Here is a 72089-nt window from a genome sequence, read left to right on the forward strand (position 1 = left end):
CCCACGCATGCCAAACATGACAAGTCCTAAGGGGTGCACTATATTGCCCAGGAGTGATGATAAATGGGTGGCTTACTCCCCAAACTGAGACAGTAGCTTAGCTTGTGGGATTACCAGTTTTATTTCTAATGACTGTAACGTTAATGAACTCTCAGTTGTACATGCCATTTATCTAAACATATGATGATGCTGAAAGTGAATAAGAATTGGTAAGGATGGATTTGACAATAACCTGCTCCAGATAAGGATTGCCAGTAATTTGCTGTATACATGTGAGAGAGCCCGCATTGGACTCACCTGCCCAAGTAGGTAGTTGGGCAGGTGGCTCTTATGTAGAATTTCTCACAATGTGCTGCCCAAATTGTTGAGAGTTCAATCCACATGCTCCTTTATATGGATTTTTAAACTCCGAATACTTATCCTGTCAAATTTCAATATCTACTTGTATTGCTGAGTTAGTACAGCAATGGTATCGAGTAATGTTAGGAACACAAGCACTTCTTCAGTCAAATATGATTCCATTTAAAACAAATGAAAAACTGGAAATGGGTCAAGAAAAAAGGCTAGGTCCAATAGATTGTTAGCCCATAAGGGGGCTTGAACGCTACCACAGGGAGATTGGGGGTTGGGTGGGCAGTGGCGGGGGCATGGCCCCTCCAAGCCCCTACAAAAATTCATAAAAATATACTTAAAATAAATAAATAAATGAAAACTTAGGCTGGCCTCAACAATTCCCAGAAAACAATCTATATAGTGCCTAAAAAAAGAAAAAAAAGAAAAATACATTTGTCCCACAGAGAACTTAATGGTGCGTTTGAGAACAGAATGGAATCAATATTCTGGTCGGGTTTTTATTTTATTTTTTTTTATAACCTGGTTTTCAACCTAGTATTTTACCAGAAATTCAACTCTTTTTCAAAAAAAAAAAATTCTTACTTTAAGCGTGGGTACCACTTGACATCACCAAAAAACACCCACTAAACTTTAGAAAGTGACACTTGATCCTTTGAAACTATCACTTTATTGCAAGTTATATCCTCGTTAGCATTTGGTATTAAATTAGATGAAAAATGTCACACGTGATGCTCATGTGCTAATCTTTTTACTTGAAATACTACAATTACTCTTAAAAATTATATAAAAAAAAAATGTAAATTGAAAAGAAAAAAAGGAAGGTCGAAGGGCTGGCCGAACTACCTCTCACAGCCTTTAAACTAGTATTTCAACATTTCCTTGACTCCATGTATAGTTGCGCCAAATTCTAACTAAACCACACAACCCTAAAATGAAAAATGGAGGTGAGAAATTTGAGGAAATTAAACCCATTGCATCAAAATATGTTGATGGTATTAATTTCCTCGAATTCTCACATGCAGCTAATACTTCAATTTGAATCTCCTAATTTCCAATTCAGAAATCAAATGCTTCATTTGTTTCAACATAAAATGTTTTTTGGAAAACGTTTTCTCTAGTTTTCAATGTTTTGTATGACTGTAAATTATTGTCAAACCGAAAACATTTTCTGTTGGCTAGGAAAACCTTCTTTAATTTTTGAAAAATGTTTTAGCGTTTTTAAAACCGTAAACCCTTTTTCCGAGTTTGAGCTCTCATGTTCAAATCGCTAGATTTTCACTAGACCATCGTTGAAGTTTGCCGGACCTCCACCAAAGGTTGCTGGAAGTCGTAGGTCATTTTCTGCCATCACTTACTTTTCGTACAAGCGAGACGCTGAAAAGTATTTTCGTTGTCGTCAAAACAAATGGAGCATAAATGTGTAAAAATAAGAATGAGTCAACCAATTGAAACTTAAGGGAATCAAAGGTAAGAGGTTGGTGCCAATTCGTAAATGGTGCGCCGGTCACAAAACAACTATTGGATCTATAAGATCCATCATCATCTCAAAGTAACCTCTATGACTATTGGGTCAAGCCTGTATAGTAGGACTTGAAAAACTTAGTTTACCATCTATCACATACATGGCCAAGGGAGGGGAAGTGTCCTTGTATAATTAGGTCAAGCCCTTAAGAGATAATAACCAGCTTGATATGGGACCTAAAGAGAAAATAAAACGAGCTTCAATAGATGTAGGACACTTGTCATCTTTTGACTTGTTCTATTATTACAATTTATTCTACTAAGAAATTATAATTGCACTTTAGTGTTTATTTTAATTAACCAAAACTCCTGATGACATCTTATAATTTCATTTGATCCCTTCATGAAATAATTCATAGTTGAATTAAAGTCATAAATAAACTGTCACTTTAATTCACTACCCTTTTACTCCTTTAGTACCAAACTTAATCTCTTGATTATTCTTGTACTTTTGAAATCATATTTCATTTAGTACATTTACTTTTAGTAACTCCATTCTAAAATACTCAGGCTCGATATTCAAAATAATCAAGTCCCATTAAACTTATCTTTAAGAGATATTTCATGTTGCTTTGATAAAATCAAATGATTATGAATTCCATCGTGAGGAGCAGTGTTTCAAAAATGTCACATGTAATCATTCAACACTAAGATTTTGATCATGAAAAGACCACTCCTAAATTTATCAAAGTGACATCCACTTTACATTTGAGTTCTCATTTCTCTTAGAATTGAGAGTCAGTGTTATAAGCATATGTGAGTTCAAGTTATTTATATTGACAATAGTTCAAATAGAATAACAACTCACGTGTGCGAATACAAGCGAACTCTGCCTATTGTTGACAGGTGGTTGGATGGTGAAATCTGTCCCCACTGGGGGCTGATTAGGGATGATCTCCATCCATAGGAGGCGGTGCTCATTCTAGTTGGCAAAGCCTACAAAATCGATCTAAAAGACCATCTCTAGGGGAGGAGACAGTGGCAGATTAGTGCTAATCTTCACCTGTAGGGGGCGGTGCTCAACCCTAGTGGGCAAAGCCTAGGAAACTAATGTAAAAGACCATCTCTGGGGGCGGATACAATGGCAAATTATGGCTGATTGCCGCCCATATGGAGCGGTGCTCAGCCCTAGTTGGCAAAGCGTAGAAAACCGTTGTAGAAGACCATCTCTTTTGTTTTATCCTCTCTAGGGTACAATAGCCTTATTGTTCGTTATATAGCTTAGAACAACTTTATACAAGCAATTAACTGAATTAAGCCCAAAACTTCCTAGGGATACTTCAGCATCTTCATCTTTCCCGTTTGCATAAATTAGACCCCTTTCTGGCATAAGAAATCGAATAATACAATCAATAATAAAAGTTAACACAAAATCTCTCCTTATCAATTCCAAACTTTTATCAACTCTTCACTAGCACAATATTATCTTTGAAATGCACACATTTTAACATTCAATTAACCAAATTATTATTATATTTTTTTCATAATTATTGCTTTTATTATTTAATTTGATCAAATATTTATTATTTTAATACTAAAATGCACCAACAATGATAGTACTTTCCCTTCAGAAGTATGATAGATTAATATCAAGTTCTCCAATTCAAGCACAGGATGAAACTCGAGTTCTCGTTTCTGAATTTCAAATATGGTTCAGGAGTTTTATTATAGTGCAACACACACACACACACACACTGCTTTATTTCTTTAGATTTTCTTTTCAAAGTTCAGACCAATGGGTTCGATGGATCTAATTACTTTTATTATTTTTTTCCCCGATATGGAAAAAGCAGAACATCTGCTCAAAACACTTCCTATAATAAAGTTTGATAGACCAAGAAAAATGAGTTCAAAATTAGTGGGTTTGATCCCAGTATGTTTTGTCAAAGTTTGGGGGAAGCAATTGCTTGAAGATTTTAGTACTATTTACGCCTTCCCTTAAATTTTGTGAATGATTTGCATTACATATGATAAAATGTAGATCATAAGATATATCTTGCTTGCTTTAACTGTTATTTTGAAAGCACATCTTTTAAGAAGTTATCATACACCATCAAGGGTTCGGTTCATGTGTCTTAACCACCAACGAAAACAGAAAAGAAAAAAAAAATACACATATTCCTCTCAAACTATCACATAATGTCAATATCCCCCAAAATTAAAGATTGCATTAATGTTTTCTTCAAACTATTAAAAATTTCAATATACCCCTGATGACAAAAATACCCTTAATAATAATAATAAAAAAATCTTAAAACTGTTTAAAAAAACAAAAAACGCGGGGGGGGGGGGGGGGGGGGGGGGAAGCTGTAGTCGTGGCTTGCCACCCTCTGATTTTTTGTTTTTCTTTTTCTTCTGGGAGTGGTCAATCAACCTCTAATGGCTAGAGGGTGATTGGGTCATATTCTGGGAGTGGCCATTGGAAGTAGTTTGACCACCACCAAATGGCTAAACCCCACCTCTCCCTCTTTCTTCTCTTTTTTTTTTTTGTTGACAAGTATAACCATAAGAAATGAAATGCACATTAAAATACCGACACCTACATGCTAAACCACAAGGATAGCGACGCAACAACATGAAACCACTGATCCTACCCGTTTTTGGCTACCAGAATGGCCAGCATTTGCTTCAATCATTTGGGTGGAAAAAAGAAGGGTGTGAGCGTAAATAAGAAGACACATGTTTCCTTTGTGTCATACTAGCTCTCTAGCGAGTCACAAAGGGCCGTAGAGTAGATAAGCAATTCTTATGATACCAGTGCTTTGCAAAAACTCATCTGTATAAATACACTTCCATCATTCAAAGCAATTAATATAAACACATGTACTTGTATAGATCATCAGTAAGATGCAAGGACATTCCAACATCAAATCTAGCAATTAACTAATTTAAGCTACAAAAATTGGTGAGAATGGAAACTCACATGAGGACTCCTTCAGCATTACTAAGGGCTTTCTTTGCAACCTTAAATTTTTCTGTAATGGCTTTATTGGTCTTTACAACATACTCCTTGATGAAAAACTCAATGCCACGCCTAAGACTTTCGAGCTCGGGGGTGACAGCCACACGTGTGAATATGTTCCAGATAAGCTTATCGGGATACTCAAAAAGGGCCTCGAATATCATCCGGAAATGCATAATCCTTTTTGGGGTGAGCACCTTGATGTTACCGAGTTCTGCAGACTTCAAAACTGCGAGGGAGAGGGTGAAAGAGGAAACCATCTCTGCTACAAATTTTGCTAGGTGCATTGACCTAATAAGCTGCATTGACTCCAGCTCTTTGAAGTGGTCCCAAAGGCAAAACTGAGAAATTATAACAGAAAAAAAAAAATGATTATCAAAATGATATGAAGAAAAACATCACTCAGAAGGCACTATATTTTCAGAATGATAAAGAAATAAATTAAGGAAAAAAAAAAGGATAGCATTTTCGAAAGAATTTATGAAGAATCAAAATTCATGGCATGTAAGCAGTAATGACCCAACCCAATTTCAGACTTCAAAAATATAAATTGAAGTCATAGGACAAGGATCAAACTAGCACCCATTCGAGAGATTTTTTTCTTATAGAACATAGTCTGGCTATGAGAGAGAGGCTATGTAGAGAGTGGTAGTAGATTCTAAATATGGTAACTCGTGGGGTGAGTGTAGTTCTAATGATGTTAATGGGTTGAATTGGGTTGATCTTCGGAAAAATATCAGAAGGGGCTAGGGGAACTTTTCTAGATATACTAGTTTTGCGATGAGTGATGGTTCTAAGATTAGATTTTAGCATGACATGTGGTGTTGGGATCAGACCCTCAAGGTTTGCTTTTCCAAAGTTTTTCAGAATTTTTTGCTTTAAGGATGTTTCATGGCAAAAATTGATAGCTTTCTAGTGACCCTCATTGGTGGAATGTTAATTTTATCAGAGTGGCGCATGACGAAGAGGTGGATTTCTTCACCTCATTCTTCAATTTATTGTATTCCATCAAACTGAGACAGGGCGAGAGAGACAAGCTTTTTAGGACCCCTTCCAAGAGAGGGTTATTTGATGTCAGATCATTCTATAATGTCATGATTCCCCATGACATTTCTCTTTTCCCTTGGAGGAGTATTTGGCGGAATAAAGTTCCATTGAGAGTGGCTTTCTTTCCCTGGTTAGCCGTTTTTGGAAAGAGCCTCACTATAGAAAGCCTAAGGAAGCGGAATTTCCTAGTGATAGATTGATGTTACACATGCAAGAAGGACAATTTGATAGTTTTCATAGTGCAACAGTGTGGAAGATGATCTCGCCTTGTTTAATGTGGTGTATTTTGAGAGAAATAAATGATTTAAGGTTGAGAAAATCATAAGAGGACGACGGTGAAGCTAAAGGCCTTCTTCTTCAAAAACCTTTAATTGACTTCATGTTTCTTTTTCTTTTTTTCTTCTTATTTTCTTGATCTTTTGCCTTTTTCTAGTTATGTGTTTCTCTCTTGTATACTTTATGACGTTCCAAAAGTACACAATTAAATTCTATGGTTAACGAATAGTGCACATGAACTAGTACAAATACTGACAAATTTGAGTTGCAATTAGTTTCACAAAAAGTTCGGCATCCTATGGAAATTGATTGGCTCCATTTTGATCAAGCAAAAGACCAGGCAAAATGTATGATAATGGCCACTCGTAAGGAAGAGATGAATCATCTGAAAAGTCATAATGAAATCTTGAAGTGTTACAAATAATTCCCAATTAGGATGCATTTTAGTTTATTATTTTACTATTGATTATATAAGGCTCAGTATAGCTTGGATTTTGTTAAAATATGCCTTCCACTGGATAAATACAATGTAAATCTAAATAAGGGGGTGGGATTCTAGGTGTAAAAGATGAGTAATTGAAAATATCATAAGGTGCTTTCAGTAATAAAAGAGGAATCGTGTTTAAAAAGGAAGAAATAATACATTCTCAAATCATATATTTAAGCATATGCATACGGCCCACTTAGACAAGAAACAAAGAAAAAAAAAAAGGTAAAATAGGGGTCGAATAAATTGACAATGGAAATTTCACAAGCCTATATAACTACTGCATGACAAATGAAAGGATATCTATTGTATATAACCGATGAATTTTAAAAATAGAGCATTGAACAAAAAGGTATAAATTCTATTCTAGAGTCGCGGGGGGATCCAAAAATGGCTATGAAATTTTCACAAGCAGATATAGCTAACATATTCGGTATGTAACCTATGAATTTAAAGAAAAAATTATTTGTCCATAGTTAAATAAAAAAGGTATTTACCATGTTTTCCCCTAAATTCTATTCGAGAGTCATCTTAATTAAAATATGGAGAGAAAGGAACACCTGTAAAGTGAACTTGTGGTTTTTGTCATGCTCGCACAACTTGGAAGCCAGAACAGTGTAATACTTGTTAAACACTTTCTCCTGTAAACAGCACTCTACAAGAACGCGCATGATCTCTCTGTCCTGTGAACAAATTGAAAGTCATATGTCAAAAAATGAAAGAAGATGGTTAAAATAGAGGAAGAAAGATAAAAATAAATAAATAAAAGATCAAAAGGTACCCACCCGCTTCCCATGTAAATCCAACCTTAGAAGCTTCTCAAAAGCATCAATATAGTCCTCCCCACTCATGATTACGCAAAAGATTGCCCTTCTGGCATCTGTGTTCATCCTCTGTGCAGCAGCAAGCTGCAGCATTTTTTGGGCTTCAAGAACCTCTTTGTCTATTGTGCTCGCAACCTCTTCAACCTTGTCCACTGTGGAAGCCATATCACCAGACAACCACCATTGGCCCTTCTTATTAGGATCAAGAAGCTTGCTCCATTTGAGCCCTCTAATTAAATTGTCTTCTGCTCTTAACTGAAAATAATAATAAAAAAAAAATATGACAATAAAGAATAACCAAGGACACTAAAATGTCATAAGAATAATATAAATGGAAAAGTTGATTCAGTGTCTAAGAAACTACATTGAGACACTTTTTGTTTCATAAGGGGAAAGGTTATCATAACTTCCCTTCATCTTGAGTGTCCATGAGCCATCCCCTATTTCAAGACATCCTGGCATGCATAATAGTCTACAAGGCTAACTGATAGATAGAAGGCAGCTTATAGTCATATCTCTAGTCAAAGTTACCCGTTCGGGCTTTTCATTCCATTAAGCCAGCAAGTTTGTCAACTTCGACCAAAGCATATGAGGAAGTACGTGAGAGTTTTGGCTGATATAAGAGTAGTGTATTGTACAGGGTTGTTTTTCATCGAGTAGTTTGTGGTTGGTTTTAAGGTTTCAACCTTCAGTTGAAAGAAAAACCCTCGCAAGGGTTATCAGGATGCTCCTCCTCAACATCTTGGCAACCGGTGACTAACAAGATAAGTCCCACTTTGTTGATACATCACTTGAAAATATTTTGGTACCAACAAGGTTTCATACAATTAGCAACAAGGCCTTTCTCCTTTATGGATGATATAGGGTGAACCCTTAAATTAGAGACTTAAACTGTGCAAAACGAGTTTCTACAAGCTGGTGCATGGTTTGCAAGGTTTAAGGAGGGAAAGGTTAATTCAAGGTTCACAAACAGGAAAAAAAGAAGTTATTTATTATATGCTTTCTAGGCTAATGTTACAATAAAAGGCATGCAGAAAACAGAAAACAGCATTAGGGTGGTTGAATTTCTTGTATACTTTTTGTGTACGAGGACTTTGCCTCTTCTTCCAATAAATTATTATTCATCAAAAAAAGAAAAAAGAAAAAGGCATGCAGAAAACAGCAAGGGAGTTTTGACAATGCTCAAAAAAGATCTAGTTAAAGAAAAGGTTAGGATTTTTGGACAAGGTAGTGAGTGAAAAGTCTGTAATGCAGTTTGATAAAGAAAAATAAGAGCATAGCGATACAAAATCTTAGGTCTTACTAGAGCTTCTTATTGTTGAAGTGTCTCACCCAGAAGGTTTGATGGACACGCATCATCAAAACACAAATAAGAGGGCAGAAATCTGCTAAGAGTTTTCATCCAACAATTGTTTTAATGTTTCTAATAGACTAAACTATATAGAAGCAAAATACAGGAGGGAAAAAAAAAATTTATAAAATATAAACTCCTAGCTAAACATCCTTATTACCAAGTAAGATCCAAACGGACACGAACAAAGTTCAAAAGACCTCGTTACTGAGAAGTACCAACTACGACAACAAATCATCAATGTTTTTATAATTATCACAATTCCTAAATTTAGAAGATACTAAAATAGAATAACAATAAAAGAAGCCTTTATTTTTTTATTTATTTATTTATTTATTTATTTTTTCTCCTGAAAGACAAGGTTTCTTTCTCCGGCTAGTCTAGAAGAGAAATGGAGAGGTGGTGCTGTGTGGAATCTAAGACGTTTGTCTTCTCGGTGATAGAAGGTGCTTCGGTGGTGAGAGTGGAGGAAAGGAGGAGGAGATTTTCAGGGCTCGTACTGCTTGGTGCCCAGAGCTGTGGATGGTTGCTCTCGACCCTGGAGAGTGTGCTGAGGTTTACAGGGAAGGATTTTGTAAGGTCTTTCAGGGAGGGGTCCAAGGTCACCATTGTTAGGCGAGGAGGCAACACAGCTGGAAGTTTTATCGAAGTAGCAGCCTATGCCTTGGGTGGTTTGAAAGGGATTATTTACATTCCTGAAGGACGGAATGGGTGGGGATGGAGTAGATTCCTGGCTGAGCTGGGTAAGACCAGGGACTTCCTCTCAGACTCAGCAGGGAAAGTTCTGGTACGGACTGGACCTTCGCCTGCGATGGAGCGGGTTCACGATAATGGAGCCGGCACTGATGTTGCTACTGGTTCAACCTCAGACAAAGCACCATCTTATGCTGAAGTGCTATGCACAGGTCCTCGACGACCGGAGGAGGAAGGGTTGAAGCAGGTTCAGCCGGAGTATCTCTTGGGTAAAGACCATCATGACCGTTATGCCTTCGACACTGTGCAGGGGGTCAGGAGATTTCCTAAATCGAAAGCAAAGTCCCTTGCTGTTTTCCGAGGCAAGTCAGACTACTCCTTTGGTGAAAAAAGCGACGGATTTCAGAAGTTTGGAGGGAAAGACACGTTACCCTCCCTGCTGCTCTGGCAGAGCCAGCTGGAGAAGTTGAAAAATGAGGTGGACCGAGCACTGAGTAGTGTGCGTGAAGGGCTGCTGTTGGTTGGGCCGGGCTTCAAGCCCAATGGTGACAGGCGGAAGAGAAAGAAGAACAGGAAGAAGAAAAAGCAGAGGACTTGTTGGGTTCCGAAATCTAAGCCCAACCCAAGTGCTTCAACGGCCGATCTGGCTACGCCTAAAGTAACGCCTACAGTAACAGAACCGTTGGCAGTGTCGGGTTCCGGTGGACAAGAGAGTGTTCTGGAGGGAGCGTCGACTTCTGACGGGTTCTGTCCTCCTCCTACGACGATCACGTCTTCGGAGATCACACGCGTCGAGTCTGCCTCCAGGCCAGAGCGGGGGTCTCGTCCTGTTACCATAGATGCGGATACAAGGGAAGAAAAGGAAGAGATGGGTATAGCCAGGAGTACGGTTCAGTCTGCGGGATGCACAGAGGCTGACGGTGGTGTTTCTGCTCCTCTCGAAATCCAAGCTCCGGTATACAACTCCAAGCTGTTGGAGTTAGGTCCCGGGCCACTCATCAACGTGGTGGATACCGGCATTTGCCCACCTCTGCTCTGCGCCGGAGGGAAGACTGTTGTCCCTGCCTTGGAAAATTTAACCTCCCAGCCGGTTCCTAATAATGGGTCTGAGCTACCCGGTTCTTGGTTGGAGGTTGTACCCAAAATTCCGGAAGTCCCTGCCACAGTTCGGATGGGTTCAGACTCAGTGATGGTTGTCTGGGCTGGTCGGAGTTCGTCGGATCCTTTGATTCCTTCGGGCTTTTATCCCTCGGAGTTAGAAGTTGAAGATGACTCTATTACTCTCTTCTCCCCTTCCGGTTTGGGGCCCACGGATGGAATGAAGTTTATTGAGCCCCCGGAGGAAGAGCCGGCTCCTTTGTGTTGCTGTCCGGGTGATAATTTCAGGGGTTTTTCCGGTAAAAAATCTCCAATGGACTTCTTGAAGGCGGTTCTGGAGTATAGCCAGTCGGTGGGGGTCACGTGTGATGGCTATGAAGGTCAGCTTTCAGCCGTGTTTGAGGCTATCCTTGCTGAAAATGACAAGAAGGAGACGGGTTCTTCTCTGAAAGCGGGCAACAAGTTCAATAGAGAACTTAATAGATTATCTTGTTCTATTAATTATGATGCGAAAAGCGGAAGCAGCTCTCAGAGTAGGTGTAAAGGGAGGGCGATTGGAGGTATTTTATGAAGCCAAAAATTCTCTCGTGGAATGTCAGGGGCTTAAATGAGGGTAGCAAGCGGTCGAAAGTTAAAAACCTAATTAGACAATGGAAGGCAGACATTATTTGCTTGCAAGAAACCAAATTGGAGTTCATCTCCAACAGCTTAGTGAGGCGCCTTTGGGGATGTCACTTCGTTGATTGGTGTTACTTACCCTCATGCGGGGCCTCTGGTGGTATCCTTATCATGTGGGATAGAAGGGTTGTTGAGAAATTAGATGTGTATGTGGGGGAGTTTGTTGTTGCTTGTTCTTTTAGGAGCGTTGCCGATGACTTTACTTGGGCCTTCGCGGGGGTATACGGTCCTAACCTTGACTCTTTTAGAAGATTGCTCTGGGACGAGCTGGCTGGCCTTGCTTCTTGGTGGGAGATGCCATGGTGTATTGGGGGCGATTTCAATGTCATTCGCTTTCCTGCTGAAAGGTCTAGGGAAGGTCGCCTTAACACTGCTATGATGGAGTTCTCAGACTTTATTTTCGAGTAGGGCCTCATGGACTTTCCTCTCACTGGAGGGACTTTCACGTGGTCCAATAATCAGGAGAACCACTCCTGGTCTCGTATTGACAGATTTCTTGTCTCTCCAGATTGGGAGGTCAAGTTTCCAGGGTCTATTCAGAAAAGGCTTCCTAGACTGTGTTCTGATCATTTCCCTATCCTCCTGGATTGTGGTGGCATTCAATGGGGTTCCAGACCGTTCAAGTTTGAGAATATGTGGTTGAAGGCTGAAGGGTTTGTGGATAGGGTTCGGCTTTGGTGGGAGTCTTATCGCTTCCAGGGTTCTCCTAGCTTCATCTTCACTCAAAAGCTTAAGGCCTTAAAGGTTGATCTCAAAAGATGGAATGAACAGGAGTTCGGCAATGTGGAGTTTCGCAAAAAATTGCACATGGAAGAGTTATGTACTCTTGATAGGTTGGAGGAACAACAAGGTCTATCTTCTGAAGAAAAGGAGAGGAAATGTGCGGTCATAAGAGACCTGGAGAACTCTATCTTGCAGGAAGAGATTAGTTGGAGACAGAAGTCTAGGGTTCTGTGGCTGAAAGAGGGTGATAAATGCACTAAATTCTTTCACCGAATTGCTAACTCGAACAGGAGGTCTAATTCCATAGAGTCGCTCTCCATCAATGGCTCTGTTTCTTCCGACCAGCAGGTTATCAGAGAACATGTGGCTCAATTCTATGAGTCTCTCTTTACAGAACCTTTCCCATGGAGACCTAGAATGGATAATATTGCTTTCGACACCTTGGATGCAGCTGAGGCCTCTTCTTTAGAACTTCCTTTCGAGGAGATGGAGGTCTTAGAGGTGGTGAAAAGCATGAATCGAGACAAGGCACCTGGTCCAGATGGGTTTTCTCTTGCGTTTTTCCAAGATTGCTGGGATGTGATCAAGACAGATCTTATGAGGGTTTTCTGGGACTTTCACTCTCAAAGCAAGTTTGTCAAAAGTGTTAACGCCACTTTTATTGCCTTAATTCCGAAGAAGTCTGGGGCTGTGGATCTAAAGGACTTTCGTCCTATCAGTCTTGTTAGTGGTGTGTACAAGATCATTGCAAAAGTCCTTGCAAATAGACTTAAAAAGGTGGTGGAGAAGATTATATCATCCCCTCAAAATGCTTTTGTGAAAGGCAGGCAAATTCTTGATTCAGTTCTTATTGCCAATGAGTGCTTGGATAGTCGAATCAAATCTGGGGAACCAGGGTTACTTTGTAAGTTGGATGTTGAGAAGGCCTACGACCACGTTAACTGGGATTTCTTACTGTATATGTTGAGAAGATGTGGCTTTGGGGAGAGATGGTGCTCCTGGATAGCGCACTGTATTTCTACGGTGCGATTCTCTGTGCTGGTGAATGGCTCCCCAACCGGTTTTTTCAGTAGCTCTCGTGGCCTTAGACAGGGTGACCCTCTGTCACCACTTTTGTTCGTCATTGTGATGGAGGCTCTTAGTAAGTTCTTCTTCGCTACTGTTCAAAAGGGCTACCTTTCAGGGTTCTCTGTGGGTTCTGGCAACAGCGAAGCTATTAACATTTCTCACCTATTGTTCGCAGACGATACTTTAGTCTTCTGCGGGGCTAATTCTGATCATCTTCATTATCTTCGTATGCTTCTTATTTCTTTTGAAGCTGTGTCAGGATTGAAGATTAATCTGGCCAAATCTGTTATGGTTCCTGTGGGTGAGGTGGATAATATGGACGGTCTGGCTAACATATTGGGCTGTGGAGTGTCCTCTCTTCCTATAAAGTATCTTGGTCTTCCGTTGGGAGCTCCTTTCAAGGCTAAGTCATGTTGGGATGAAGTTGTAGGGAAGATTGAGAGGCGGTTGGCTAGCTGGAAGCGGTTGTATTTGTCGAAGGGGGGTAGGGTTACCCTTATAAAGAGTACTCTCTCCAACCTTCCTACATATTTTCTCTCTCTATTTCCTATTCCCTCCAGTGTTGCTAGTCGCATTGAGAAGCTGCATCGTGACTTTTTGTGGGGTGGCATAGGCGACGAATTCAAATACCACTTGGTCAGTTGGTCCAAGGTTTGTCATCCTACTTCTGAAGGTGGTTTGGGCATACGAAACTTGAGAACTTTCAACAAGGCGCTGTTAGGGAAGTGGTTGTGGCGTTATGCTTATGAGAGAGAAGCTCTGTGGAAATCCGTGGTGGATGCGAAGTATGGCTCTACTAGGGCTGGTTGGTGTTCCTTAGATCCCCTTGGGTCTCATGGTGTGGGGAGTTGGAAGAACATTAGGAAGGGGTGGAGCTTGTTTTGTAGATATACCAGACTTATCTTGGGCAATGGGTCGAGGATTCGTTTTTGGGATGATGTTTGGTGTGGAGAGATGTCCCTCAAGGAAGCCTTTCCAGTTCTATATGATATAGCTTGTGTCAAGGATTCTTTGGTAGAAGACCATTTGGTAGTGGTAAGTGGTTCCTATCAGTGGGATGTCAGATTTTTCCGTGATGTTCACGATTGGGAGGTGGACGTTATGGCTTCCTTTTTCTCCTTACTGTATTCATCCAAGGTGGCTCAAGATGGGGGGGACCGGCTTTGGTGGACCCTCTCTCGCAAAGGGTCTTTTGATGTTAGATCATTCTATAAGGCTCTTGCCTGCAAAGAAGCTTCTTTTTTCCCCTGGAAAAGAATTTGGCGGACCAAGGCCCCATTGAAAGTGGCCTTCTTTGCTTGGACGGCAGCGTTAGGGAGAATCCTCACCTTGGACAATCTCAGAAAGAAGCGTGTCATTGTGATTGATAGATGCTGCATGTGTAAAATGACCGGGGAGACTGTGGATCATCTTCTCCTTCATTGCGAGGTTGCACGCGCTCTTTGGAACGTCATCCTTAGCCGGTTCGGTCTGTATTGGGTGATGCCTTCTCGGGTGATAGACTTATTTGCATGTTGGTGGTAGGGGGGACGGTCCCGTAGTGCGGTCGTGTGGAAGATGACTCATTGTTGTCTTATGTGGTGCTTGTGGACGGAACGCAACGATAGACAGTTTGAGGACAAAGAAAGAACCATAGAGGAGCTCATTTCCTTTTTTCTTCATTCTTTGTACTCCTGGACGGCTGCGTATTTAGCACCTCTAGAGATTAGTTATAACGATTTCCTTGTATTGCTTTCTTCTTCTTCTTCTTAATTGTCTCTCTTGTATACCCCCTGTATACTTGATTGCGCTTTGCGTTTTTCTAATAAAATTCTCTTCTTACTTATCAAAAAAAAAATAATAGGGCAAAGAAGCTTGATAATAAGATGCAATAGTAACTAGACAAAAAAGCATTCCAATATACACGTGTGCGTGCATATATAGGTATGCATATTTATGGATTAGGTCTAAGTAACACCTACTGTAACACTTTTACAATATAACTTCACTTAATAACTTCTAATAAGATAAATATTTTGCCGAACTCACCTTTGGAATATATGAACTCATTTTTTTTTTTTCTTTGGATGAGAAATATATGAACTCCTATTTCTTTGGATAAATAGGTATGCATTTTTTTCTTTGGAATATATGCCCCTTATGCTTGCCAAATATCAACATAATCAGAAATTAAGAACTGACTTTTATATATATATACAACTTTAATAATCTACTACACAAACCAATTTTGGATTGACTAGTAAATGACATCATGCAGACATAAATTTTAGCATGCATGATAAGCATATCGAGGACAATCCACAGTGAACTTGAAAATATTTTCTGATTGAAAGTTATTAACTGGTGTCATTTTGCAAGGTGTAATTGGAACCAAACGCTATATATACAGATGAATACATATATGCATAGATACACAAAGTTACTTAATTTCCGATCTCGATCTCAAAATCTTATGCTTTCACAATCTCAAAAAGCTAAAATAATCCATATCCCAAACAAAATCTTAAATTATGAAGATCCCATTAGGATCCCAATTTAGATTGTGGAATCGTTTAGAATAATTATTTTTTTATGATTTGACTGATCTTAAAATTACTAAATTTACCGTCTTTCATTTGTCTATATAAAGGATTTGAAGTTAAAGACCACTTAAATACTTTTGAATTTAGTGGGAAGAGTTATGAGTAAATATTTTCACTAATATTGGTGGGAAGAATAAAACATAATGTTATTGGAATTTGTTCTGCATTTTATAGACTTCTGATCTTATATATTTATAATTAATGATTTTTATGACATGTCTACATTATTAGTAGTGACTTTTTGGTAGACGTAGTGGTGAAATTTGGAAGATAATTCCTTCATGTCTTTGGAGAGCAAGGAATGCAAGCACTTTGAGTGGCATGAGTCACCAATAGTGAGGCCAAAACCTTTGTTCTTGAGATCTCTTAATTATTAGACAGTGACTATTAATTAACTCTCTTTTTCGAACAGGCTGGAGTTCTTTAATCTTTGAATTTTACAAGTTAGATTTTCTTCTGGGTGTTTCGTGTTTCTCTTATAAACAACTTGTGTACTACCATTACACCATTCACTGCACTTTTTTGAATGCAAGTGATTGCTTACAGAATCACACAATACTTTGGCTGATTAACTCAGTTTCTCTCTTCCTCATCTAGTGAGCATGTATTGAAGTATAAATAGAGTTTACAATATAACTATGAAATCCCTAGTATTCGAGTATAGCTAGATAAGTAACACTAATCTAATACAGAACCTAGATAGTATTCTAATTACATTGAACCTTATCATAATACATCTTCTTAGCAACCGGATACTCTATTAAGAGTTCCACTAAATATTAGACTTGTTATGTGCTTTAATAGCCTCCCGCAAGTTCAGCAGGGGTGAACACATGTTGCGCTTGGAAGAAAGAAGATGAAACCATTTGGAGATTAGAGGCTTGGTCAGCACATCCGCTAGTTGATAAAAACTTGGAATGAAGAGAATTTTATTTTTGATAAGTAAGAATTCATTAAAAAGCGCAAAGGGGCGCAACTCTAGTACACAGGAAGTATACAAAGGAACCCCTAAAAAGATGACTGAAACGAACAAGAAAGTAAAAAATCAGCGTACGGCATACTACCCAAGCTATGCGCCGACACCCAAAGATATAGCATTTAAGCACATTTCTACAAAGAGCCCCAACCTGTACCTCTACATCCTCAAAAAGCCTAGAATTTCTCTCACGCCACAAGCCCCATAAGACACATAGAGGAACCTGCTTCCAAATACGGTGAACAGGACCATGACCCAGCAAAGTGCCCCAAGCACTCAATAAATCCACAACACTACTAGGCATAACCCACTCCACCCCAAACAATCTATAAAAAGAACTCCAAACAATCCGGGCCACGTCACAATGAAGAAGAAGATGATCAACGGATTCCCCATGATTCTTATACATAACACACCACTCTACCACCACAATACCACGCCTACGTAAATTGTCATGAGTTAAAATCTTTCCTAAAGCCGCTGTCCAGACAAAGAACGCAACCTGCTTCGGAGCTTTGACACGCCATATACTCTTCCAAGGAAAGGAAGTCATCTCGTGACAAACTAAAGCTTTATAAAAAGACTTCACTTCAAAAATCCTCCTCTTGGAAAGAGTCCACCCCGCCCTATCAACCTCCCCATGCCGAACCCTAGTAGAGTATAACTGTACGAAGAAGGACATCACCATCTCCACCTCCCAACTTGAGCATTGCGCGTAAAGAGAACATTCCAATGAGCCACGCCTCCTATCACAGACAAATTATCCACCACCCAAGCTTCAAGAAAACGCGCAATAGAAAATAAAGCTGGAAAACCAAGCTTGAGAGGCCTATCCCCACACCATAAATCATGCCAGAAGCGAATATGAGACCCATCACCCACCTCAAAACGCAAAAACTTGGCAACATTGTCCCACCCCTTTCGAATAAACTTCCAAACACTGACTCCAAAAGGCCCCGTCACCGGCAAAAAACACTAACCTCCCCTCACACTCCCATACTTCACCTCAATCACCGATCTCCATAAAGCATCGCGCTCCTGAGAAAATCTCCAGATCCACTTCCCCAATAAGGCATAATTAAAATTGATAACATTACGAACTCCCAGTCCACCAGCCTTGATTGGAGTACAAATACGATGCCAATTGACTAGATGAAATTTAGTCTCATCACCCATACCACTCCACATAAATTCCCTTTGAAGCCGCTCCAGTTTGTTAGCTACACTCACAGGAATAGGGAACAAAGATAAATAATAAGAAGGAATGCTAGAGAGAGTAGTGTGAATCAACGTCACCCTACCACCCTTGGATAAATAAAGTTTCTTCCAACTAGCCAGCCTTCGTTCCACCTTCTCAATAACCCCATTCCAAATAGAAATAGACTTGAAAGACGCCCCCAACGGCATACCCAAATAAGTCATCGGCAAAGACCCAATATTACAGCCCAGAATATGTGCCAAAGACTCCACATCTTCCACCTCGCCAATAGGGACCAATTCGGATTTGCCTAAATTGATCCTCAACCCTGACACCGCTTCGAAACATAAGAAAGTACACCTCAAATTTCGAACGTGCTCGGCCTGTGCTCCACAAAAAATTAAGGTATCATCCGCAAACAGTAATGAACTGTTTGGGTACAGAAATGAATAATTATTCAATCCGAGTTTTTTCTAAAATCCACCCACCCGTCCAAAAACTCGAATTTTGACCCGAATTTTGAGATTACTGGTGGGACCCAGCGCAGAAAAAGTTGACTCAAAAAAATATTAATATTAATAATTTAAATCAATATAAAATAAAAGAAATTAATATTAATAATTTAAATAAAAAAAAATAAAAGAAATTAAAAAAAAAAAAACAGAGGGCAGCCACCCCCTTGGGGGAGGCCGCGCGGCCTCCCCTGAGTACTGGGGGTGGCCGCGCGGCCACCCCCGAGTACTGGGGGTGGCCGCGCGGCCACCCCCGAGTACTGGGGGTGGCCGCACGGCCACCCCCGACCCTTGGGGGTGGCCGCGCGGCCTCCCCCGACCACTGGGGGTGACCGCGCGGCCACCCCCAACCTCCTCTGGGGGTGGCACGCGGCCACCCCCATTGCCTGGGGGGTGGCCCGGCCACCCCCAAAGGGGTGGCTGCCAACCGGTAGCCACCCTTGCTTCATTTTTTTTTTTTTTTTTTTTTTAATTTTTAATTTTGATTTCAATTATTTTTTTAAAAAAAATTATTTATTTATTTTTAATTAAATAATCAATATATAATAAATTATTATTATTTAAATTATTATTTCACACAACTTTTCAAAATACCAATCATTATACACAACTTTTTAAACTATCAATCATTTCTTACCATTAAAATATAATATTTTTCAATCTCAAAATTCAACACCCAAACACAATTTCTTACCTCGATATTTGTAAATAGAATTAGAATTCAATTATAATTCTCAAAATTCAATACCCAAACGCACCATAAGTGATTCACCACTAAAGCTTCATTACCCCTAAGACCCACTGAGAAACCTGACAGCAATCCTTGGCGCATAGACGCATACAACATCCTGCTGAGCGCTTCCATAACCACCACAAACAGCAAAGGAGAAAGAGGATCACCTTGCCTAATCCCCCGCGAGCTCAAAATGGAAAATTTTACTGACGATATGCAAAATTTAATCCATTTCCTCCACCTCTCCCCAAACCCACACCTCTAAAGCATGTAAAGAAGGAAATCCCAATTCACGTGATCATAAGCTTTCTCCAAATCCAATTTGCACAATAACCCAGCCTCCCCTGACCACAATTGGCTATCCAAACATTCATTGACTATAAGAACTGAATCCAAGATTTGCCTTCTACCAATAAAAGCATTCTGAGAGCTCGAAATAATTTTCCCCAACACTGATTTGAGCCTATTAGCAAGGACCTTAGAAATAATTTTGTAGACCCCTCCCACCAAACTAATAGGCCTAAAATCCTTAACCTCCAACGCATCTGCCTTCTTAGGAATAAGGGAAACAAAAGTTGCATTCAAGCTCCTTTCAAACTGGCAACTATTATGAAATTCTGAAAATACCGCCATAATATCTTTTTTGAGAACCCCCCAACATTGCTGAAAGAACGCCATAGAAAAACCATCTGGATCCGGAGCCTTATCCCCGTTCATCTCCCGCACCACCTCCCACACCTCAAGTTCCTCAAAACCTCGTTCTAACCAGAGACACTCGTCCGCATCAATGGCGGAGAAAGAAATCCCATCCACCCTTGGCCGCCATGAACTCTGCTCGGTGTACAGTGAGTCATAATAATTCACAATATGATCCTTAATTTCCACCGAATCCGAAGACAAAGCCCCATTGATCCTTAAGACTCCCACATGGTTGAACCTCCGATGCGAATTAGCCACTCTGTGAAAGAATTTAGTATTATTATCCCTTTCCTTTAGCCACAGAGCCCGAGATTTTTGCCTCCAATTAACCTCCTCACACATGAGAGTTTTTTCAAGCTTCCTGATCATGTCTGACTTCTGAACCCGCTCCTCCTCCACTAGCCCCCGAGCTTCTTCAAAACACTCCAGCTCATTAATACCTTCCAATAATTCCTTCTTCTTCTTCCCCACATCCCCGAAAACCTCCGCATTCCATTTCTTCAAATCCACCTTTAAAGCTTTCAACTTGTTAGCCAGCACAAAACTTGGCAAACCTTGAAAAACATAAGACTCCCACCAACGTTGCACAAGATCTACAAAGCCATTGGATTTGAGCCACATGTTTTCAAATTTGAAGTATCCTTTCCCTTCTCTTTGCGCTCCACAATCCAACATCAAAGGAAAATGATCCGATAAAAGTCTAGGCAAACGACTTTGAGACACATCAGGGTAATATTCTTCCCATTCCGGAGATAAAAGGAATCTATCAATTTTAGACCATACCTGATTATTGGACCAAGTGAACTGCCCTCCTTGGAGAGGAATATCCACCAAACTCTGCCCATGAATGAACTCTGAGAACTCCTCCATAGCAACAAAAAAACCACTAGCACCGGAACGCTCACTTGGAAACCGCACCACATTGAAATCTCCCCCAAAACACCACGGCCTATCCCACCAACTCATCAATCCAGCCATCTCATTCCACAACACCCTCCTCTCCCCATCATCATTAGGCCCATACATACCCCCAAACGCCCACATAAAATTATCATCAACGTTACGCAGCGAAACAGCTAACGTATATCGACCCACGCAATCATCCACCTTCTCCACAACCCTCCTATCCCACATAATTAGAATCCCACCTGACGCCACCCTAGCCCCCATAAAACACCAATCCACATGACGGCAACCCCATAAACTTCGAACCACCTCTCTAGAAATGACTTCCATTTTAGTCTCCATCAAACACACCAAATCAACCTTCCAATCTCTAATGAGCCCTTTAATACGCAATCTCTTGTCTAGCTAATTAATCCCCCTAACATTCCACGATAGAATTTTAAGCTTCATTAACACCAAACAAGCCCCTACCCTTACCTCTCCTTCTATAAGATTGCTCCCCCTTCTTGTCATAGTTAATGGAACAATCCAACCGCTTAATCTCCCTCTGACCTTTCACTCTTGACGCAATGGGAACCATAGCCAAAGAATTGGCCTGCCTGGCTTCAATTAGTTCAAACAAAGCCAACAATTTATCTTCAAATTGGTCACAAGACACTCCTATCAGTTTATAGTAACTCTTCACCCTCTCCATCACCCATCTAGGAGACACATTCAAGCTTGAATCCTTGTCCAACTCCACTGCCAGTGGCAGAATTGATAACAGGCCCAAACCCTCCACCTCATCACCTACACCACCCTCCACTATCGCAGACCTTAGAACAGATTGAGCACCAGAAGAGGACATCTCCTTTGAACCCTCCTGCTTACAAGGAAAGCCCCCATAAAAAACTCCCCCCTCCGGGATCGAAACAATATCCAACCCATTCCTACACCCCAAACCAAAACAGGACTTACGGGAAAGGCCAGAAACCAACAGAGAAATAGAGGGGGAAAACTCTGAAACAACCAAAGAAAACGGAGGGTTCGAACCAGCCCTGACACCCAACGCATCTTCTACATGCACCAGAGAAACACCCGAAACAAGATTGGTCTCCAGACCAAGAACGGACAACGAACTCCCAGAATTAGGTTCCGGTTGGGGGGCCAAGCTAGCCAAAACAGGGATAACAGTGGAAGAAACCGACCCACCAGAAATCTCTGGACTCACCGGAGAGAAGCCCAGCAACTCAGGCGAACCCACACCATCCTCCAAAACCGCTGCCCCGTAAACAAGCCGAGGACCTCGCCCGGGTTTGGGAGACCGAAGCTCCGGACCAGATAGACCAGATGAAAGCGACATAGAACAAGACCCACCGGAAAAATCAGAGACTGTCGGAAGTTTCTCTGACCCACCGTAACCCAACGTCGGCGACGGACCCACCTCAGGACACACAGACGAATCAGCTAATGGGTCCGAGACGATGGGTTTTGGGACTTTCGGGACCCAACGCAATCTCCTCTTCTTTTTCTTGGTCTTGTTCTTCCGCCCAACTCGTTTGGACTTAAGGCCAGGCCCAAACGAAGAAAGCCCCTCACAAACTCTGCTAAGAACTTGGTCCACGTCAGCCTTCAACTTCTCCAGCTAGCTTTTCCACAACAAAAGAGAGGGGAACGTGTGAACCACACCTGTCAGCTGAGAATCTGCAAAGTGATCACCAAGGAAGATATCCTTCTTGCCTCGAGCAGCAGAATTTTCAGGCAGCCGACTGACACCCATCCCTTCCTCGTTTTCTGCATCACAACGGTCACAAGGGACCTTTACCGAAGGCTTCTCTGAACGGTACAGCTTCTTCTCCTTCATCGAGAGAACACGGTGCTTCGCCTCTACCTGAACCACTGGGAGAGATAGCTTCTTCTCCACCTCCAGGCAATTGGCGCCCCTGCACAGAACCTCCATGAAGGAAGACTCTCCGATTTTGCCGGGAGAGACGACAGTGACTGAGGGGGCTGAACCTTCAATATCAACATCACCTGCTCTCCGCATCTTCTCTGGATTTGATGTTGAATGCAGCAAGCCATGCCCATCCGGGATATTAAGAAAATCTCTGACCTTCCCCAACTCAATAACGACTTTCCTCCAGCCCCGCCCCTCATACCCTTCAGGAAAGTAGATAATCCCTCTCTAGCCACCCACAGCATAAGCTGCCACTTCGAGGAATCTACCATCTGCATTACCACCTCGTCTAACAATAAGCACCTTAGACCCCTCTCTGCAGGACCTAACAAAGTCCTTATCCCCTGGGTACCACAGCAAACTCTCCATCGTCGACACTAGCCAACCAACACTTTGAGCACCAAGCAGTACTAGCCCTGAGAAATTCCTCCTTTCTTCCAGTCTCACCACCGAGGCTCCTTCTACTACCGTAAACACAAACGACTTTGCCTCCACGCAACACCCCTCTCCATCACCTTAAATGCAGAATTCCTCTCAGCAACTACGTCTAGATTGATAAAACTAACCAGCACATAGTATTACTTCAATGGAATCCTAGATATTCATGAACCCTGATGTTTTAGGGTAGCCAAGCTCTTTGTATGCATAGGAGATTGTGGAATTACACCGTTTAAAGGAGAAAAGCCAGAGAAATTCCCAAATAAAGTGGAAATCAATTTCCACATGCTTTGTTCTTGCATGGAAAATAGGATTGACAGACAAGTAGGTGGCACCTATGTTATCGCACCAAAGTTTTGGTGGATAATGAAGTTGCAGGCCGAGATCCCGTACAAGGGATTGTATCCAGAGTAATTCGGCTGCAGTGTTGGCAACTGATTTATATTTAGCTTATGTGGATGACCGAGAGATTGTGGGCTATTTTCTCGAACTCCAAGAGATTAAATTGGATCCAAGGAAAATGCAATAAGCACCTGTAGAGCGTCGGCCGTCAGGGCAACCTGCCCAATCTGCATCTGAAAAAGCTTAAAGAGAATTCGAGGAAGTCTTCTGCAGTAGCAGCTCGTGAGTGATGGTATTCTTGAGATACCGAAGGATTCTCTTGACAGCTTGCCAATGAAGTTTTGTCGGTCTATGCATGAATTGGCAAACACGATTGACAGCAAATGCCAAGTCTGGACGAGTAAGAGACAAGTATTGGAGAGATCCAACTGTGCTTCGGTATAAAGATGGGTCCTCCATAGAATCACCCGTGAATGCTGACAAAACTGAGGATGAGGATATGGGAGTAGTGACTTGTTTGGCAGCCTCCATGTTGGTTTTGCGTAATAGATTCCTAATAATCGTTGTTGATAGAGCAGATACCATTCTTTACTGGAAAGGCTTCAACTCCAAGGAAGTAATGTAGAGTGTCCAAGTCTTTGACTGCAAAGACAAGGCAGAGACGCTGTAATAACTCGTCAATGGCACTTGGAACTGAGGACATGATGATAATATCATCAATGTAGATTAGGAGATATATAGTAACAGCAGCGGTGGCATAGATGAATAATGAAGAATCAGCTTTGGAGCCACGGAAACCAAGTTAAATTAACTGACCACTGAGGCGAGAAAACCAAGCCCTAGGGGCCTGCTTCAGTCCATAAATTGCCTTATGCAATTTGCAAATATGCTGAGGATGAGTTGGATGAATAAATCCCGGTAGTTGTGCCATATGACATCCTCATCCAATATACCATGCAGAAAAGCATTTTGAATGTCAATTTGCTTAATGGTTCAGCCTGCAGAGTATGCAATTGACAAAACAGTTCTTACTGTAGTTGGTTTGACCACAAGACTAAAGGTCTCACCATAGTCTAAACCTGCATGTTGATGGAATCCCTTTGCAACCAGCCGTGCCTTGTGGCGTTTAACCGAGCCATCAGCCTTGCGCTTGAGTTTAAAAACCCATTTGCAGCCTACAACATTCTTGGCTGCCTGTGGAGGAACAAGGGACTATGTGCAGTTTTTTAGGAGAGCATTGAACTCAACTTGCATGGCATTACCCCATTCACTGACCTTGACAGCATTGGAGAAGTGGGTTCAAGTAGTGCAGCTTTTGAGAGTAAATCCCGAGGTAGAGGATATCTAACCCTACCATTTGTGAGTTGCCGGATCTGTCTAACATTGTTATGAGATCTGGTTTGCATAGGGTGAAGTCTAGGAGGTGCCGTGTCCAATGATTGGACAATAGTAACATCTGGCTCTACATGAGTTGAGGAAGAGCTGATAGGAGAGTGAGTGTTACTGGAATTTGTGTTTAATGAAGATGGAGATGGAAGAGTTGGAACCGAGACACTAATATTATTAATTGGACGGGAGAAAGAGCTGGAAGTAGGGGAAGATGAAGGAGATTGAATTGACTTTGATAAGGTTTGAAGGAAGGGAAAAACATCTTCATGGAAGACTACATCCCGAGAAACATACATACGGCCAGATTCAAGATGATAGCATTTGTAGCCTTTATGGTGTGAACTATATCCTAAGAACACATTGTTTGGATTGAAGAGAAAACTTATGGGAATTGTAGGGTCTAAGATTAGGAAAGCAAGCACACCCAAAAATTTTAAGGAACTTATAATCTAGGACCCAAGAGAAGAGTTTTTCAAAAGAAGAGATATTTTTCAACAAAGGAGTGGGCATCCGGTTGAACAAGTAACAAGAAGCAAGACAAGCTTCATCCCAAAAGGTTTTGGGGAGAGAACTATCAACTAGTAGGGCTAGTGTAGTCTCTATTAGATGTCGATGTTTCCTTTCAACACACCCTTATTGTTGATGGGTGTGTGGACAGGAAACATGATAAATAATGCCAGTGGATTGAAAATATTTATTGAGGGGGCGATACTCACCACCCCAATCAGTTTGTACACTTTTTATTTTGGCATTGAGTAATCGCTCAATGATGGTTTAAAACTTGAGAAAAACAGGCATAAGTTCATATTTAGATTGCATAGGATAAACCCAAGTAAACCTACTAAAAGCATCAATAAAGGAAATATAATAACGATTGCCATTTAAAGAAAGAGTTGGGGAAGGTCCCCAAACATCCGAATAGAGTAATTCCAAAGGATTATAAATACTTGTAGTTGAAAGAGAAAATGTCAGCGGATGCCCCTTGGCTGAGGACAGGCTATGCAGGGTTGGAGTGCCTTGTTGTTGGAACTTGGATAGAACAAGGTTGACAATCCGAAGGGCTGGATATCCCAATCGTTTGTGCCAACATTGTGAAGAAGTTCTCTCACCAACGAGTGCTTGAGGGGTTGATGATGCACATGCGAAAGAAAGAGTTGATAGAGGCCGTTTTTAAGCTAGCCTTGGTGGATTTGAATCCTGGTCTTGCAATCCTTGATAACAAAATGAGAAGGATAAAATTCAAAGAAAACAGAATTATCAAGGGCAAATTGACGTACTGAATGAAGATTTTTGCATATATGTCGAACATGAAGTAGCAGTTTAAGAAGGAATTTATGACGAGAGAGAGTAATAGATGCAGAACCAGAATGTTTAATAGACAAACCTTTACCGTTGCCTATGCGAATCTGATCTTTTCCAGTATACTCCTCAGAAAAGAGGTTCAGATTCTGAAGGTCATTTGTTAGGTGATGCGTGGCACCGGTATCCGGATACCAATTTTCCTAAGAAGGCAGTAATGGAGAAGAGTAATATGCTTGAGGAGGAGGAGCAGCCAAGACTGGATTAGGACATTGGTAACACCGAGGAGCAGTATAGCCAATCTTTCCACATAGTTGGCATATAGGTCACGAGGGTGTTGCTACTGGATCTTGTTGGAAATAGGGGCCTCGGCCACGGCCACCAAAAGGAGGTCCTCTGCCACGATACAAGGTGCGACCACGTCCACAAGGCATGGGAGCCCGAGCAGAAAAGTTAGCCGCTGGTAGGGTGGGCTCGGTGTAGGAAAGATGATGCTCAGTCCTCAACTCGTGAGCAAGGAGATGACCATACAATTCATCTAAGGAAAGAGGGTCCAACCGAGTAGTTACAGAGGTAACAAACGGATCATACTCGGATCCGAGTCCAGCACGGAGATAGGAGACACTCTCAAAATCGTTGAGATGCTATCTGGCAGCAGCAAGGTTGTCACTCATGGATTTGATGAATTGAAAATATTCAGTAATGGAAGAACTACCTTTCTTGGCTGTGGCAAGCTGGTGGTTAATCTGCATAACTCTAGAACGTGCTTGAGAAGCAAACATAGTGACTAATGTTTTCCAGAGATTGTGAGAAGTGGGACAGCCAACTGCGTGGACTACGAGTGGCTCGGTGAGCGTGGAGATCAACACGCTGAGAATCATTTGGTCTTGTTGACACTAGGCAAGGTACTTAGGATTTGCCATGGTTGCGGGTGCACCTGCAGCAGTGCTAGAATTTGGGATGGTCTGCGCTGGAGGCTGCGAGGTACCATCAAGGAAACCATACGCATCTTGGCCTTTGATGTAGGCTAGAATTTGGGTTCTCCAGCCGGTGAAGTTGCTGTTGGAGAGCTCAATATTCAGGTTGTGATTCATGTTCGGAACAGTGAAGACCACATTGGAAGAGGAAAGATTGGAAGGGTGAGTTTGCTCGAAACGAGTGGGGGAAGAAACAGTGGATGAGGCACTGGAACTAGACATGGTGACAGGTGGGAAAAAAAAAAAGGAAGGAGAAGACGTTAGTCTATGAGGGCTCTAATACCATATAGAATCACACAATACTTTGGCTAATTAACTCAGTTTCTCTCTTACTCATCTAGTGAGCGTATATTGAAGTATAAATAGAGTTTACAAGATAACTATGATTACAATGATTTAATCCCTAGTATTCGGGTATAGCTAGATAAGTAACACTAATCTAATACACAGCCTAGATAGTATTCTAATTACATTGAACCTTATCATAATACATCTTCTTAGCAACCGGATACTCTATTAATAGTTCCACTAGGACTCTTTGAGTTGGTGATAAACATTAGACTTGTTTTGTGCTTTAATATTGCTTATCGGGAAATATATATATATATATATATATTAGTTTTTATTTTAATAGATTATAAAATATGGTCCATAGTTCAATCAAATGATTTGATCGCAAATACCATCTCCGACTAATCTTAGCTAGGATCTCATTTTGAACAACCTTCTGTAGACAATCCCCAAATTTTTCTCTTTCTTGTGTTTCTTGTAGACACTCCACAAAGACCCTTAAGAAAAAGATGATGAATAAAATGTTTAAAAAGTGAAACAATTAACTAGCAAGACCTTTTGTAGCCATTTTTTTATCCGTGTGTGATGTGCAGGATCCTCTTTAGGCTTTTTCTTGTTGTTCTTGATGTCGCATATGGTTTCAAGCATGAACTCCATCTGCAAGCATTATTAATTATAATATTAGTGAATCATCCAAAAAAAAAAAAAAAGAGAGAATATTTTTCATAATAAAACTGAGAGTTCTATACGCTTACTCTCTTGCCGTTTATTTTTTCCTGGCCATCTCCAGAGGAGGCCTTCAACTCATTCACCCTATTCTGAACACTAAGAATAAAATTTTTCATTGCAGCAGGATCATCACTCCTTATTTTCATTCCACAGCCTATACAGTTGATAACAGTTCATGTCAGACATGAGTAGCTGGTACTAACATGCTAATACAAAAGATAGAACAGTCATGCCATGTTATTATTAAAACTAGTGCATGCAGAGAAAACAGAGAAAACAAAATAATAACCATTTATGGAATATATACATAATGCTGATTTTGAAGTATAAAATTATATATCAAAATGCTTGATTTGCAAGCATTTGCCAAAAAGTGGATCCCCATTGATAAAAGTTTGAAGTTGATAGAATTCTGTCAACAATTTACAGAAGCCAAAAACCATAAATGCAAAGACCAAATATAAAAAGTTCAAAGAGGCTTGCTTACATTGTAAAGTTGTCAAGATGGTAGAGACATCAATCTCTGTTAATCGCTTGCCCAGCATTGTCAGGAAGTCACATATCAAATCACTGGGAACCAGAAGTGCAGCTCTTAGAATGGGCTGTTATAATTTAAGATACATACTAACTAAGAAAGATGTCAGTAAAACGCCTATGCAAAGACACATCATTCATCAAGCAACAACTACATTGCACAAAGGTTGCAAAAATTAGGGATTCAGCTACTCAGAAGTTGTTGCTGATGCAGAGCATTTGCAAAACTCAAAGATATATCATGCCACAACATACTAAAAGGTACTGCTATCATTTCAACAAAAGAGCAAAAGACATGTGGGTGCCCTACGCTGTTAATGATATCTTTATTACTTACAAAAAAAAAAAAAAGAGCAAAAGAGCAAAAGACAATTGCCAATTCATTGTTTTCTTCTTCAGTGAAATGAAGCAATTTCAGTAGTACTGTCATGGATTACCCAGCCACATGTCTTACCACATTAATGACATTGCCAACGGGGTCCAACTTTGATTTAGCCAGATTAATCCTCAAACCTAAAACTACTTCAAAGCATAAGAATAAGCAACATAAGTTATGAAGCCCTCCTCTCTCTCTTTCATGGAGTCCTCCGCTGTTCTCCGATACTTTCATTGAGATTGGTCTGAGACTCCACCTCCCTGAAATTCAACACCGGTCTAGCCTAACACTTCCATTCATTCTTCTTTTGACATTACCTATCTTATTCTTGCTACATTCCTGGAATGGGGTTTTCGAGAAGATGGTTGGTGGAATCCAAGGACTTTGTATTGCTGGTGGTGGGTGGCGAAATAGGGATACATGTTTGTGAGAGTTGTTTAGGGAAGATGAGGTCTATTCTCTTAGACATGGACAAGTTAGCTTGGTTGGTGAGCATCTATGAGGATCTGGTGGTCGTGGAAGATTCTCGGGTGTTTTGGAATCAATCTCAACCTGGGTTCCCTCGGATTATTGCTCAACGTTGCTTTAACAGACATGGTGGTTTTTTGGTGGTTGAGGAATTTATCAGTGATAGAAGAAGTGGGTCGGTGCTTATTCCAGAAGGTAGAACCGGTAAAGGCTGGGAGATTTTTGGCTGGAGCTACGGTTGGCTCTTGAGCACTTCAAAGTGGGTTTTAGAGACACAGTGATAGAAACAGGGGTCCAGGCGGGGAGGGATAGAAGGAGAAGCAATGCAGAGGTTCTTGCAAAGACGATGGTACCGCTAGAGGATTCTTTTGGTTTTGTTTCAAGGCCGGTAGCTAGGGTGCCGAGGTGGGCGAGAGAGAGCTCGGCGGGAGATTACCTGGAAAAAGATGGATTAGTTCCGGCGTTGAATACACGGAGGATTCCAGGTCCGGCAAAGATTTCCCTTGTTACGACGTATGCAGCTAAGGCTCTAGCAAAGCCCGTCGCTTCATTTTGCGGTCATGTTGCTTCTGCAAAGCATTCTGTGAAGGGGCGTGGGGCGTCTAAATCTAGCACCCATTTTGGTGCTAACCTCGAATTGGCAAGTCTCAGAGAGACATTGGTGAAGCTTAAAGAAGAAGTAGTCGTCTGTTTGGAGAGGCTAGACTATGCTGAGTCAGTTGTGGTTGGTTTACTAGGAAGTGGGCCTAAGACAAAGGTAATAGATTCTAGACAAGCCCAATGTTCAGGGTTGGGTCCCAAGTGTGTGTTGAAGAATCCTTTGGGCCCTCAATTCAAGAGTGGAGTTTTATCCACATCCAAGGATTGGGTTGGTCTGGTGAGCCTTCGAGGCCCATGGGTTGGCCCAAACCCAAGGCTAAGGCAATTTTCAAACAGAAGTCTAAGAAGGGTTTGGGTGCAGATCAAGCTTTTTTTAAGTCCGACCCAAAAGGCGAGAATCCTACCCAGCATTCTCCTCATGCCTCTTCGAGAGATGCGACGTCGTCTACTGTTGGAGTATACGATGCGCTGCGAACGCCAGTGTTCTCAGGTGATCCTATCGAGGTGGGTGCTCCAGTGGAGTCCTCGGATTGTACTTCCCCAATGGGTTTGTCGACTGGTGAGCTTCTCGGTGTGTTTTCGGGGGTCGGCTTTTCACCAAAGAGGGCGCATCTGGAGCAGATCCAGCCAATGAGTTTGGCTGTGGACGCCGATCATGAAGTCCTACCTCGGATTTCAACAGAGGTTGAGGATATGCTTCACTCGATGTTCAGAATTAGAGAGTGGGTGTCGTGGCCTCTTAGCCCCTGTTCAGAGAATGCTGGAGGTGGGTCATATGCTTGGAGGGGGGTCATATGCTTGGAGGGGGAAGTTAGTATTGGATTCGGATGTTTCTAGGTTGATTGGGCTGGGGCTGGGGCTGCCGTTAAACCACAATCAGCATGATCCTTCTTTTCCAGGCAAGAGTTGATGCTGGGGCTTCCAACAACTAGCCTCCCGAGTGTTTTGATTTGGTTGTGTTCCATGAGGGTGACCAGCTTATTAAAGGAGCAGGCAGTGGGGGGAAGTTTTGTGTCTCATGGCTGAGAGGGAAGGAGAAGCTCGAATTGGTAGGATGCCTCCTCTCAATGCTTATTCTCCAATCTTGGGAGTCTATAAGGGTACTCTGATTGGGTCATTCAATGTGCAAATGAGATTTATCCCATTGTAGGGATTTCTTATGTGGGTCATAAGTTGCAATTGTTGGCTCTCTTGACTTTTCTTGAAGAGGAACGTCGTAATGAAGAGGTGGGAGCCCTGTCGAGTGGTAGCAAGAAGGGCAAAAGGGAGGTCAAGAATTTGGAGAGTTCTGTTAACTACGATGCTAGAGGTTCATGCTCAAGCAGTGGTAAAAGGAAGGCGAGGGGTCATCCAGTTGTGTCATGAAGCCTAGGATTCTATCTTGGAATGTGAGGGGGCTGAACAAGATGAGCAAACACCTAAGGATTAGTAACTTGCTTAGAGATTGGAAGGTGGATATTATTTGCTTCCAAGAAACCAAGGTTCATGGTATGGCAAGTAGTTTTGTGCGCAGCTTATGGGGTTGCAATCATGTGGATTGGTACTGTTTAGATTCTAGTGGGACCTCAGGGGGCATCTTGATCATGTGGGATAAAGGGTGGTGGAGAAGGTAGACGTGTGTTTGGGAGAGTTCACTCTCGCAGTCTCCCTCAGGAATGTAGGGAGTTGGCGGGGATTCTCAATTGATGGAACATGTCGTGGTGTATACGGGGTGATTTCAATGTAACTCGGTTCCCTAGTGAAAGATCTGGAGAGTGTAGTATGTCTTCTATGAGAGACTTCTCTGATTTTATCTCTGATCAAGGTTTCATGGATTTTCCTCTCGCTTTGAGAAGCTCGATTTCTTGTGGTTTCTCAGAAGAAGCTTCCCTGCCTCTATTTAGACCATTTTCTGATCCTTCTTGATTGTGGTGACATTTCTAGGGGGAGCAGGCCTTTCAAATTGAGAACATGTGGCTTAAGGTGGATGGTCTTATGGGGATGGTGAAACAATGGTGGGATTCTTATTCGTTTCAAGATACTCCTAGTTATATCTTAGCTTGCAAACTCAAGGCCCTGAAAGAGGATTTGAAGAAATGGAATGAAGAGGTTTTTGGTAATGTAGAGAGGAACAAGAGGAAGCTTTTTGAAGAACTTCAGGCTTTTGATGCTATTGAAGGTAGTAGGGCTTTAGTTGAGGAGGAGCTTCTAAAGAAGAGAGAGATTGTCAGTGAGATAGAGAGGTGTTCTCTTTTGGAGGAGGTGAGTTGGAGGCAGAAATCGAGGGTGATGCGGTTAAAGGAAGGGGATAAGCGTACTAAATTCTTCTGTTCGATAGCCAACTCAAATAGAACGTACAACACATGGTAAAGTTCTATCAAAAGCTCTTTTCTGAGCCGCGTAGGTGGAGGCCTATGGTGGATGGTATTTCCTTTGATTCTATTTTGGAGTCTGAAGCCAACTGGTTGAAGAGAGCTTTCAAGGAGGAGAAGGTTAGGAAGGTAGTGTCAGCTATGAATGGTGATAAGGTGCCAGGTCCTGATGGTTTCTCTATGGCTTTCTTCCAAGCGTGCTGGGATATCTTGAGCTTAGACATTATGAAGGTATTTTATGACTTTCATGCTAGAGGTTTGTTTGAGAAGAGCCTGAATGTTTCGTTCATTTCGCTTATTCCAAAGATTCCTAATGTTAATTCCCTCAAAGACTTTCGGCCTATTAGTCTTGTGGGAGGAATTTACAAAATTATTGCTCAAGTTCTAGCAAACAGATTGAAGTCAGTTTTGGAGAAGGTCATATCCAAATCTCAGAGTACTTTCATCAAAAGGAGGTAGATCCTTGATTCGATCCTTATTGCAAATGAATGCTTTGATAGAAGATTAAGATCAGGGGAGCCAGGCGTCATATTTTAAATGGATTTGGAAAAAGCATACGATCATGTAAATTGGGATTTTCTTTTGTATATGCTAAGGAGGTGTGGCTTTGGGGGAAAATGGTGTTCGTAGATAGTTCATCGTATTTCTTCTATGCGGTTTTCGATATTAGTCAATGGCTCTCCTAATGGTTTTTTCAGTAGTTCCCGAGGACTGAGACAAGGGGATCCTCTGTCTCCCCTATTGTTTGTGTTTGTGATGGAGGCTTTAAGCCGTATGATTTCTACTGCAATCAGTGGGGGTTTGCTGGAAAGTTTCTAAGTTGGTAATGCTACTTTTTTGCATCTTTGGTTTGCCAATGATACTCTAATTTTCTATAGTGCTCATTCCTCGCAGTTGCGTTATTTGCAGAGTCTCTTCCTTCTGTTTGAAGCTGCTTCGGGCTTGAAGGTTAATTTGGTAAAGTCAAATTTAATTCCAATGGGTAATGTAGATCAAGTGGGAAAGTTAGCCGGCATACTAGGGTGTGGGGTTGCTTCCTTGCCGGTGAAGTATCTTAGTCTTCCTTTGGGGGCTTCCTATAGGTCCACTCATATTTGGGACGGGGTTACCGAGAAGATAGAGCATCGGCTGGCCAGTTGAAAAAGGTTATACCTCTCCAAGGGTAGTAGAGTTACCCTTATTAAGAGTACCCTCACCAATTTACCTAAATATTTTATGTCTCTGTCCCTATCCCGGGGAGTGTTGCTACTTGCATTGAGAAGTTACAACGAGATTTTCTTTGGGGTGGGATTGGTGAAGAGTTCAAAAATTACTTAGTGAGTTGGTCGAAGGTTTGTACCCCAATTTCAGAAGGGGGGGTTGGGTATTAGGAACTTGTTGATGTTCAACCGCGCTTTGTTAGGTAAATGATTATGGCGGTTTGGAATTGAAGAGAGATGCTTGGTGGAGAGTTGCGGTGGATTCCAAGTTTGCCAGTTTGTGGGGCGGGTGGTGCTCCCTTGAGCTTGTAGGTGTCTTTGGAGTGGGGTTGTGGAAGAATATCAGGAAAGAGTGGGAGACTTTCTCCGTTTTTGCTATATTTGAAATGGGGGATGGGGTTAGGGCAAAATTTTGGCACGATTTGTGGTGCGAGGATACGGTTCTGAAGGAAGTTTTTCCTGATTTCTTTGATATTGCTCAGGTGAAGGATGCCTTAGTTGCGGATAATATGAAGGTTTCGGGCGATTCTATTCAATGGAACCTGAGCTTTGTTAGAGAGGTGCATGATTGGGAAGTGGGTGTCTTTGCTTCCTTCTTCCAGGTGTTGCACAGAACCGTGGTGAGTAGAGATCGTGCAGATAGGCTCTGGTGGGTCTCTTCCAAGAAATGATTGTTCAAGGTCAAATCATTCTATAGATCCTTGGCTTGCTTTGAAGGTAGATGCTTCCCTTAGACGAGTGTGGCGGACTTAGGCGCCTTCGAGGGCGGCACTTTTTGCGTGGTCCGCAGCACTAGGTAAGATTCTTACTGTGGACAATCTCAGGAAGAGGCATATCATCATTGTGGACAAATGTTGCTTGTGCAAGAGAGATGGGGAATTTGTGGACCATCTTCTTCTTCACTATGATGTGGCTTCCGCTCTGTGGGATAACATTTTTACTCGTTTTAGTATGTCTTGGGTTATGCCTAAAAGAGTTATCAACTTGATTGCTTGTTGGTGGAAGTTTAGAAGGCTGAAGAGTGCTGCAATTTGAAAGATGGTGCAAATCGACATTTTTTGACATGTTTGGAAGGAAAGAAATCTTAGGTGTTTCGAGGATTTGGAGAGTTCCATAGAGGATATTTTAACTTCGTTTTTTCATACGTTGTATCCTTAGATAGTGGCTTTTTTGTCCCCACTGTCGATTAGCTTTGCTGATTTTCTTGTTCGTTTTTCTATTCCTAGTTAGGTGTTTCTTTTTGTATACTTCCATTGTACTTAGGGGCACCTTACGCTTCTAATAAGAATAAATTTACTTATAATAAAAAAATATCTTACCACAACCTAGTACTTTTAATGACTTTAAAGGAGCCAATGTTCACTTTACGATATCTACATTACATTTGCATATGTTCAACGCATGATTCACTCCTTTCCTAACGAAGCATGTATCTTGACATGTACTAGAAAGTTTTAATGAGCAGAAATTTGGCCATCCCAACAATTGTGGTCTCATCCAGCAACCTGCTTTATTTCAGGTTATGATGTATGCTTTTGGAGTACTTCCAGAGTTTTTTTAATTTTTTTTTTAACTTCCTACTATAATATTTCTACAGAGTCAAGTGTCCAGGATAACACAGGTTACCTACCTTGAGCAAACTCCAAATGTGTATAAATTGGAGAGCAAAAGAGTGAGATTTCGCAAGGAAAGATTGTCTTCTCTGTGGTACTCATCCTGGGTACAAAGATAGACAATGTCTCAGTACCTTTTCTAAAATCTTGGCAAAGGTTTATGACACTAAAACCACGAAATTCTCAAATGATTAAACTAACAACTTGCAATTACAGTAATGTAATCAATTTCTGTATCTACAGCGCACCTCAAAACATTTAGCAAGGGAAGCCATAAGCTTTGCGCCGAAGTCAATTCCAACTAAACATGTCATCCCTGCAACAAAAGCACCAAAAACAGCAGCATACCTACACAAAGAGCACACAGCCAATGACTAAGACAAATAAAAGAAGAAAGGGAAAGCATGATAAAGGGCCCAGTTTTATATCCACTTATGGACCAAAATAATCTAACACCCATAGTGAAATATTTTCAATTCATACAAGACCATGCAGCAAAATGGAACAAATATTTTTTCAATTGCAACTGAAAGCTGCCATCTCGTACCATTTGTATAGGCAATTCAACAACTTTTGGACTAAAATATTCCACAGGGCTATAAAAAAAAACTAAAAAGAGACCTTTTATAAGCAAAAAAACATTCATCCAGCAAAATACTTTTAATGGATATGGAATTCTGGTCCTTGGACCAACAATGCTTACAAACTATCACAAAGAGGACCAGGAGGTAGACAGTGAATAGCTACAATTTTGAAATAAAATCTGGAGGCAAAGGCATCAAGACAGACTAACAGTTAAGAATAGAAAAAAAAAAAATTGATTTTTCAAAATTTTTCTATTAAACATACTGCCAAATCCATTTTGAAGATGACAAAGTGAGAAGGGAAAAACTAAGGAGCTCTAGAGTTTCATTTGCAAAAGAGGAAAGGAGGGGAGCAAGGACTCTTTCATAGATAAGAAAGATAACCAACTAAAAAGATCTGACATGGCTTAGATGAATAAGTTACAATATCTGGCAAAGAGCAACTTAAGAGAATTAAAACGTTCAAAAAAGAACTTCAAGGAATTCTTTAGATAGATAACATATTCAATGAACAAATAGACCATGGATTTCCAATTCAATTTTTCCATCTGAAATGGACTCCACATTCTTAGACCTACCTGTTTCATTCAAAAGGATATATCTTTCCTGTTGAGATATCACACGATTCTTATCAAACATGAAAGATTCTATTGAAAGTTATTTGATCTTTTTCCAATATTCAATATGACAAACATGAAAGCGAATTGCAATGGTAAGCTGTTACGGACCTATGTGCGACGTAGGAAGCGTGGGCAGGAAGCAAACGAACACATAGCTAAAGACCTCGCTAGGGTTCAGGGAGAGGATATAAGTGGCGGCTGAGGCAGAGAAGACTAAGAATGGGAAAGTAGGTGCTCTTCCAGCAGGACTTTTCGGTAGGAAAGAAATCATCTTGTAAGGAAAGTATTTCCTAGGAATAAGGAACACTGATTTCCACTAGAATAGGGTATTGATAAATAAGGGAATTCCTTTATAGAAAGAATTCCTAGGAATAAGGGATTTGATGTAATTCCACAACTTCTATTCTGCTTTGTAATCTTTATATATAGAGGTCTTGATTCATAATAAAGACACGATCAATTTACCATAGAATTCTCAGCTCTTGTAGTTGAATTAGGAGGCAGAGGTACCTCGAATACCTCGTGTCCATTCATCACCCTTCACCATAGGTAAATCCAGAAGGTTCAATCCTGCTGATTTGCCCATCCATAGACCAATAACCCGATCACAAAACCAGACATACATCATAAGCCTTCTCTATACTACTTCTCTTTTGCCTAAGGTCGAATGAAGCTCTCTCTCCAATTATTTGTTTATTTACAAATTTGAGAGCTGGAAGACCTATTATAGCTAAAATTTCAATCAAGTTCCGTTATGGAGAAAATTAGAGGGGTGCATTTGCACACAAAGCAGAGCCTTTGCAATGCTGTTCAACAGATTCATTCCCAACCCAGATGGACGATGTATAATCACACACATACACACAATATAAATATCAAATAAATGAATTGAATTTTCATGTGGAAGAAGTTAGGAATCATAAAGAATCACAGCTAAGAAACAGAAATCAAAGTCATGAAATGAACACTCTCCATGCAGCAATATGTACTTAATCATTATCAACTATATTAAATTGGAGATGGCCTCAATCAGAGGTTGGAGAAAACGAGGCAGATGAAGAGAAAATAAATAAACGCTTAACTGTTCATTGCCACGAGGACCTCCAGAACAAGATGCCAAAACCTCCTCGCTGATTATCTGTGAAGCAGCACTGCGAGCAATAGACTGCAGATGGGTTGAATCAGAGAGTAAAAGATACAATTCTAGACCAGCAACTGCATATAGATCTCACAGAAAAAAATTATGGTGAAAAATGGACCAGAACTAATAGCAACTTTCAAGGTGCCAGACATATAAGTGACTCCAAAGCAAGTGCAGACTGCAGCTCAGCGTTCCACCAGGACAGGTCTTACAGGTAAAAAATGTTTAAAATCAAACCATTTTTTGAATCTGATATCACTTCTAATTTTTGTTGGTGAAACTAGAACCTAAGCCCACCCCACCTCTTCAACATCAGTGCCAGAGGAACTTACACGACAAGTCTATCGTCATAATTGTTGCAGTAATCATTTCACATAATATAGAGATCTAGAATACATGATAATGAACATTTAGAAGGAATAAACAAAAAATATTAAGGTATAAGAGGAATGGCATACAAGAAGGATTGTGGATATTTCCCCCGTCATTGATTCCACATTAGATTCAGACAACCTATTCAGAAGACCTGGAACAAGTTAAGGATAAGAAATTTAGAGACAAGTAGAAGTTCAGCATCAAGGGCAAAAACAGCCTAGTTAAACAAAAAAGGACAGATTTCATACCCCGTACATGTCTGCGTATTTTGGTATACTCTTCTGACTCATTTCCTGAACGACCTCTCAAGTGAGGTGCAACATATTTTCCATGTCCCTTCGCTGCAGGTGCCTTGGCAGAAACTTCTTCTGACACCACTTTGTCACCACAAGACTCAACTGGCTTTGATGCACCAATAGCTGTATCACCCACCTCATCACATTCTTGTCCTGGCTCTTGCAACTTTCTTTTCTTACACTTCTTCCTTGAAGGCGCCTCAGCAGTACCTTCTTCTGACATGTATGCATCACATATTTTCACTGGTTCAGACGCTCCAACACTAGAGTCACCTACAACATCACTTTCTAGCCCTTGGTCCAATGACTTCTTCTTCTTCTTCTTACATTTCTTACTTTTAGAGCTCTTCTCAGAAAATTCCTCAGCACCTGGGAGTTCTTCCTCCCCCAAAGAATCAATAATAGATGGGATTCCTTCAAATAATGAATTGATACCATCGTCCTCTCCTCTTAATTTTCCAACCTTCACCTTGAGTTTCTTTGCAAGTTTCCTTTCCAATTCCAAATCCTCCTCCGCGGGTACAGCAGATTTCTGCATCTCCATTTCAAGATACTCCTCAAAATTCGTCCTTTTCAAATTTCTTTTAGAACCCTTCTTTCCTTTCACCACCTTCGATGTACTAGAACCATTAAATCCCGACGACACCAGTGTATCCTCAACCTCCTTTGGCATGTTAATTTTCTCCAAACTCTGATGTCTCTCAGAGTTACCATTTGGTTGCAAAAATCCTCTCTCTTTTACATTGTGACCAAACATATTATTCGGTTTTTTTACACTTTCTGAGTTTGAATTTCCAGACTTTTTCTTAAGCTTCTGATATTCCTATAAGCAAAAAATTCACATTACACAGAAGAATGAACACCCGCATAAATTGACGCTGATTCCAAAGAAAAAATCAAAAATAAAAATAAATATGGTAGAAATGAAAGCTATAAAACAACCACAAATTCTTTTACCTGCTGTTGGAGCAGAGCTTGATATTTCTTCGCTTTCTTTTCTAACCGAGCCTCTTTTCGCTTTTCTCGATGTGATTTCTCTTCCGATTTTTTCTCTGCAACATGTTTAATGAAAAAAATTAATATTACCTTCATTGTTTCTGAAAAATCAAACCAACGTAGAAAATTTAACTCAGACTTAATAATCAGAACCATAAGATGCTCACCCATGCTTCCTAATTAAGCTTCCCAAACTTAGCAACTGTAAAAAAAAAATAATAATAATAAAATAAAATAAAAATGTTAAGCACATTGCTAGTATGAAAATTGACCAATTGAAGCTCATGGCGAAACCTAATTGTGATATTTTCTTCTCTTTCCAAAGTGGATTTTTCTCATCAGCAAACCAGAGGCCTAATTGGTGTAGCGGTGCTGTGGGTGCAGTGTGATTGGTGTGTTGGAAATAAGGGTGGTCCAGTACCGAGCAAGGGCGGAGGGAGGAGGGTCCCTCAACCCCCAAAAATTTCCCTTACCCCCGGCAGATTTTTCTCGGATATCTTGGATGCCCACCCTCAACCAGTCATCAGGGACATCGAAATTACCGGCGGCTTCAAGCGGCAAACGTTGTTTCACAGTCAGGCTTGCGGTTTCAGACTGTTTCCCTTTCAGAGATTCAAAAATTAGGTTCTTCGTGAAGAAGACGATAAAAACGGAAACGGTGCCGTTCACACACTTAGTCTTTTTTATATGACAAAAACGCTCCGTTTCAATTATAAAGATCGCTGACAGTCTTAATGGGCCTCTATGACTCGTGAGATTCCTTTTTGGTTGTAAAATATGGCGGTCAGCTAATTCCAGCGATTAGGAATGTTATGCTTAGAATTAGTTTAGGATTGGGATTTAAAAATAGTAATTTTGAAATGTATAATTTGAAAAAATAATTTTTTAAAACGCAGTTAAGTGTTTGATAAAATTACAATTTGACATTTAAAATTATAGGTTAGCATTTAAAATTAAGCGTTTTTAAAAAAAAAAAAAAAAAACACCATCTTGCCTTCGATTTTAAAAAACAGTTTTTTGCATTTTCAAATCGAAATTTTTAAAAAATACAATTCTCAAACCATTCATTTTTTGCGATTTGGTTTAAAATTGCACTTTTTATCTACGAAATCACAATCTCAAACGCACACTCCGTGTTATATATGAAATTAATTGAGGGATTCTTGGCTTTAGCATAACTAATAAAGAAAAGAGTTTTAAAACAATACCGTCTTATCCCAGAAGAGAAATGATATTTTTACATCTTTCATATATCTTTTACATATCTCATTTCTAAATCGCTTCTTTTATTTTTCATGATATTTAGTTATAAACTATAAAATATTGAAAGCTAAAACATTATTTCATGTGTAACACCACAACTTAAACAATAAGTTGATAAGCGGAATAATTGCAGATTCTACGTGACGTACGTTACCAAAGTAACCCTTTGATTCACGCAATAAAAATTGCATGTATTTTTTTTTTTTTTTTTAAAACTACAAACTCGCTTCTATAATTTAAACTAAACACCCGATCTTTAAACTGAATACACTATTGATGCTATTTGGTTCGAACAAGAGTGTGTTTGTTTTTTTACACGTGAAAGATGATGTTTCATTCGAACTGGACCTAGTTCGTTCGAACGAAACCCTTTGAATTCTAATTTTTTTTCTATGTTTCCATCATATTTTTCACACGATTATAACTTGACGCTCACGTGATTCGCCATACCTAATCCACCGTCGCTTTTCTTTTAGTTTTAAAATGTAATAAAACGCGTTTTATTTCTAGATGTTAAGACTATTATGTGAATGATTTCTCAAACACATAACCGGATAAATTGTTAAATTTTAAGGGAGCCTAGACCTTAAATTCTGAAGTAACCTAGACTTTTTAAATTCTAAATGATCGTAGACCTTTAGATTATGAGGGAACTTATATCTTTTCAAACACTAGACTGAGATTAATTTTCTGCCTTTTTATTAATTGATCACCATTTAAATATGGGACTACATGACTACACAACTCAAACTGAATAAAACTAAAAGACTTTGAGATAAACTCCTACAATGAATAATAGAAACCTACTACTAAATGACTTATGCACCATAGTGGTATGAATAATTAAAAGACTTACTTAGATAAATAACTACAACTATCCTTATTTAATTAAACTACTTATACCCTAAGATAAGCTAGATCCCATATAACTTTTTTTTCATGAGATATTCTGTCATGGTAAAATCCACTAACATGCAAATTCTAATACCATAACATTCCTTCCCTGGACTTGTCTTTTTAATAAGCTCTTTGAGATAAGCCATAGCAACGTGTCCTTTGAATAAGCTTGAGCATTTCCATCTGTTCATCTGATTTCTTGATAAAGCTTTCGAACATAGCCATGAGGCTAACAAATTGATGCTCAAACCTATCAATTCTTGGATTCGCCATTGAACAAGAACGCAGCTCTGATACCAAAAAAATGTTGGGATAAATTGTTAAGTTCTAAAGGAATCTAGGCCTTAGTTTCTGAGGAAACCTAGACCTTTTAGATTCTAAGGGAACCTAGACCTTTTAGATTTTGAGGGAACCTAGACCTTTAGATTCTGAGGGAACCTAAACATTTTCAAATACCAGGTTTGAGATTAATTTTCTACTTCCTCTTTATTAATTAATCACCCTTTAAATAGGGGACTACATGACTATACAACTCAAACTGAATAAAATTAAAAGACTTTTTGATAAACTCCTACAATGAATAATAGAAACCTACTAATAAATGACTTATGCATCATAGTGCTATAAATAATTAAAAGATTAACTTAGATAGATAACTACAACTATTCTTATTTAATCAAACTACTCATACCCTAAGATAAGTTAGAGTCAAGATAACTTTTCATGAGATATTCTGTCTTGGTAAAATCCTCTAGCATGCAAGCTAATATCATAACATAGACCAAGTCATTTCAAGATATAATTGGGTTTCATTTTTAACATTTTGAAAATGGAAATGGAAATGGATCTTACAATGCTACCAATCAAAGCACAAAGTTGTTTGATATTTAGTCCTTCACACCTTACCATGGATCCTTCTACTATCTCCCTATATGGTATCCAGAGGCATACAAGAAATATTGTGAGGAATGTTTTGACTTCCTAAACAAACTAATGATCAAATTTTTAGTACCCCTGAGATAAACTCATTTATTTGCTCGGAAAACAATCTTAAATTGTTTTATTATCATGACCTTGTGACAACATCAATATGTTAAGAACCTACTACTTCTCAAACTCTGTCTAACTTTCATCTAATCTTTTTTCAAACGAACCATTGAATCTATTTTTCCACATGTGGGTCTTACATATCTAATGTATATCATATCTTTTACCCATCTCTTTTGTAAAGAGATATGATAGGTTTACAACCTTGGTACAACTCTATAAGAGTTTTGAATATGTTTGCTACCTTGCCTAATACTAGTTAAGGGGCTTTGTATTTATAGAAGAATTAGTTACAAGAGATTGAAACGATTACAACTTAATGCAATTATAGTTTGTGAATGAATGAAACTCTTTACATGATAACAAGATGTTATCTATCCTTTGAACTGCATTGATGTTTATCTTTATCAGTGTTGATATGATCAATATTTGAATTGGGATAAGTGGTGATTTAATATGGTATTAGAGCAGAAGTCTTAAGTTCAAACCCTGTTTTTGTCATTCACCTCTCATTTCAAATTTTAGTTTAATATTTCACGACTGGGTTTGATTTAATGATATTAAAAAAGAAATAGGTAAAGTAAAAAAAAAAAAAAAAAAAAAAAAACTTTTTGATTAATTTTTGCCTCTTACTAAGTTAATAAGAGGCAAAAATTACATTCAACACTTTGTCTTCTCTTTATCTAGAACACATATTTTGTTTTTGGATTAGCTACTTTTAGGCAAGCACTATAATTTATGTATTCTTTTTTTAATTATTCCTCACTCTCTCTCTCTCTCTCTCTCTCTCTCTCTTTTTGCTACGATAATTTCTCTCTTATTTTTGGTGGTTTAAGAAACGTTAAAAAAATAGATAATGAAATAAAAAAACTGTTATAATTTGTATTTGTTAGAATATAAATTAAATGGTTAAATTCATCAATTCCTATCAGCTTAAGCTTGTGGGATAACTGGTAATTTAACATGATATCAGAGCAAAAGTTTTGAATTTAAGTTTTGTCTCTGTCATTCACCTTTTATTTCAAATTTTTAATTAAATACTTCACGTATTTAGCTTAATTTAATATACGATTAAAAAGTTATTAGGTAAAGTAAAAAATATTAATGGAGATGCTCTAAATTAGAACACCGAGCGTTGAATCGGTGTAGTGTGGGTTGAGTCTCTGGTTGTACCCATACTGTGGAGGTGTTCGAGAGCGGTTATAGCAGTGCGAAGTGGTGGGTTTCTCGCGGAGGCTCGGACGCGGGCGGTTGAAACGTGAATAACGCTATGCGGATGCAGCGTGGCAGCAGTGACAGAGGAGAGGTACGGTGTGTAGGTGGGTGCAGTGATAGAGGAGCAATGCATCCGATTGGCGAAGCCGTGCATGTGTGTAGTATGGTATGTGCGACAGTGCGGAGTGGTGTGGCGGTGCTGCGAGCGAGAGGAGCCCTGTGCAGTGTTGGAGGCTTAGAGCGATCGCAAGTTCTCTTTGTATAAGAATAAGGGCATTTGGCTAGAGATGGCTTTCTTCTCTTAATTTGGTTTAAAGTGTTTGGCTGCACGTGTTGAGTTATCTAATCGTGAAGATTCTATAGATCCTATGTTTTAGAATAGAATTTTAGTTTACTTTTTATTCTGGCAGTTAGGGGTGTTAGATGAGCCCAGCTTCTCATGAATTCGGCCCGACTCAGTTCAATTAAGCTCGATTCGATCTCGGTTCGAATAATAAATGAGTTGTTCGTGAATACAATAATCTGCTCGAAAATATTAAACGAGACATACTCGTATAAGCTCAGGTCGACTCGAATAAAGCTCATGAGCTCGGCTTGTATAAGTTCGATTCGACTTTTTCGGCTCGAATCGTTAGCTCGCTCGCTCTCTCTCTCTCTCTCTCTCTCTCTCTCTCTCTCTCTCTCTCTCTCTCTCTCTCTCTCTCTCTCTCTCTCTCTCTCTCTCTCTCTCTCTCTCTCTCTCTCTCTCTCTCTCTCTCTCTCTCTCGCGTGTGTGTATAACATATAAATTTGTCAAGAAGTTCCTACGCGACCTTTTATTTATTTATTTTTTTTTGTAATCCATAAAGGGCAATAATATACAACTTGGGCCCTGTTGGGAATAATTTCGCTCAAACCGACCCATCAAAAGAATCATGGGCCTTCGGGTCAATAACAACCCAAAGAGAAGATAGCAAGACTCCCAGGAAGTCTTATCCTGGGAGATAGACATTAAGCAGCCAAGACAACAGCACTCCTGGAGAGTCATATCCTGGGAGTGAGACACTAAGCAGCTATTCCCGAGAATACATGACAGGAGGTAAATCCAGATTGGGTCCCGGGAATGCAGACGACCTAGGACCAAAGTCAGCTCAGCTAGCCAAGGCCCAAGACAAGCTTGTCCCGGGAAATCAGGTATTAGTTATCCTAAGAAATCCAAATTAGGACTCTACTCTAAGTTGAATTGAAGTAGGAGTCATAATCTGATCAGTAGTCCTATCCCCGGCAGAATCGGGATAGGACTCTTTGTCCAAGTCTAGTTTGATCAGTAGTCCTATTCCCAGTAGAATCGGGATAGGACTCCTAGTCCAGTCTGATCCTAGATTTTTAGGATCAAATTAGATTATATGTCTAATAAAGGATCAAAGTCCAAGTAGAACTCTGATTACACTCCTAGATCAAGAGGGAGCAAGAAACCTAATTCAGGTTGATTTCCACATCTTTACCTATAAATAGGACCATACCTGAGGTATAAACTCAGACTGAACTCTTGTGCATTGTGCATTATTTTCTCATATAAGCTCATTTAGGCATTGGAGCGAGACCTCTGGAAGGGTCTCTAGTTTTAGTTATTTTGCAGATTCTTGGGTAGTGTGAAGAACATCAAAGAATGTGCAGTTCACACCGCATCGAAACTATATCAACAGTTTGGCGCCGTCTGTGAGAATGATTATTCGTTTCTCATACAAAAAAGAAGATCTGTCATGGTGATGAACACACATTCCAAAAGCTAGATCAACTGAGATACCAGAGTCCGACTGGAGTTCGTTATTCAGAACAATTCACAGCCTCCACCATTCCCTGCCCCAGGAGGTGGAGACCAGGATCGCATAGCAGCATTGGAAGCCCAGATCGAAGACTTAACACAACAAAATGCAGAATTACTACACAGGAGGCCGGGACAGTCCCATCCCGAAATGAATAGGGATGAGCATGAGGAAGAAGAGCGCAACAGCCATACCGATAGCCACGGTCGTGGAGAGAAGGATCATCGAGAGGACGATCACCAAGAAGATAATTTTCGGAAAGTTAATCCTCGAGGATTAAGGAACAGAAGGCTCGACCATCATGGAGATCGGCGGGAGGATGCAAGAGATTTGAACAAAGTTATTGCTGAGTTGGAGAGAAGGTGCACGTACATGGAGATGGAAAGGAAGGACAAAAGTAGATCCTTAGTGGTGGACAAGTTCTTAATGGGTACAGACTCACCCTTCATCAAACGGGTAGCAAACTATCGACTTCCCGAGAAGTTTAAGGTACCTTAGATCTTAAGTTACGCTGGAGAAGGGGATCCTCTTGATCACCTGGAGAATTTCAGAGCTCATCTAAACCTTCACGGGACACCCGATGAAGTAGTGTGTCGGGTCTTCCCCCTCACTCTTTCAGGGAATGCCTAGAACTGGTTCAAGAAGTTGCCCCCAAATTCTATTGATAAGTTCAATGAGTTGTCCAAGATATTCCTAACAGAGTTTTTAGCTTTCCGAACAAGGAAGAAGCCTTTGGGATACTTGTTGTTGTTGCACGAGCAAAGCAACGAAAGTCTTACGGAGTTTATGACCCAGTTTAACCGAGGGAAGATAACAGTCGAAGATTCTACCGAGGATATGGTCTTCGCTGCCATCTATTAAGGAATTTCACCCGAGGAGCCTTTAATGAAGAAGTTGGCTCGGAAGCAACCAAGTACATTGCAGGGCTTGATGGATTAGGTAGAAGAATTCATTAATCAAGAAGAGACGTTGAAGGCTATGGCCAGTTCTAGGCAATACCGAGAGACAGCCCTAAAAAAGAAAAGAAAAGAATTTAGAAAAGCTGATGGGGAGGAGCAGAGTCTGGTAAAGAAGTTCCAAGACTATAACTTTACACCTCTCAATGCTGGGAAATTAGAAGTCCTCATGGAGATCAAAAGAGATCCAGAGTATCGCCGGCCAACCAAAGATACCAGGTAATCCTTCTCCCAAGAATGATGGTAAATATTGTAATTTACATGAACAAGAAGGTCATTACACCGAGGGGTGCATAGCCCTGAGGTTGTTAATCGAGGAGCTCAAAAAGAGAGTTGGTTCGGTTTTTAGGAGAGCAACGAAATCAGCCTAGAAATAATAGGCCCCAAAATTGTCGGTACTATCAGCCCCAAGATCGTCCTCAGCTATATGAGAGGGATCGGGAGAATAATCCCCGGGAGGATATAGAAAGAAGAGAGGACAGAGGAAGCAGGAGCCCACAGCGTAGAGAGCCAAGGCAAGATGAGATTCTGCTCGAGATCAGGTAGAAAGTATTTTCGGGAGTCCTAGGTGAGACTTTTATTTTTAGCATTTATGTTTGCAAAGAACTAGACTATTATTTTTTATTCAGACTAGTTATAGTAAAGACAGAATATTCCCTAGATTTTGGGAGTATGTATATTCTGAATAAAAGAATAGAGCTGACTAAGCATTAGAGCATTCCCAATCTAGAGACCGGGAACCCGTTGATGTCGCTTCTTTTATAGGAAGGAGAATGGGAGAAAAACTTATTTAAAAACAAGGAGGATTGACAGTAGGACTCCAGGAAAGTCCAATCCTCAGAGATAGACACAAGCTAGGAGGACAACCCTATAGAAAAAACAAGAATGAGCGAAAACCCTAAGGCAAATCCAAGGAGACAACCCTACAAATAAAACAAGGATGGGAGAAAACCCTTAGGCAAATCCAGAGAGACAACCCTACAGAGAAAACAAGGAAGAATGGGGGGTACGATTTAAACCCCAGCTTTACAGGTTTTCAGCAAGCAGGACTCCCCAGTAGTCCTATCCAGGGAGACAGGGGTCTAACCGTGGGAAAAACAAGGAAGAAAGACGACCCATGGTTTTTAAGTAACCCTTGGTTTTCAATTTTCGGTTTCACAGATTTACAGGTACAAGGAAGTTACCCTGGAGCTAGGGAGACAACCCTGCAGAAAAAACAAGGAAGGTAGACAACCCTGCAAAGAAAACAAGGAAGAGAGACAACCCTCAGTTATTAGGTAACCCTCAGGTTTTGCAAGTTTCCAGGAGTTAGCCATTGCTGGAAACAGGGAGAAAACCCTAAGGAAAAACAAAAAGGTAATAGGGGTCCGATTTAATCCTCGGGTTTGTAGTTTTCAAGTTTCAAGTTTCTAGAAATTGCAAGGGCATCATACAAAGGAGCCAAGGCTTGGGTTTCCCGAGACATAGAATTCTCATTATTTGAGCATACTTCGAATAAGGGAATTGGGGGTAACTGTTGGGAATAATTCCACTTAGACTGGCCCATCAAAAGTGAAAAATGAAATTGACTTCTAAATAAAAGACAAGTGTGTGCAAAGTGTGCAACAAAAATATCAATGCGGAAAGTAAACAACACAAAGATTTTTGTTGACGAAGTGGAAACTTAATCAAGAAAAAAACCACTCCGGGGCAGCCAAACCCAGGAATTCCACTATTCCGAAGACAAAGCTAGATACAAGATAGTAACACTCACATATACCCGATGCAGTGGTCGTACCTTGCTCTCTAACATGTAACCCAACTCGATCGTTTCCCAACCAGGTCTCCTACCTGAAGGGGTCTTCAATGGAATCATTTACCTTAGGGCCAGCCTCTAAGATAGACTTCAGATGTAGAGCAGCAACAACACACTTGCAATGGTTTCAGAGGAAAAATAACGTCTCTGAGCAGTTGTGGAATTCAATACCGAATTCTTGCAGTTCTCAATGCCCAGGGGCCTCTATTTATAGGCTGGGGGCTCAAATGAGCGTTAGGCAAAATATAGCTGGGTGCCGTCCGGACGGTGGTCATGGCAGTCTGGACGGACAACTGTGCGATAGGATTTTCTGAAAATTTCGCTGAGAAATCTTTCTTGTTTAAGAGCTGCGTCCGAACAGGATGTCACATCATCCGGACGGTCGCACGTTCGCTGCAAGTAATTTCCTTATAGGGCTTTGCGCGTCCGGACCATAGGGGATGAGCGTCCGAACGGCTGAACTTCAACACACAATTTCCATATCTGCTATGCGCGCGTCCGGACCATGATAGGCAGTCGTCCGGACGGTTGAAGTCGAATCGGCAATTTCCATATTAGTTGCACTCGTGCCCGGACCAAGGCTGACTGACGTCCGAACGGTGATATTTGAATTGCGATTCTTGCCTTAAGGAGACGCACGTCCGGACGGGATACCACATCGTCCGGACGGTTGAATCAGTCTTCCCATATTTGAACTTGGAAAGAATCTGAAGCTGGTCGAGTACTGATAGGCGTCCGGACGTGCTGCTGAGTTGTCCAGACGGATGCAAGCTAGATAGAAACTTCTCGACACAGTGGAAGGTCAGGACGGAAATGCACGTCGTCCGGACGGATGATGCTTGGTCTGACTGGCATCCGGACGGTATGGCACGTCGTCCGGATGGATGGAACAGTGGTCAGATGGGCGTCGGGACGGGATGGCTTGATCGTCCGGACTGCTGACAGGGAATCGAAATCTTCTATCTTTTACGTAGTGCAAAGTCTTCTGAGAGTGCTCTGAATAGTGGAATCCCTGTTTACAACATCTTTACACACACTAGTGATTTTGTCCAGAATGAGGCCAAAATACTAACAAACTCCCACTTTGGCCATTCTAGGACAAAAATCACTTGACCAGTTTGGAAATATATTCCCGGTCCAAACACAAAAATTACTCCCCCTTTTTGTCACAAAGGGACAAAGGGTAAAACAGAGTAATAAAAACCAACTATAATAAAAATTACTCCCCCTAAGGGTCTCAGAGGGTCCCGGGAAACAGAGTAATATAAGTCAAATGTCTCAAACAGAAAGACAACAAAACAAAACAAGAGGGAATCAAAATCAAACATCCTCAGGCATGGGTACACTCCTATCTGCATCACCCTCATCATCACTACTACAAGGATGATGATACTTCAGGCACTCCTGAAGGTCCAGCTGGTTTTGCTCTACACGTAGGTTGATGGAGTGTATCTCTTGCTGCATGGAGGACATAGTCACCTGCATAGCGCTCATCCCCCCCTGAATGGCAGTAAGGGCCTCCATGATTTGTGAATAGTTGACCTCCGGCTCAGATGGCGGGACGGTCTGGGAGGATGAGGCCATATCCGGAAAACCAACAGGTATGGTAGCAGCTATGGGCACCTCATCATCGGAGTCATCCCTCCGCAGCTGCGCATTGGACTTCATCAATGTCTGCTTGCTGATGGGCTGCTGGATCTTCATCTTCGGTTCACTAGTGACATTGACTCCCGACTGAAGGATAATCTGAGTGAGCAGACAGCCAAACGGGAGACCGGCATTTCCCTCATCACGGGCCTCCAACATAACACCCAGAATATGCTTGCATAGGTAGAAAGGCAAGCGAAGGTGAACTGCATAGACAAACTGGACCCGTTTCAAGATCAGATCACTGCGCCGAGCAACAGGCCAGATGTTCCGCTGAATGATCTTGGCAAGCATGCGGTGGGAAGGAGATAAGGCACCGATCATGATGGAGGTAGGACGCTCCTCGCCTTGGGGACTAGCATGGAAGAATTCCTTGAGATCATCCAGGGAAGGAGGAAGCACCACCTCATTGTATGGACTGGCAGAAATCTCGAGCACTGGGACTCGGATGATGTGACTGATGACCTGAGGATCAACAGTGATGATATGGCCTGCAACGGTGGACTGAAGCACCAATCCATGATCATCGTTCTGCACCACTTCCAGGTTGGCGTAGAAAAGTTTTACCAGTCTGGTGTACACCACACAGGCACAGCTGTGTAGATATCCCCAATTGTACGTCTAGATAATGGCATGGATGCTAACTAGAGGTGGCACCATGATATCAGAATAGATGACATTCCGCTCAGCAATGACTGTGCGGTCCATAGTTTTGGCCTGGAGTGTAGCCCTATCTTCCACAGTCCTCTGGCGGACCCTGCACTGTGGACTACCTGCAGACATGATTCTGCACAAGAAACCAACAAGATTTGCAACAAAAATCCAAAATAATTATCTTGTTAGGTCATGAAATACATTGGGCAGAATAACAGCAGTAAAAAGGACTTTTGCAAAAATAAAGGCAGAATTTATCACAATTTAGTCCTAAAAACATCATCACAAATAATCCCAATAAGGCAAATATATGCATCTCATAACCTCAAAAACATTCCTGAAGAAAACTTAAATTTCTAACAGTTTAAAATAAATTAACTGAAAAGAAAAACTAGAAAAGTACCTGGAATGTGAGAGAGAATGCACAAAAATACAAGCAGGGATGAGACCATACCAAAAAGAAAACACCAAAGGAGTTACTCACAAAATGCCAAAGAAAAGATTTTGTGGGGTATGAGAAGGAATGCGGCAGTTTGGGCCATATATAGCCCCTGTGGGGTCCTCGTCCGGACGGTGTATTAATGCCGTCCGGATGCGCGCTGCCTAAAAAATAAGCAGACTGGTCGCTCGCGTCCGGACGATTAATCTTAATCCCGATGTTGGCCCACGCGTCTGGACACAAGCAGGTCCTGTCCGGACGAATGTGCTCCATCTCTGTCCGGACGCTCCACACTGAAACATCAGAAAAACTGAGGAAAATTCACAGAAATCAAATTTTTCCCAAGTCAGTTTCAGAACACGCATGTATAAACCACTGATAACACAATCAGAGAGCATCTCAATACTAAACAGAGATATAAAAGAGAGTTGAGAAATCAATCAGCACAAATAAGTTCCTAAACATGCAAAATTCAAACAACCTACTCAACTCATGTAATGCGTGTGTGTGTGTGAAGACAAAAACCCACAAGGTAAGACTTTCGATGACATGACAAAGAGCAACCAAATTTCCTAGACAAGAGAGAAAATCAGTGACAGATTAGTCAAAAGTCAAACCTTATATCTTACTAGGGCCTAGCCACCCTCATCTGATACACTCCCCCTAAGATGCAGCACCTGAATGTTTTACTTGTACCATGAAGGACAAAGTAAATGTTTTACTTATATGTAGAGGGCAAGACATATAGCAAAATCAGCACATAAGCAGTGAACATATAATTAAAGCACAAAATTCATATGATTGACTGCTTGATTCTTATGGTGCTGCAAACTAAAGGAAATGCCAGAGTTTTTAGGTTCTAGGTTCAACTAGCATGTGGTCAATTTGGCCATCTTATCAAAAACTTCTTCTCTTATCCAGAATTTCTAGAATCAAAAAGTTAGAGAAGGAAAGATGTACCTTTTAGGGAAGTCTTGGATAGTGCACATTTTCATCGTATGAGAAAGGAAGCTATCCTACTTTTGCATAAACAGGAAAATACTTGGCATATATAGTCATAAACTCTCAAGTATATGTAAGCAAAGTAGATTAATACTCAAAGAATTGAGACATCAGGTGAAAACACATGCAATATTTGATATGCCAAGAGAAAAAATATCCTGCAAATTCTCCCCAATTTTTTTTTTTTTTTTTTTAAACTTAAAAACACTGGCGTCCGGACGTCTGGATTTGAATTGCGATACTTGCCTTATGGATGAGCGCGTCCGGACGGGAATCCAAGTCCTCCGGACGGTTGCAGCAATCTTCCCATATCTGTGTTTTGGAAAGAAATCCTGAAGCTTGATCGAACACTGAGGATCGTCCGGACGGGCTGCTGAATCGTCCGGACGGATGCAAGCTGGAGCAGTTTGAAGCTTTTCGACACAGAGGAAGGTCCAGACGGGAATCCACGTCGTCCGGACGGATGATGCTTTAGTCTGATGGGCATCCAGACGGTGTGACACGTCGTCCGGACAGGATGACACGTCGTCCGGACGGCTAGCAGGGAACCGAAATTTTTTGACTTGCAACTATGTAGAATCTTTTGGGAACACTTCTGAATAGCGGAATCCCTGATAAAAACATCTTTACAATGAAGTGATTTTGTCCAACAGAATGTGTCCAATTATAAACTAACAAACTCCCCCTTTGGCCATTCTGGGACAAAAATCACTTGACCGGTTAAAAATAAAATCCCGGTCCAAATCAAAAATTACTCCCCCTTTTTTGTCACAAAAGGACAAAGATTAAAACAAAGTAATAATAAAGACCAAAAATTACTCTCCCTAAGTGTCTCAGAAGGACAAGGGTAAACAGAGTAATAATATCCAAAGACAAAAACGTTCTAAAATCCAAAACAATAGGAAAATAGAGAAGAGTCTGCAAGTGGCCCAAAAGAGAGGAACAAAAAATCCTCCAAGTACCAAATCCTGCTGATCCACTGAAATCAAGTAACGGAGAGAAATCCGTATAAAAAGCTAGATTTGTACTACTTCGGCTTCTAGCTCAGGAAGCCGGTAACTATGGACTAAAAAATCTTCAATCTCTTGATTTTGCAGAGCATGAGACTGGTTATCCGCATATTGACATGCTCTAAGCAACTGGTCTGCTAGATAAATGAGGAGATTCACACTGAACCTCTAACTGATACAGATCTGAGGGAATGCTACGGAAGGCTCTGCATGAGCTAGGGGAAAAAGAAGCTCATCTTAATCCTGAGACCTTTGGAATTTGAACATCCGACTTCAACAACGGTCAGTTTTCCAAAGGATCCATCTGTCAAATATTGTGTTGGGAGCTGTTGGACGACATATTCCTGAAAAGATTTAAACAGAAATATTTCCAAAAATAACACCACAAAGAAATATTAGATCCTGTTAGTCCCAAAAAGAAAGTGGTATTATGACAGCTGTCAATTGGATGCCCAAGTATTACAAAAGCAAAGATCGCAATCCAAATGAACCAAATATTTTAATATCAACCCAACACACAGATAGAAAAGGATTTTCATGCACACTGTCTCAAGAAAATATCCCAGCAAATATTCCAATATTCTAAAAGCACAAAAGCTTAAAAGAATAACGGAAGACACAATGAAGATCATGGGATGAGAAGAGATGTGCAAAGAATGCCAAAATCTCGGGAGAAATCCACGAGAAAAACACACAACATGCCATGATAAATCAATAAAAATGCAAAGATGTGTGTATGGCAGAGAAAGAGACGCAAGTCTTAAACCTGTAAAGATCCCGTCCGGACGTGTCACTTAACCGCCCGGATGGCAACTGCTAGGTTAACATATGGCAAGACTGCTCTCTTCTGGACGTAAGAATAGGTCCGTCCAGATGCTTCACACTGAAAATCTGAAACTAGAGAAAAAATTTGCAGAAAAATATTTTTTCCTAAAATTAACTTAAGAACACGCATGTATAATCAACTGATGAAACAGTCAAATAGCATTGCAAAAATATGCAAAGATATAAATGAGAGTTAAGTATTCAATAAGCACAAATTTCCCTGCAAATAGAAATTTTAAATAGATTACTCAACTCATGCAACGCGCGTGTGTGTGTGTGTGAAGACTTTTCCCAAAAGGTATGAATTTAACTGATATGACAAAAAGCAACTAGATTTTCTAGACAAGAGAGAAAATCAATGAAAGATCAGTTAAAAGTCAAACCTCATTAATTACTAGGGCTTAGCCACCCTCATCTGATACACTCCCCCTAAGATGCAGCACCTAATTGTTTTACCTGTACCATGAAGGACAAGGTAAAATTTTACTTGCACCATGAAGGACAAGGCTTATTTCAGCACAGTAGCAGTGAATATAAGCATATAGCATAGAAAATTGAAGAGTTACTGCTTGATTATAGTTGGTGCTGCAACTTAGAGAGAATGCTAGAATTTTTAGGCTCTAGGTTCAACTAGCATGTGGTCAATTTGACCATCTTAATCAAAAACATCTCTCTCATTAGAATTTCTAGAAGTAAGAAGTCATAGAGGAAAATTATGTACCTTAGGGGAGCCTTGAATAGTGCACATTTTCATCACATGAGGAAAGTAACTATCTATCATTAAGATGCAACAGGAAAACTTAGCAAATATCATGCATAAACTCTCAATCATATATAAGCATATTTAATCAATGCACAATGAACTGAGATATCAGGCAAAAACACATACAATATCTAAAAAGCTATCAAGAGAAAAAAAAAAATTCTGCATCTTCTCCCCCAAATTTTATTTTATTTTATTTTTTTTTGGTTCGAAAAAAAATGAGACAGAAAAACAACAAGAACATGCTTATGGAAAAGGAAATAACATCTAGTCCCAGCATGTAAGGTAAAACCAAACCTATCCTCATGGAGAGAGGTTTAGAATTACCAAAACAGAAAAGTAGCCGCTCGACGTGCTTTTAACTGTCATCCAAAAAAAAAATATTTGCAGAAATTTCTCAAGATAATAAGAGAAAATATATATGCTTTACTTATAGGGAGATTGTGGTAGTTGAAGTAGACCAGAAAGGATAGAGAATTGATGTCAGACCTACGAGAAAATGAAACCATGCTTAACAAGAAAAGTATTTTTACATCCACCTTCAAACCTAAGGTAGAAGCTTGAGTTTGAAAAGAAATTGAATTTATTTATTCTTTGGTTGACTTAGATTTGACATGGCAAGGATCAATATTTGAGCAATAAAAGCAAGAAGCTTGTGTAAGATACTATCTCCGTATATGGCCTATATGCCACATATAGAGTATTTATTATTATATTTAATGAATAAATATAATATATGGTATTACGGTTATGCGAATTTAAATTAATTAAATTACAGTAATTGAATCATTAAATTTGTTAGTTTTATTGGATTTGTTAGTTTGATTGGCTCTTTATTCTGTTGACAAAATCACTATCATGTAATGTTGCTATCGTAAACAGGGTTACCGTATTATTCAGAATCTTTAGTTTATCAGAGCTTATTTCTCTAAAGATAGAAAGAACCTTATTATGACAAGTTCAGTGTCACAAACATCAAGAAGGCAATTTCAGAAGTTCTAGGAAGATTCTGCCCAATTGACAACTTAGCAAAAGTTGGATCCCTTGTTTCCATCCATAATGCACAAACATCAAGAAGGCAATTTCTTTGCAGACACGGATCGGGAAAGACAGCTTGCAACCGTCCGGACGCGACTTTAATATAGAAACATGTGAAGTGCATTATGGAAAGGCGGTTGCACAGTTCACCATCCGAATGCTCTATGCTTCCGTCCGGACACCGCCTAGAGAAATTCGAAACAGTAGCGATTTAGGTTTTCTAAGCCTATAAATAGAGGCCTCTAGGCATGTATTTTTTGCAGAATTCAGTACTGAATTTTCTATAGCTTAGAGATGATGTTTAGGGAGATATTGTGAAGATCTGCTAGCTCTCTAGCTGTTGCCGATGTGTGGCTACTTTGTTCCTGTGAAGTCTCCACCCTAAGCTAAAGGAATCCATTGAAGACCCCTTCAAGTAGGAGACTTGGTTGGGAGGCGTTCACGTTGGGTTACGTGTCAGAGTGCAAGATACGATCGCTACATAAGGGTATGTGAGTGTTACTATCTTGTTACTAGTCTTGTCTTCTGAATAGTGGAATTCCTGGGTTTGGCTGCTTGGAGTGGTTTTTCTTTTAATTAAGTTTTCACTTCATTAACAAAATATCTGTCTCATTTAAATTCTGCACTTATGATATTTTGTTACACATTGTTCACACACACACACACACCATAAATTTGAAGTCTATTTATTTTTCAATTGGTATCAGAGCAGGTACACTTGTGTTTGGATTAATTTCCTAAGTGTGATCCATATTTTTGTTGACTTCTTTTATCATGAATTCTTCTATGTTATCTGAAGAGAATTCTGATAATGAAGTCCTTGAGGATTTTCTTAAATTGAGTAAAATTTCTAAAAATTTCAATAAATAGCTCAAAAAGGTTAAGCAAGAAAAAGAGCCTTTAATCATTAAATTGTCTGAATCACATGCTTTGATTGACTCTTTGAAATCTGAAAATACGATGTTGTTTAACACTATTGATACACTTGGGGATAAATTAAAAGAATACGAAGATCTCTTGAAAAAATTCTTTAGTGATAATTTAAAAAGCATGCTTTGTATTCATACAGATATTTCTAACAAGCTTGACTTAATTGTTGATGATTTGAGTGCTTCTACTTCACATGCTTCTAATTTTGAATTAGATTCTATTGTTATTAAGCCTGGGATAGTAGATACAGCTTGTTTAGATAATCTTGAAAATTCTTGCTTGAATGACTTTGTTAAGCCTTAGTCCAAGGAATCAGGAACACAAGGTGAGTTTGTTCCTACTTGTCATAATTGTGGGAAGGTTGGTCATATTAGACCAAATTGTTATTTGTTGAAATCCTAGAGGCCTTGGAATAAGCAGGATGCTCCTAAAAAGGGAAAAATTGAGAATACTTCTTCTGATAAATATCTCCCGCCCCATAGGAGACATTTATCTCAAGAAGGTAAGAACTTTGTTTTGTGTAAGAATGCCAACCCTAAAATTGCAGAGCCTATCAAGAATCATTTTAGCAAAGACAGCCTACCTGCCATCACTGTGGTGTCACATGACACATCAGGCCACACTGTCATCAGATCCAGCATCAGAAGCCTCGGATCAAGAAACAAGAGCCAAAGACAGGTAAGTCTAGCTCTAAATCTTCCATACCTCATCATGCTTTTCGGCAAAATGGACATTATCCTTAAAAGGGTTCTCCCTCATGTCGTCACTGTGGTAAGTATGGCAACACCAAGGCCGAATGCTTCAGAGTAAAGCCTCACAAGCCCAAGAAAAATCAGATCTTTGAAGGGCTTGTCAACATGATGAAGAGTGTCCTAGTCAGACTGAATTTGGACATAGCTTACAACCTTGCCTCTCCAGTAAATAAGGTATGGGTAAGGAAGGATGAGACCATTCACCCCTTGAGGGGGAGTGGACTCACCTAGTAGAGGTGCAGTCTCACCATGCCTAGGATTTTGATTCCTAAATCCTAGTGCATGTCAGGTACGGTTGCATTGCATTGTTTATCATGTCATATCTTATTCATGCCTTACATTCTATTTAAGGAACCATTTATTCTATCCTCATATTTCTTTAAGGAAGGATGAGACCATTCACCCCTTGAGGGGGAGTGGACTCACCTAGTAGAGGTGCAGTCTCACCATGCCTAGGATTTTGATTCCTAAATCCTAGTGCATGTCAGGTACGGTTGCATTGCATTGTTTATCATGTCATATCTTATTCATGCCTTACATTCTATTTAAGGAACCATTTATTCTATCCTCATATTTCTTTTGTTTGCCTTGAGAAAAATTTCAGTAGGTATTTAATGGGAATGACAGAAAAAGCACGTCGGGCGACTGCTTTTTTGTCTTGGTAATTCCAAACCACTCTCCCTAAGGTTAGGTTTGCTCTTACCTTACATGCTAGGACTAGATATTGTGTCTTTTCTCCATAAACATGTTTTTGTTGTTTTTTCTGTCTTATTTTTTTTAACATTAAAAAAAAAAAAAAAAAATATTGGGGGAGAAGATGTAGATTTCTTTTCTTTTCTTTTCTTTTCTTTTAATAGCTTTTCAAATATTGTATGTATTTTTGCCTGATATCTCAGTCCATTGTGCATTGATTGAATATGCTTATATATAATTGAGAGTTTATGCCTGATATCTGCTAAGTTTTCCTGTTGCATCTTAATGCTAGATAGTTGTTTTTCTCATGCGATGAAAACTTGTGCACTATCCAAAACTCCCCTAAGGTACATTTTCTTTTACTCTCTGATTTTTAGCTTCTCAAAATTCTGATGAGAGAGATTTTTTTGCAAAGATGGTTAAATTGACCAACTCGTTAGTTGAACCTAGAATCCATAAATTCAAGCATTCTTTCTAGGTTGCAACACCAAGTGATAAAAAGTATTTAAATTTTAGTAATTATGGATAATTAAAAAGATCCACTGCTTATTGTATTGTAAATTTGTTCTTAAACTTGTTCCTATAGAAATAGTTAGTGACCAAATCATTGTGGAAATAGATGGTCACTAAAGGACTAAGCAAAAGAAAAGTGTTGCATCTTAGGGGGAGTGTATCAGATGAGGGTGGGTAGGCCCTAGTAAAATAAAGTTTGACTTTTGACTAATCTAACATTGATTTTCTCTCTTATTTAGAAAATTCAGTTGCTTTAAATCATATTAGCAAATATCATACCTTATTGAGAAAGCTTTCACACACAGGCCATTGCATGAGTCGAGCAATCTTTTTAAAAAAAAATTTCTACAGGAAAATTTGTGCTTATTGAATACTTAACTCTCAATTATATATTTGTATATATTTGAATTGCTATTTGACTGTCTTATCAGTTATTTATACATGTGTATTCTGAAGCTAACTTTAGGAAAAATTATTTTTCTGCAAATTTTTTCTCTGATTTTTAGCTTTTTGATGTGAAGTGTCCGGACAGACTTTGCTTATAGTCTGGACGCAAGCGGCTTTGCCGATTGCTAATCTGGCAGTGGACCGTCTAGACGAGTTAGTAACACGTTTGGACGCGATCCTTTCAGGTATTTTTTCTGCCGCTTTCTTTCTTATCCAGACGCACACCTCTGCATTTTTATTGATTTATCATGTCATGTTATGTGGTTTTCTCGTGGATTTCTCCCGAGATTTTGGCATTCTCTGCACATCTCTTCTCATTCCATGATATTCTCTATGTCTTCCTTTGTTCTTTTAAGTTTTTGTGCTTCTTAGAATATTGTAATATTTTTTTGAGATATTGTGCATGAAAATCCTATTTTGTTTGTGTGTTGGGTTGATATTGATATATCTGTGCCATTTGAATTGCTATATTTGCTCTTCTCATTTATCTTGCAGACCAGTTGACTGGAGGATTTCAATCTGCAGATAATTAGTTTCAAGCTTTGCACACTCATGTGACTAAAGGTGTTCAGTCTTTGCATTCCCAGCTTCAGGAGCTAGAAGCAGATATGGCACAAATCCAGATGGATTTCTCTCCGTCACTTGGTTCAGTAGATCACCAGGATTTGGTGCTTTGAGGATTTTTGTTCCTCCCTCTATCAGTTGTTTCACAAACTTCTGATTATTTGGACTTTTTACAATTTTCTATTTTCCTGTGTTTGGACTTTGGAATTGTTTGACAAATTAAATGGAATCCTTTATCTTAGGGCCGACCCCTAAGATAGACTTCAGTTATAGCGCAGCAACAGCACACTTGCATTGGCTTGAGAGAGAACAAATCAGCTCCGATAACTTCACAAAATAACTCTCTAAGCTCTGAAGGAATTCAATACCGAATTCTTGCAGTTCTTAATGCCCAAGGGCCTCTATTTATAGGCTGAGGGTTCAAATGGGTGACTGTTGTAATATGTACGGACGCCGTCCGGACGGTGAACCTGAGCCATCCGGACGGACAACTGTGCGACCAGAATTTTTGAGATTTTCGCTGAAAATCTTTCCTGTTTGAGAGCCGCGTCCGGACTATGGGGCACAGTCGTCTGAACGGTCGCACGTCCGCTGCAAGTAATTTCCATATAAGGCTTCGTGCGTCCTGACCAAGGGGGATGGCCGTCCGGACGGTTGATCTTCAACACACAAAATGAATCAATGAGTCCAATAGGCAGGCGTCCAGACGGTTGAAGTTGAATGCACAATTTCCATATCTGTTGAGCACGCGTCCGGACAAAGCTGGCTGAACGTCCGGACGGTTGTATTTGAATTGCGATTCTTGCGTTATGTATGAGCGCGTCCAGACGGGAATCCACATCGTGCGGACGGTTACATCAATCTTCCCTTATTTGAACTTTGGGAAGAAAATTTGAAGCTGATCGATCACTGTACGTCGTCCGGACGGGCTGCTGAGACATCTGGACGGATGCAAGCTGGAACATAAGCTTCTTGATGTAGTAAAGGGTCCGGACGGAAATCTACGTCGTCCGGACGAATGATGCTAGGTCTGTCTGGGCATCCGGGCGGTATGGCACATCGTCTGGACGGATGGAACAGTGGACAGATGAGCGTCCAGACGGGATGACACGTCCTCTGGACGGTTGACAGGAAACCGGAAATCTTCTGATTTGCAAGCAGTACAGAATCTTCTGAAGATACTCTGAATAGTGGAATCCCTGTTTAAAAAGCATCTTTACATACAAATGATTTTGTCCAAATAGAATGTAACTAATTACAACCTAACACTGTTTAACTGAGGTTTTTCAATACTCTGTTTACCCTTTGTCCTTTTGAGACAAAAAGGGGGAGTATTTTTTATTTGGATTGGGATTGTATTTTTAAACCAGTCAAGTGATTTTTGTCCTAGAATGGCCAAATGGGGAATTTGTTAGTTTGATTAGATTCATTCTGTTGACAAAATCACTATTATGTAATGTTGCTATCGTAAACAAGGTTACCGTATTATTCAGAATCTCCAATTTGTCAGAGTTTATTTCTTTATAGATAGAAAGAGCCTTATTATGACAAGTTCAGTATCACAAACATCAAGAAGGCAATTTTAGAAGTTTCAGGAAGATTCTGTGCAGTTGACAACTCAGCAAAAGTCAGATCCCTTGTTTCCATATGGACGGCCCAGGCATGCGTCCGGACGATCTCCAGTGTCTAAAAGATTTTGACAAGTTCAGCATTGCATCTGTCCAAACGTCAAGGCAACACATTCGGACGCTCTTCAGTGTTTGAGAAGATTCCAGTTTTCCTTTGCAGACACGGATCGGGAAAGACAGCTTGCAACCGTCCGGACACGGCCTTAATATGGAAACGCGTGAAGTGCGTTATGGAAAGGCGGTTGCATAGTTCATCGTCCGGACGCTCTATGCTTCTGTCTGGATGCCGCCTAGAGAAATTCGAATCAGTAGCGATTTAGGATTTCTAAGCCTATAAATAGAGGCCTCTAGGCATGTTTTTTTTTTTTTTTTTACAGAATTCGATATTGAATTCTCTATAGCTTAGAGAGGGTGTTAAGGGAGATATTGTGAAGATCTGCTAGCTCTCTAGCTGTTGCCAGTTTGTGGCTACTTTGTTCGTGTGAAGTCTAGCTAAGGGAGGAGCCCTAAACTAAAGGAATCCATTGAAGACCTGTCTAAGTAGGAGACTTGGTTGTGATGCGTTCACTTTGGGTTACGTGTCATAGTGCAAGATACGATCGCTGAATAAGGGTATGTGAGTGTTACTATCTTGTTACTAGCTTTGTCTTCTGAATAGTGGAATTCTTGGGTTTGGCTGCCTCAGAGTGGTCTTTCTCTTAATTGAGTTTCCACTTCGTTAACAAAATATGTCTTATTTAAATTCCGCACTTATGATATTTTGTTACACATTGTTTACACACACACACACACACCGTAAATTAGAAGCCTATTTATTTTTCAAATTTGATTTTGAAATCAATTTAATTATTGTTTCCTTGATGGGAGGAACAATACTGTGTTTACCATATTTGAGGTTCCCTAACCTAGCCTATAAATTAACAGCTTGTGTACACCATCAGTACGGCAAAACGCATAAGTTAGAAGATCCCTCAAATAATAATTTTGTTTTTCAAATCTTCGTGGAAACGCTTGAGCAAAGATGGCTAGAGGTAAGCCTAAATCTGGTCTTTTATTTTTCACTACGCATGTTAGTTTGGCATAAAATGTTTAGTTGTTCTAGCATATGGTATCAGAGCCACTTTTATGCCGTTTTGATCAGATTTAGTTTTGTTGAATCAATTATATTTTGTGAATATAATTTATTGTTCACCTACGGTTGAAAAGCATTCGGGTTTAAGGGTATTTTCTATTTGTTTATACTGTTTTGTTTTTTTGGTGTAAAGCTTTTCACTCTTTAAGAGATTGTTGGTCAGTTGGGCATATGTGAACCACTATAATTGATGTTGAATACCGTTTTGCCATGTGATGAAAAGCATGAAACCTTGTTCGGATTTATTTTTTTTGGTCTTTATGCAGTAAAATCCAAGGATTTTGCCATGAAACTCATGGGTTTTACCGTGAGACTCACGGATCCGATGTAAAGCTTGGAGCACTGCCGTGAACCGGAATCGTCTCCCCACCACCGGCCGATCTCCTCAGCCCCGGCTAATTGGAGGTTTTCCGCCATAGGCGCCGGCCTTCTTTGTGTCCGGCGTCTTGCCGTATAGCGACCTCTCCCATCACCAGAACCAGCGACCCTTACAGGCCGCCTGGTTCTTGGGCAAACAGCGACCCCTCTGGGTCGTCGTTGCTGTTAAGCAGCGGCTCATTCATGGTGAGGAAGAAGGAAGAAAACGAGCAGCACAGGTGTAAAAGGAATCCGGGTAGGGTTCCAAAGGGTTTCGGGTCATAAGGTTTGGGTTCCGGGTAGGATTTTTTAACCCAAGCCCGACCCAGTTTTCTTATTAAAAAAAAAAAAAAAAAAAAAAAGAAGAAGAAGAAGAAGAAAAAAAAAAAAAAAGAAAAAAGAAAAAGGGCCATAAGTGGCCTGACCCGTTTGGACCAGCCCAATACAGTGACCTAACCCGATTAGGTGTGTTGACCCAGTTGGGCCAACCCAATACAGCAACCCATTTCAGTAGCCCATACAGAATTAAAAAACAATAAGGATCATGTGGGGTTTAGAATTTGGTTCTTCAAGTATAAAGGGCCTAAAGCCACCTGCTAGACCATTGAGACATGCTTTTTAATAAGTTTTCTTATCAAAGTTTTATTCCACTTATGATTTACATTGCTCTGTATTAAAATTATTGTTTCTTTATTAAAACATTCCAAGAGGCTTTTTCTTCATTTTTGAAGAGATGCTTCTTCTTTAATAAACCAAAAAATAATTTTTTGCTCAAAGCTCAGCCACGCTGCGTGAGCTATAACCATGCATGGACTTCAATGGTCCAGAATCTCCTACTGCGGCCCATCATTCATTGGTTTTCGTGTATTTTGACATAAAAGTAAACATCTAATTTAACTCCTTTTTCATTTTTTTCTTTCTTTCTTTATAATAAGAATCTCTCCCATAAGAGCATTCCCCTAAAATAGATTTTTCACCATTTATGAACAATGTAATGCCACATTTTCACCCATGTGGCATTGCACTATTCACACTTGGGTCTCTTTTTTTATTAATTGTTTCTCCACAGGTGAAGGTTTTCGAAGGTTTTCTCTTATACTCGCTCCCCCTCTCTCTCTTGCGAGCCCAAGAAAGGAAACGGCTAATCCTTCTTGCTCTTGTTTTGAGGCGCCACACACAAGAGAAACAAGAGTTTTGTCTTCCGAGTGTATCGCTGCATAGGAGAAAGAAAGGAGTTTTGCCCAGTGAAGAGAAATCACACCGCATAAGAGAAAGGATAATATCTGGAGGGAGTAAAGCCTCGATGTCGACGATTTCAATTTACAGGCCTAAATTCCCTATGTGGGTCTTCCAAATGACCGTTTGTAAACAAAGACAGTAAAAAAATACGATAATTAAAAAAGTAATAAAAAAATAAAGGAAGCATATCTAGATAGTATAGAGAAAAGAATAGATAATCGGATGTATGGTGCATTTTAAAACTCATTAGCTAAACTAGATAAAGTGGGTTTCAGTTAGCTATTTTGCATAAAAATTTGTATAAACCATTGGGAATGCTCTAAGGTCAGCAATTTTGGCTTGAACTCAACACCAAATCAGCGAGTTAAGGTTAAAAGGTTTGACTCATTTAATTAAATGGATAGAATTAGAGTCGACCACTGGATCTATATAAGCTTATACTCATACTGTGACATGACATTAACTCAACACGCGACATGTAGTATTGACAACTTTTGACACGATCCATGAATCCAACATAAACCCAACACAAAATTAGTAAATTATAGTTGAAGAATTTGACATGTTTAATTAAACAAATTGAATTTGATTTGACCTATATAGTTTTATACCTATGTATCAACACAACTCGATGAACACAAATATCACCTCTACTCTCCCCCACCTCCCACAATATATTCACAATATATTATAGAGATATAGAAAAGTACCACGGAGATGGATGTCAAGACGGTCCGATTTATCCTCTTTATGCCATGTGCAGTAGGGCTCGAATTCAATGTAAGAGCTCGTTAGGGTAGCGAAACCATCGTCGCATTCCATGGCAATACTGCCTTTTCTTTTCTTTTCTTGGGGATTTTTGGAGTAGATAGTTGTGGAATTCTTCACTCAACTACGTACTTTGTATTATCTATCTTTCTAAATTAGTTTTAAGAAAGAAATGGAAAACGTTGTGTAAAAGGTTTTTCTTTTGCTTTTCTTATTGAAAAAGAATCTATCTTTTTCTTTGCTCATTTCCTAAGCTTTTTGGCTTGCTTAATTTATGTCTTTAGGTACTCAACTTTTAGCTGTGGATGATCTCTTGCTTTAGCAATGAATTAAATTCATTGCTCTACAAACCTTTCTTGTTAATCAAACAAAATCAAGATGAATTTGGATCCTTTTTATATACTTTTGGAATTGGATAAAAGTAGATTTACAATGACGATTTCAGTTTCACAAACAACATATGCACCACAATTCATTCCATAACATATTCTGAAGTCCATGCGTTGCATGCTTTGAGCAGAATTGTTAAGAAGATAAAGATTAAAGAGTAATTAAAGAGTTTTAAACATCAAAATTCCAAAACTTTCCTCCCTCTTTATTTGTCACGTGTGAGGGTGTTACGAACCTCAAGATCAAGTCCTTAACGGGATTAACTTAGGGTAGGTTGTTAGAGGGAATTCGAGCCTCTTTCAAACATAAGTTTGGAATTGAATTCTCTACCTGATTTTATTAACGTTAGAACATTAATCTTTTAAATAGACTATAATAAGAATATCCAAACTAATAAGAACTCTAATACTAAAATAATGAGAAAATTAATCCTAATTAATCCTAATCCAAATATTCAAATAAAATGTTTATTTAAGAAAACTTCTAATCCTAAATTATCCTAATCCCATCTGTAACGGAGGGTCTTAGTGTCTGCCTATTAACTTCAATTGAAAAAAGATAGAAATCATTCATAAAATGACTTTGTTCTTAATTCGTTGTTGTTCTTCATCTTCTTATATATAGAGTTGTTGTAAGTTAACGAAGGTAGAAGAAATTGTCTCTTGTTTCAGAATATAACTGTACTATTTTCGAAATATTATGATAATATTTTTTGAATGAATAATATGACAATATATATTATTGGCTCACCATAATTGTTGTAAATCAATTTATTTTATTTCTTGATTTTGTACTTATTGTATTTCAATTTTTATTGGCCTAGCTTATTCAACTATACTAGTTTGGGCATGTGCTTGATTTCACGATTTGAGATGACATAATTTGTAATGCAATATTTAATACTCCAAATTTCACTACACAAATGTTTTATGAAATGAAAATATTGGAATTTGTGGGTGTAAAATAAAAATTTAAAATAAAACTAAAAAATTGTGACAGTCGTTACTAGCTTCCTCGTTCCTCTCTTGATCTTCCCATAAACAAAAGTCATCTTGTAAAAAAAAAAAAAAATTAAACCAAAGATTTATAATACAAATACGTACACAGTTTACAATTAATTTGGCAAATAGTCAAATGCTCATGAATTGTAATTTCCAACTAAATTTAGATAATAATAATAATAATAATAATAAGAAATCTTATATGACTTTCTACTTTAGGTGACACATCTTGGTCTCCATCTCTCAAAGTACTTAAATTTTATTTTTACAATTTTTACTTTGATTCCCTTGTTGATAGAATTTTATTCAGAACACCGTAATTAAGAAAAATAACTAGTTCTCCTATTGAGTACATGTATCAAATATTTTTTTTTGATAGGTAATAAACAGAATATTATTAAAAAGCGAAAAAGGCGCCCCTAAGCATACAGGGAGTATACAAAAAGGACACAAAAAAAAAAGAAAAAAAAAAGGAAACATCCGAAAAACCCAAAAAAAGAAAATTACATCAAACCCCCATCTTCTTGCCCCTGTCCCGACTAGAACCCATTCCCCTAGCATCGAAATTGATAGAACATTCTAGATTCTTGACCTCTCTTTTCCCCTTTTCCCTTTTTATCTCCTTATCCTTCTTAGGAGGGGATTCAAAGTCAAAGCGCTCATCCTCGATCAAAGCCAAAAAATCTAGAAATCCCTTCTGATCAGATCCCACAAACGAAACCCCCATCGTGCGAAAACACGACTTGCTCTCTTCCACAACCCTGGAGTAAACAACAACACTATCCTTTGGAACAACCCCTTTAGAAGAATCCCCCACCTCAACGATTCCAGATGGCAAACCAGGAACCAGGGGCCACCCAACAACACTTCCTTTTGGATCAACCCCCTTTGAAGATTCCCCCACCTCAACGACCCTATTCGATAAACCAGTTAACTGGGGGTGCCTAACCACAAAGGGGACCGGTCTTGGCCAATGAGGAAACAAAACCCACTGACCACAGGGAAAGGAAACCGAAACCCTAGGAAGACCCAAGAGATTAACCCCACCAAAACTCCTTCCCAAGGCAGGGACATCCGCAAGCATCCCTGCCTGCCGACGGAGAGACGATGTTCGATACAAAGAATTACCAGAAGGCGCACTAAGAGCACGCCGACGAGATCACGCCCAGCACCGACAGACTTGTCACCAATCTCCCCAAACTGAAAAACCTCAACGCCCGACCTCACCCCAGCTGACGGAAGAACCCCTACTTGCCGAAGGATGAGCCCTGATTCAGAAGAACTTGAAACTAAAGAAGGCCGCACCCCAGAAGGAATAACACTCAGAAACACCGGCGGACGCAACATCAGCGTCGGAAGAGAGGAAGGGACGGCACCCTCATTGACTGACTCGACCACAGGAACGAGCACCCGATCACTGGATCTAGCCCCAGAAAGAGACAGAACCATATCCACCCCAGGATCTGCCGCAGACGTCACGTCCGGCCGAAGGGCGCTCCCATGGAACTCCATCGGACGCTGAAGACACCCCTGACCCGAGCCCCGCCCCGATATTGCACTATCAGCCGATGACAGCTTACGGCCCGAAACATTGTCCGAATTGGCATAGGGCTTAAACTTTGCCCCAGCCCGAAACCCTTTAACAACAGACTTTACCCTCTTAAGCACCCGACCCGCCACAAAACCCACCCTACGTTTAAGCCCAAGAGAAGACTTATAGCCCAGCTTTTTCGGCAAGCCACAGGCCCAAACCAGTGCCTTGGAGAACTGGCCCAGGATTTCAAACACCTTCTCGAACACTCCAACCAGTCCCTCCCCTTGTAGAGAAACGTCACCCTCAACGGCTGAATTCCTGGACACGCCAGCCTGCCTACAGACACAACCTCGATACCTGGACTGGTCTTCTGCACGAAGGTTCAAACCCGAGACGCCGACCGGTTGCTCCTCCAGAACGGAGCAATCACTCACCTGACAGACCGCCCCCATCTCCATTCCCCGCAGCTGCGTCTTCTCCACGTGACACCCGACCGGTAGAGGCCAATCACCAATCATCTTTGTCTCAACCCTAGTTCCTGAGATGGTAGCTGTTGAACTCACCACCGCCGCAAACGACGGACGTCCTGAACCTATCCCCAATTTACCACCCGACGGCAAAACACCAGAAGAAGAATGACAGCCAGAAGACGAAGGCCCACACATGTTTTCCAGAAAATCCAACATTTTGCTCAGCTCCCCAGAAACACGGCTCCACCCTCTCCCGTCCCGACCTTCAGGAAAAAGGATACGCCCTCTCTGACCTCCGTCGAAAACTGCCACCTCCAAGAACCACCCAGACTTGTTTTCACCTCTTCGAGTGATGGTCGCCTTTGATCCCTCCCTAAAGGATTTGACGAAATCCTCGATCCCAGCATTACCCAAGACTTCTTCCACCCTCGACAGTAACCAAGCAGTGCAACTCAACCCGAGAACAGCATAACCTGAAAACCCTTTTCTCTTTTCGTCCACCCGAAGCTCGGCAGACCCTGCTTCCACCGAGAACCGGAAGGACTTTCCCTCCACATAGAATCGGCTCTCTATAAGGCTGAAGCCGACACCCCTACAGGGAAGACATCCCTTCCAAGCAAACGGAAAAAACACTCACCACCCAGCAACCACCGAGAGATTTAAGAGAGAACGACAGAGAGACCGAAGGCTAAGGTAGAACCCCAGGCGGTACGCGCCTGCACGCGCCTGCACGCGCCACCGCAACAAAGAAAACGGATGAGAAGCGAGAGAGGAAACTGGCTTGGACAAAGTTGACCTTTTTGCTACGCTAAATCTTTTTTGTATCAAATATAAAATGACCCATAAATCATATTACCAAATATTAAATTGAGCAATTAGGAGGAAGGAAAAATTTCATTCAAAATTTAGCTCATCAAAAATCACAAATTAAGAGTAGACATGAGAAATTTTATTTTTCCTTCTTTTGTCTGTCTTTCTATAAACTCCATCCATATATATATATATTTTCAAATCTACCATTGAATTTGTAAGATAAGAGATGGACAAGCAGAGTTGGAGGAATAACATGTCTCTTTTCTTATATAACCAAAATCAAATACGACATTCAAGCGAACAAATAAAAAGGAAATTGAAACAATAATTTCAACCAGATCAAAAGCCACAACAACCAGATCAAGAAAACAATTAAAATCACTCATGTGTTTTCTTCCCTCATAGGCATTCGGGAAACTTCAAGTACCTGTTTAGTAACTCAAAACTCCATTTTAATATGGGTTCCATATATCTTAAAGAAACGTTGAAACTTTGAGGAATAAAATTTGTAAAATCTTGAAAAACATTCACAAGAAAGGGGCTTACGAAGAAGAAGCTGGAGGAAGAACGGGAGAGAGGAGTATCAATCATAAGTAGTAAGCATTACCATATCAAATAAATACACACATCCATCATAATGTGTAAACAAACATACATTTCGGTGAGTTAACACTACAAAAAAAAACTGTTATGAGTTCTTTTTTTTTTTTTTAGCCATTTTAAGGCCTAAAAATGGCTCAAAACATTTTGAGCCGTTTTGAAAAGGGCTCAACATATAGCATATTAAAACTAGGCTTGAGCCCTTTTTTTAATACCTGATAGCAAGAATATTGTTCACATATATGAACTCATAAACAATCACATACACTCACAAACGATCACTTTGGCTTGATGTACACACCAAGCCATAAAAATAAAAAAATAACAAATAAAACGACGTATCAACATAAATAATGTCACTCAACCCCAAACATATATAATACAAACTCTAAAATGTTTAAATTAATTTCAAAATATAATATATAAGTTACCTACAATCACAAACCGATCAAGTCCAACCGATAAAATGATATAAACAATATTTACATCATTTACAAAATTCGATATTCCACCTACATTCACAATGACTCAAGATACTATATGTCACACACACACACACACACACATAAGAAACTAGTAATGATATACGTAACATTTTCAACCTTATGACTCAAAAATCACCATTTGTTAATTAGTTAATCATGTTGAAAGCTAACCTAGTCGGTTGGCTACTGAGAATCTCACCGTCACGACGTTAGGTGACGTAGTGTCTTGCGTAGCACTAGTGTTGCCCACTAGTGCTGCATTAGCGTTAGCAAGATTTTCAATCATCTTCTGCATATTCTCTATCATTTAACTCTGTGCTGCAATTCGTTCATTTGTTCTTCTCCTCTCTTCCTCTCATTGTTCATCCGTTCTTCTCTTCTCTTCCTTCCCATTTTGCCATTATTTCATTCATTCGAGTATTGAATGCTGCTTCCTGAGTCAAGCGTGATGCTGATGGTGCAGATGAGCGAGAAGTGGGTCTAACTGGCAATGGCCCAAGCCCCATTCCACGAACTCGGCCCGAGTATTCTGCTTTTCGCATTGCCCTTGTAAGAGTATCATCTTCGGCCCACAGTATTGAACCCTGTCGACATACAGGGTTCATTCTTGCAGTGTCCTCGGCCATCAGCTCCTTAATCTTTTCCTGAGATATATATATATATTAAATGTGTTAATTATTAAACACTTATTTGCCTCAGTAAATACTTATACTATTTCAATATATATGTTATATTCAACAACACACAAACAAAATCACTAAATTAAGCATGTACAATCATCTCTCCAGCTGCTTGAGTGCTGGCCGTCTCATCCCTTTTTGTGTGGGTTTCCACAAAAACTCTGGCTCGGGTGGGTGGCGTCCGCTTTAATATCTCGTACGAAAACAAACAATATAAATTAATCAAAGTTAGTCATGAATGTGAGAACGTGAATTCAACAAGAAATTCTATATAATCTTACTTTTTACACTAACACACAAGTTTGTAAAACAAACAATAAGACCCTATTACAATATATATCCACAAGAACTTCACAAGAAAATGAAACTGCAGGACCAGCAAAAACTATAGTAATTTAAGCCTAAGGAAAAGCACAAAAATAAAAATGCAACCTTAGTGAAAAATGAGAATCATCAATAAACAGTTAGACCCTATAATAGCTGGACCCAAGCGCACCATCCACCAATGACCCCTTAACATGCAACAACATTCAACATACCATCTCAAGAGTCCCAACACAAGAACATGCTTTACTATTCAGGAATAAATTTATTATTAGAATACCACCAAAAATAAATCTCTACCTTACAAAATTATTTTCAACTGGTGATATGATTCTTGTGAATATATATATATATTCTTGTGAATGAAAGCAACATACACTTCGATCGATCAGATCTTCTATCAATCCTATTGATGAGTGCCAAATATATTGTATATTTGGACCACTTAATTTGCATTTTCTAAACCTTTAACTTTGTTACTTTTTGATGTTTTTGGTTAGTTTTAGTGTTTTAGTATTTTATAGGTTATTGAGAAAATAAAGGTATTTTTTTGTGAAATTCCAAAGAAGCGGGAAAAGAAATCTTTAAAGCCCATGCATGCATGGCACTAGAAGCCGAATTATTATTCAAGATAGGCGCTCGAGCGCCACTTGAGTGTGATAGAGCTCTTAGGCGCTCGAGTGCCACTTTAGTGCGATCGAGGGCACTCGGGCATTAGAACCCAACTCCGATTTTTCTTCTCCCATTTTGGCTTATAGCTTCAAGGTTAGAAGCGTAATTTCTGTTCATTTTGTAACCCTAGGGCTTATTTATATTTGTTCTTTTCTCTTGAAAGTGAAGAGAAGATGTGCACGCCTTGTAACCATGAGGGTAGAGGCGGCATTTTCAAATTTTTTAAAAACCATAGCAATCTTTTCTTTTATTAGGGTTTTGAGGGGTAGATGTGTCATTTTAAAAATATGGGGTTTAACCTAATGTTTTGCTATAAAAACCACATGATAGGCATCAATTTTTCAAAACATTGTATATACACATCATTTTTCAAGAGCATGCTTTTAGTTCTTTTCTTTCTTTTGTAATTTAGTTTAATTTCTGTCTTTCTATCTTCTTCATTTCTATAGTTTCTTTTATTTTTATGTTTCATTACAAGTTTGTTCGGTGTTTTTTATCA

The 72089-nt window shown here is 39.9% G+C and overlaps 3 protein-coding genes across 6 annotated transcripts in view; 2 read left to right on the forward strand and 1 right to left on the reverse strand.

Moving 5' to 3' along the window:
• The window catches only part of LOC133872855 (double-stranded RNA-binding protein 1-like), a 15883-nt gene extending 15652 nt beyond the window's left edge, over positions 1–231 (forward strand). Inside the window, exon 6 of the mRNA XM_062310475.1 lies at positions 1–231. This exon is cut by the window's left edge and continues 250 nt beyond it. Coding sequence (XP_062166459.1) covers positions 1–88 — 88 coding nt within the window. The 3' untranslated portion in view covers positions 89–231.
• Positions 232–4618: 4387 nt separating this feature from the next.
• Positions 4619–39906, reverse strand: LOC133872735 (uncharacterized). 4 transcript variants are annotated; one of them, XM_062310321.1, is made up of 14 exons: positions 39716–39906; positions 39410–39444; positions 39204–39298; positions 38199–39069; positions 38034–38101; positions 37517–37599; positions 35479–35578; positions 35248–35333; positions 28577–28659; positions 28116–28243; positions 27916–28017; positions 7433–7726; positions 7208–7330; positions 4619–5178 (listed from the first exon to the last, which is right to left on the reverse strand). In XM_062310321.1, the coding sequence occupies exons 2-14, from the start codon at positions 39411–39413 to the stop codon at positions 4795–4797; spliced, it is 2421 nt and encodes an 806-aa protein (XP_062166305.1). In that variant the 5' UTR covers positions 39414–39444; positions 39716–39906; the 3' UTR covers positions 4619–4794. The 4 variants fall into 4 exon arrangements, with proteins under 4 accessions (XP_062166305.1, XP_062166307.1, XP_062166308.1 ...); XM_062310323.1 differs by having other exon boundaries at positions 39785–39904; XM_062310324.1 differs by having other exon boundaries at positions 39664–39900.
• A 4826-nt stretch (positions 39907–44732) lies between these two features.
• Positions 44733–46971, forward strand: LOC133873300 (uncharacterized). Its single transcript, XM_062311020.1, has 4 exons — positions 44733–44837; positions 45479–45958; positions 46409–46644; positions 46755–46971. The coding sequence occupies exons 1-4, from the start codon at positions 44733–44735 to the stop codon at positions 46969–46971; spliced, it is 1038 nt and encodes a 345-aa protein (XP_062167004.1).
• The last annotated feature ends 25118 nt before the right edge of the window (positions 46972–72089 follow it).

The sequence above is a fragment of the Alnus glutinosa genome, chromosome 7 (assembly GCF_958979055.1).
Source record: "Alnus glutinosa chromosome 7, dhAlnGlut1.1, whole genome shotgun sequence".
Lineage (NCBI taxonomy): Eukaryota > Viridiplantae > Streptophyta > Magnoliopsida > Fagales > Betulaceae > Alnus > Alnus glutinosa.

Bases quoted from the DNA above. Each gene is read 5' to 3' on its own strand.
- LOC133873300 (XM_062311020.1), top strand. From the start codon at position 44,733: ATGACAGGAGGTAAATCCAGATTGGGTCCCGGGAATGCAGACGACCTA. The intron at 44,838-45,478 runs GTATTAGTTATC...TTCGTTATTCAG, and splicing joins AGCTTGTCCCGGGAAATCAG to AACAATTCACAGCCTCCACC. The intron at 46,645-46,754 runs GTAATCCTTCTC...GAGCTCAAAAAG, and splicing joins CGGCCAACCAAAGATACCAG to AGAGTTGGTTCGGTTTTTAG.
- LOC133872735 (XM_062310321.1), bottom strand. The intron at 37,600-38,033 runs GTATGCCATTCC...ACCCATCTGCAG, and splicing joins AAATATCCACAATCCTTCTT to TCTATTGCTCGCAGTGCTGC. The intron at 5,179-7,207 runs GTGTTCCTTTCT...ATAATTTCTCAG, and splicing joins ACCACAAGTTCACTTTACAG to TTTTGCCTTTGGGACCACTT.